Source organism: Myodes glareolus, chromosome 21 (assembly GCF_982192425.1).
Source record: "Myodes glareolus chromosome 21, mMyoGla1.1, whole genome shotgun sequence".
Lineage (NCBI taxonomy): Eukaryota > Metazoa > Chordata > Mammalia > Rodentia > Cricetidae > Myodes > Myodes glareolus.
The window spans coordinates 22016944-22077891 of NC_142046.1; the positions used below are offsets into that span (position 1 = coordinate 22016944).

At 40.8% G+C, this 60948-nt stretch overlaps 1 protein-coding gene and 1 long non-coding RNA gene across 5 annotated transcripts; one reads left to right on the forward strand and one right to left on the reverse strand.

Annotated features, from left to right (window-relative positions):
- Window positions 1-23351: 23351 nt before the first annotated feature.
- On the reverse strand, window positions 23352-25020 carry LOC148118698 (uncharacterized). Its single transcript, XR_015735851.1, has 2 exons — window positions 24254-25020; window positions 23352-23795 (listed from the first exon to the last, which is right to left on the reverse strand). It is a non-coding gene; the product is annotated as an uncharacterized LOC148118698 (long non-coding RNA).
- A 6700-nt stretch (window positions 25021-31720) lies between these two features.
- On the forward strand, window positions 31721-58271 carry Hnmt (histamine N-methyltransferase). 4 transcript variants are annotated; one of them, XM_048425931.3, is made up of 7 exons: window positions 31721-31838; window positions 32260-32406; window positions 36439-36491; window positions 47394-47501; window positions 48500-48627; window positions 52852-52945; window positions 57225-58271. In XM_048425931.3, the coding sequence occupies exons 2-7, from the start codon at window positions 32270-32272 to the stop codon at window positions 57578-57580; spliced, it is 876 nt and encodes a 291-aa protein (XP_048281888.2). In that variant the 5' UTR covers window positions 31721-31838; window positions 32260-32269; the 3' UTR covers window positions 57581-58271. The 4 variants fall into 4 exon arrangements, with proteins under 4 accessions (XP_048281888.2, XP_048281887.2, XP_048281885.2 ...); XM_048425930.3 differs by lacking the exon at window positions 31721-31838 and adding an exon at window positions 31917-32054; XM_048425928.3 differs by lacking the exon at window positions 31721-31838 and adding an exon at window positions 31920-32076.
- The last annotated feature ends 2677 nt before the right edge of the window (window positions 58272-60948 follow it).

Here is a 60948-nt window from a genome sequence, read left to right on the forward strand (position 1 = left end):
GTGGGCAGCAGACAAGCATTTGGAGTACAGCCATACATTCAGGGAGGCTAAACATTGATACACACACAATAAAAACAAAGCAAAAGCCATTTCCTCTCGTCAGTTAATTATCCCAGGAGGATTCAACCCTATGACTCTGCCTTTCTCGGAAGAGTGAAAATGTAAACAAGCTTTGTTTCCTTGCAATCTAGAAAGAGTCAAAGTGTTATTCTAATATTTTATTTCTTGAAAGCAGAAAAATGTCTTCACCGTTTGTTTTCTTCCTACACAATGCATTTATGTGTACTTTCAGAGTGAGCCTTTTTATCGTCTTAGTTTGTCATTGTATTTAGATTATCAAATGCAGATGTATTGACTTCTGACACAATTTGCTAAAAATGACTGCTTTGAAACATGAAAATAGGCTGTTGCCAAAGTTACTGTTTTCCAATTTATGCTTGAGATGAAGACTCCAAGGAAGATTCCATTTGTGTAATTTGCAGAGGGGCTAACAAACAAAGATGAATGAATCATGGCATATGGAAAACAAGAGAAACATGATCTGGAACAAAGGCCACAGACACTGCAGTACTGACAGCGTTCTTGCCATGGGTCGAGGTGACTGGGTGTTTATTAAGAGACTCAGTATGTCTGCCTTTAGAACCACAAAAAAAGAAATTTATTTAAAAATTGGAAAAATCAATTTCAGTGCAATGTCTTGAATAGCATACTATTGCACACATGGACCATTCACCATCTTTTTAAAAAAAGAGTATAAACAAAATACATTCACGCACAAATAATGATACAATTTAGAATTATAACATCGAATTTAAAAATTAACAGTTTCTTGGTGTTTTTAAATAATATTCAGAGGTGATAAATCAGCAATTCCCAGGGATTCTCGAAATTATGATTATTTTAAACATAAGTCTAAAAATCTTCAAACTCTAGTACTTTACTAGCTAAGATTCTTGTTTAAGGAATAAAGTACATTAAGTATTAGTTGTATGTAGTGATATTTTATTTTCATTTTGATAAATAAAGCTTGCTTGAGGATCAGAATGCAAAGTTAAGTCCCTAGAGGCCAGGAAGTAGTGGCACACACCTTTAATCCCAGGACTCTGAGAGACAGCAGTAGGCAGATTTCTGAGAGTTCAAGGCTACCCTAGGCTATACAAGATCCATCCAGAAACAGATCCAGATGGTGGTGGCTCACACCTTTAATCCCAGGACTAGGGAGGTGGAGACAGGAGTGATATGACTGGGTGGAGAAAGGACTATAAAGGAAAAGAGACAGGAACTCAGTGGAGTGTGGAGTCTGAGGATTTGTGGAGATAGAATCTTGCCCTTTAGATCTAAAGATTTGGTAGAAGTAAAAGATCTCTGTAATGGTTGGCTGCTTTGTTTTTCTGATCTTCAGCTTGAACCCCAATATCTGTCTCTGGGTTATTATTTATGCTACAGTTATACTCACACACAAAAAAATCCCCCACACAAACAAACAAATCTACAGCCCATAGGAATATTCAGACAAGGAAAATCATGATTTAAAATTAAGATTTCCTAGTCAAGTCATGAAGGAGAGTTAGAGAAACATAGGGAGACAAGGAAAGCAAAACTAAGTGCCCTGAGCTGCCAACTTCTTCCCAGAAGACACTGTGAGTAGAAATGGCAAGAAGATGTGGGGAAAATACTTAAATAGGAGAAGAGGGAGTATCTAGCGTCCATTTATCAAATTTCCAGCCTAAGGCTTCTTCCATTCTGAAGGGTTGAAACTATGACTTTTCCCTTTTTATGGTTTTATCCTGATTTTCCTGGATATACAGTTCTTTTTCCATGTCAGAAAACCAGCTTGGAGATCCCATAGATTCCTACCAGCACCCTATTACAGTCATAGCTCTTTGTGGAATCACATGTGGACAGTGCCATTTAGGGACTTATTTTTGCATTGAAAGTGTTTTACATCTTGAGAGCATGTTGAAAGGACAGAAACAATATCACATAACTCAGCTTACTAGTATGTGTTTTGTTATACTGTTCCCATATGCACATTTTTCTGTGTAGGTTCATTAATACATTATAGGCTAGAATTCATATATGAGAGAGAATAGTTTTTTTAATTTGAAATTTGTATGATTTTGCTTAATATCATACATCCTAAGGACGTCCATTTTCATGCAAATCTTTGATTTCACTTTTCTCCAGAGGTTGAAGGATATTCCATTTTAGATATGTATCAGATTTTCATTATCCATTGATCTTCTGATAGACAACTAGGTTAGTTTCATTTTCTTGATTCAAAGGTTCCAAGCAGCAGCAAACATGGAGGTGCGCATATCTCTACTGTAGGGTATGACGTTCTCTCACTGTCTATGTGCCTGAGTGAAATGGCTGTGTCGTATAGTAGTTCTAGCTCCACGCTGATTTCCACAGCTGTATTAACATAGAGTTCCTCCAGTAGTGAAGGGTTTTTCTTTAAACCCCTCCAAAATTTGTTATCAGATTTCTTGATGATAGCTGTTTTGGCTGGGGTGAGGTCATTTCTCAAAATAGCTTTATTTTGCATTTCCCTGATAGATAACTAGGGTTGCTGAACTTCTTTATTTAGTTTTCGTTTTGCGAACCTCATACAACATCTATATCATTCCACCCCTCCTGTTCCACCTCCTCCCATTTCTCCTCCTCCAAAATCCATGATTTTTTATCTATCTATCTATCTATCTATCTATCTATCTATCTATCTATCTATCTATCTATATTATTTATGTCTCTCTCTCTCTCTCTCTCTCACACACACACAAACACACACACACCTCACAGTTCGTGATTTGGCAATGCACACAAATGCTCATTCCTGGAGAAAACCCTCTATCTCTGTAGCCATTGGCCCCCTGTAGATTTCCATCTGTAGGTGGAGTATATGGAAGGACCTCTGTCTGCATTAGCATGTCAACTGATGGCATTTTACTGGCCTTGTTCAGGCATCCATACTGTTGAGAGCTCATATGTGAGCCTTTTAGAAGTTATTGGACACTTGTATTTCTTTATTTAAAAAAACTGTATATTAAATTCATTAGCCCATTTGTTGACTGACAGTTTTATTTACTTTGAAATTAATTTCTGTAGTTCTTTTAAAATTCTAGATACTACCCCCTTGTGTGAGGTACAGCTGGCAAAGATATTTTTCCCCATTTTGTGGTTTGTCAGCGTCCTCTACTGATAGTTTGCTTTGCTGTACATGAGCTTTTTAGTGTCATAAACTTCGGTCTGTGAGTAGTTAGAGATTATTTCTCTGCTCTCGATGTTCTGTTTAGAAAGTTCTAGCCTACTGCACCACCTTGGAGAGTATTCTCTGTTTCCTTCTAGATGTATCCACATCTCACATTTCAAGTATTTGACTCATGTAAATTGACTTTTATAGAAGATGAAAGATATTAATCTAATTTCATTCTTCTTCAGGAGGACGTCCAGTTTTCCCAGCACCAATTGTTGAATAGGTTATCTTTATTTCAATTAAATGTTTGGCACATTTTCAAGGATTAGGTAAGCATTACTTCTGGCTCTCCTATTCTGTCCCACAGAAGTTTGGTAGCTAGTAAGGAAACATGGGGTTGGGGCGGGGGGAAGGAATTTTCCAAGGAAGAGGAAAGAAAATATAGTGCTAAAAAGGCAGAAGGGGGGAATCTGAATAGGTGAATTAAACCAGGAGAGGGATAAGATGGTAAGGTAGGAGATGATATATGGTGAGGGACAACTAACACCCAAAGGCCCATATGAAAACCTAGTAGTAGAGGAGAAGCTTTCAAAAAAATATAAATATACAAAACAAGTGTCAGTAGAGTTACCATCTAATGGGGGAGACCATATTCTACCTAGACATTATATGGTATCAAATGAAAGTACCAGGAATGAATTGTTTCTTTTTGAATTGTTAGCCAAAGCTGTCTTTTTTAATCACTTAAAGATTTTATTTATTTATTTATTTTTCCATTCAAAAATTTACACTTCCTCCCCTCCTCCCATTCCCCTCCTGCTGCTTCCCTAATCACCCTCCTCCCTCCCCCTCCCTCCTTAAGAGAGGGTAGGGAATCCTGCCCTGTGGGAAGTCCAAGGCCCTCCCACCTCTACATCCAGGCCTAGGAAGCTTTGCATCCAAATAGACTAGGGTCCCAAAAAGTCAGTACATGCAGTAGAATCTCAGATCCTTGGCCTTACTAACCGGCAGGTATGGACTCCATCTCATAGAACAGTCCTTACAGGCCTTAAATCTAATAAAAAAAATAATGATTGGTTATTCCCATAGCACTTGTGCCATCATTGCACAGGCAGGCGTGTCTGACAGGTCAGTCTGTATCATAGCTCATAGGGTTCCTAACTGGGTGAGATTGGTGATGACTTTTCTTCTCCAACAGTGTGCTTAGTACCCTCCAGCACTGTATATGTTAACTAGTATGAGTGAACTGTCTCATTAAGCACAAACTCAATTTCTCCATGTCTTGTGACATAATTTTGTGGTTTCTTTAGCAGTATGTCTTACCATACAGCTTTGAAGATTTACCATTAGAATTGTCAATTACTCAGAGGGCCTATAAGACAGCTTTGGCTATTCTCAGAGCTGATGGCTTTTCATGCAATGTTCTCCTGGGCTTTTACAGTTGCTGATGAAAATTCTAGGTAGTTCTGATATTTGTGTCTTTGTATTTGAGTTAATTTTTTCTTATGCTGCTTACTGAGTTACTTCTTCACTCTGTATTTTTGACATCTTTGCAGTATTGGTTATGGAGACTCTCTTCTATAGTCATGCCTATTTAGAGTTGTATATACCTCCTGCATATGGTTATGTACTTCTAAGTCTGGAGAATTTTTTGCTATAATTTTGTTGGTTTCTTTATTCCATTTTATTTTGTCTTTGATTTTTCTTTTACACCATGGTACCCCAGGTTTGGCATCTGGAATGTATCTCAAACTTCTTGGTAATATTGTTCTTGCCCCTTAAAATTTTCCCTTCATTTATGTCTGTCTCTGGTATTGTCTTTACTCTGTTCACCACCCTTGAGCTTTACTATTCTGCATTGTCTTGCATGTTGTGTGTGTGTGTGTGTGTGTGTGTGTGTATGTTTATATGACTGATCATCTCCTTCATTTGAATTCTGTGTAGTTCTTTTTCAGTAGTCACATCTCCTTGGTAAAAAATTTGGTTCCATGTTTTGGAACTTTGCTTCCAATTTACCTGCTGTTTCCTTTACTTCAGAGATTATCTTATTGAGGTTTTCTGTAGGATTTCTTGCATTTGTTTGTTTGAATAGTCTATAGGATCATTCATTCTTCTACAGTTCATTGAGACTGGCAACCTGATTTTCCTGATTCTTTTATAGTGTACTTTTTATAGAATATCAGAGTTTCATATACAACTCAGTTTCTCTAAAGAACTAAAACTTAATAAAGTTAGCAAATACAAAAGTGATTTGATATACATCTGTAAGTCGGTCTTGGTTAGCATGAATAGAGACCATTATAACCTTTGGAATTTTTTTGTTTTTGTTTTTAAATTTTTAAAAGCATATTATTTTTATTGATTCTTTGGGAATTTTACATTTTGTACCCCAATCACACTTATTTCCCAATCTTTCCATATCTGCCCCCAACTCTTGTGACCCCTGTTCCAAATAAAATAAAATAAAAAAGAAACAAGTCCAATTTGTGTTATCTATATATTCACTGGCACATGGTCAAACTCTTATTGGCCTGTCCCTTAAATAGAACTGAATTCTTCCCCTCCCGTACCTTGGCCAAAACCCATCAATTGTGGAGCACTAACATCAGCATCTTTATCACACTTTTCCAGAGATCTTTGCAATGGTTTCTTGTTGTTATCTTGGGGAGAGGTTTGGAGCGGGAGTAGGGGTTGTTACAGTAGCTTTCCATGTCTCCCTTTCTCAGCTGTGCACCTACTGACCAATACTGCAAAAGTAGCTTCCTTGCTCTTTACAGTCAGCAGGAGCATGGCTTCCAAATAGTTTCTGGTGACAGCACAGGCCATAAACTTGTGGGCTACAATGAAACCATGGACCCAGACAAAGCAGCAGCCTGGCCAGCAGACATCAACACATCTTTAGGCTACAGCACAGACCACGGACATCTGTCTGCATGACCTTCGGTGGTAACGTGAGCCACAGACATCAACATAGACCCTGGCTGCAGTAGGGTTACAGGCCCAGACACAGACCCCGGTGACAGAATGACTCATGGACATCAACATGGGCTTCATGCTGTAACACAGACATGGGCATCCACATGGCTATAGCTGTTATTGTGGGACACAGTCATCATCTCAGCCCCCTAGCCACATCAGGTCGATGGACACACACATGGCTTCCAGCTGCAGCACCTACTAGGGACATCAGCACAACGCCAAGCAGTTATACGGGCTACATACTTCAACATGGACCCTGGCCTGCAGTATGACCCTTGGGCTTTAACATAGTCTCAGGTCACTCACATTCACATGGTCCCCCAGGCAGCAAAGCCTGAGGCCATCACCAAGGTTTCAGCCAGCAGCACAGGCAGTGTACATCCAATAGATCTCGGGCTTTCTCACAGACTGGGGTGGCAGCATGGACCACAGACACTAACCTGACCTTTGGTGGCATCAAGGACCATGGTGTTCATTTGAGGAAGTCCAATCCAGAAAGCGAACAATTCCTCACCTTGAGTCTCTGACATGGCCCAGAGCCAGGGCGATCCTCTGGCCTGTTCAGGTGCTGCTATACACCACCTTGCTGACCCTATCAGGCAATGACAATATGTCAATCTCAGGCCTCTCTCACATCTGTCTCTCTCATCTCCTGGTGTGGGAGAATTGTCTGTATTTTGTCAATCATGTTTTAAATGAATGCTGATTGGCCAGGCAGGAAGTATAGGTGGGATGACCAGACAGGAAGTAAAGGTGGGACAATGAGAACAGGAGAATGCTGAGAAGGAGGAAGCCCATTCCTCTGCAGTCCTGCCCAGATCGCAGAAGAAGCAGGATGTGACCTGCCCCACTGAAAAAGGTACTGAGCCAAGTGGCTAACATAGATAAGAATAATGGGTTAATACAAGTTATAAGAGTTAATACGAAGCCTGAGCTAATGAGCCAATCAGTTTATCATTAATAAACTGATTAATAAACTCTGTGTGATTTTCTTTGGTATTTACTGGCTGTGGGAACTGGGCAGGGCCGAAACCCCAAAAAGCAGGACCTCATGTTACAATCTCCTGTCCCACCTCTCTCTGCAGCATATCTTTCCCATCTCTCCATCCCATATTTGTACATCTTAGTGGTGCACACCACCCATTTCATGAGGCGGGGCTGGCTGGTTGGCTTCTGTCACCTGCTGCAAGGCAGGGCAGCCTCTTCTTGAGTTTTATTAAATTCATTTTCATTTTACTTATTTTTTTTCATTTTAAAATTTTAGTTAAATGATTTGTGTCTGCACTGGTGTTTATGTTTCTTTTTTGGTCGTTTGCCGAATGCATTTCTGTATCAAAGACACTAGAATGTAGTGGTGAAAGTTCTGTATAGGCACCAGCTGGATTTCTCCATTTTCAATGTAAGTGATCTCTTCAGCAATGGGGCCCAGCTGTCAGTTTGAGGGAGCAACCTATAGTCTTGATAACAGCCTGAGTGGTTTGGGATTCCCATAGGAACTCTGTGACAAACAACTTAATTAGATGCAACCCAATCCCAGTACAGGAGGCTTCATTTGCTGTCAAGAGATAGCTAGTTGTGACTCTGTCTCCCCCATTATTTGGTGATTTTATTTAGATTGCCTTCATATATGTATATCATTTAGGAAGCTTTTACTCTATTATGTTTCCATACTACCCCTCAAAGAGCCCTTAATTTTAGATGTCTACATTTTCAGATACCCTGCCACTCATCCATAACTATACATTCTGTTTCCCTTTCCTAACAAGATCTATCACTTATCTCTAGTCCTCTAGAACTGCTGTGGTTCTTAAAGATTATAGCTTGGTTATTATTGACTTAACTGCTAATATATACATATAAAAGAATGCATACCATATTATCTTTCAAGTCTGGTATACTTCACTCAGGATGGTTTATTCTAGTTCCAAATTTTTATCTGCAAATTTCACGATGTCATTTTAACAGCTAAGTAATACTCCATTGTGTAAATGTACCACACTTTCTTTATTCTTTTTGCTGTTGTTGTTGAGGGACATCTAGGTTATTTCTAATTTTTGCATACTATGAATAGAGTAGCAAAGAATGGTTGAGCAAGTTTCTTTGTGGTAAGATGAAGTGTTCTTTGTGTGTATAAGAGTGATATAGCTGGATCTTGGGGTAGATTAATCAATTAATTAAATAATAATTAATGTGATTAATTAATCACATCATGTAAACTTTCTTGTCAACTGGTTTTTGATTTGTTCTCACAGAAACTGGCAGAAATAAATGTATAATAGAAAGGAGAAGAACTTTGCTCATTTAATCTCTTATAGTTAAAAATTACGAGAATGGCTATGCTTCCCTTGTTCTAGTTCCTCCTAGAACTTAAGGTAGTAGGTACCTTAAGTATCTACCACCCAAAACACAGGACCCTCCCACACCACTCCCAGATGTTTCCATGTAACCAGATCTGTCATAGCTCTCCAGGTTTGGACCGGGAGGCACATATTATACAGCAATACACTCCCTCCTGTGCATATGACTTTACACTGCCCAAGCCACTTCCAAACTCAAGGTACAATATGCTCATACATTCTCTCCTCTGCTCCAACTTGCTATTTTTATATCAAATTTACAACTAAATAAAGAATTTCATGTACTCAGATCTCACTTAAAAATTACCAACAATATGAAAGATCATGCCAGTATCCTCTTCAGTGCCTACCAACACTGCAGAAATATTTTACAGTGAGAATTTTCTGAACTTCAGGGCACAGAATTAAAAAAAATTATAAATTTCACCAAAGAATTCAAGGATTTTAAAGATCACATAAAAACACAGGTTGGTAAAATTAAGGAGAAAGAACTTTAGGAGATTGAATACCTGCGTTTTACCCAAGAAAACACAAACATAAGGCTTGTGGAAATGATGAAGACAATCCTGGACTTGAGAAGGGTTTCATTGAGGAGGTAAAAACACTGAAAAGGACTCAAGCTGAAAATGAAATTGAATAATCCAATAACTCAGCAGAAAACTCAAAGGAAAGACTTTTAAAGTGAATTAAACAGTAGAAAGTTTATCAGGACTGAATATGAAGTACAGAATCTAGACAAAATAAGCAAGGGATGTGAAAAAATTAAAACACAGAAAAGGAACACACAGGAAATGTGGGACACCACGCAAAAATCAAACATTAGAATTATAGGTGTAGATGAGGGAAAAAATAGCAAGTCAATGGCATAGACTAGATATTCAACAAGATCATGAAGAAAACTTTCCCAAAGAAAACACACACTCATAAAGATATAAGAGGCACACAGAACAAAAATAGACAAGACCAAAAAAGAAAATCCCAAGAGAATATCATAGCACTAAGTATATATAAAAATAAATTGTTCCGAGAGCAAGAGAAAAAATGCAAGCCACATATAAAGAAAAACTGATTAGAATAACAGTTAATTTTTCAATGGAAACTTTGAAAGCCAAAAGAACCTGGAACAGTGTGTTCGAGGTTCTAAAGGATTATATAGCTAACCTAGAGTATTATATATAGCAAAACTATCTGTCATAATTTAAGGAGAAAGAAAAACATTCCAAGACTTAGCAGTCTAAAATAAATTATACCAAACAAAACAAACCTAAAGAAAATGTAGAAAACAATATTTAGGGCTGAAGAGAGAATTGTACATAGCAGAGAGTCTATGTATAGAAATACAAACCTATAGTTATTAAAAATACAGCACCAAAAAATCAAGAATATAGTGATCACAATTAACACACACATTTCAATAACAACTTTAAATACCAATGGTCTCAGCTCTCCAATCAAAAGATAAGGCTGATTGAATATATATATAGAAAAAGATCCATCTGTTTATTGTCTATAAGAAAAACATCTTTACTTTAAAGATAGGCACTTTTCTTAAAGAAATGGAAGAAAGTACTTCAAACAAATAGGTCCAGGAAGCAAGCAGGGATCACAATCTAAATATCCCACAGACTGGGCTTCAACCTAAAACTAATCAGAAGAAATACACTATAAGACCTATAAGACCTGCTACCATTTATGTTTTGTTTTTAAAGTTTTTCATAAAATATATTTTGGAGACCAGCTAGCCCTGTTGCCCTGCTGAGCAGTTCTTCCCAGAGAGGTGAGTGGGTGCTAGCCTGGGCAGCCTGCCTGCCTGTCTGGGAAGGGAGCACAGCCCTCCCCCCCTCAGCTTCTGCGGCAGGGCGTTCGGTGTTCCAAGGGACCCCTCCCCTCCCCCCACTGCTGCGGGCCCTTTGTCTCCTGAGTCCTGGGAAGACCAGCTAGCCCTGTTGCCCTGCTGAGCAGTTCTTCCCAGAGAGGTGAGTGGGTGCTCACCACTGCCCAGGAAGAGAGCACAGCCCCCCCCCCCCCCCCAGCATCTGCAGCAGGGTCTTTGGTGTTCCAAGGGACCCCTCCCCTCCCCCCACTGCTGCGGGCCCTTTGTCTCCTGAGTCCTGGGAAGACCAGCTAGCCCTGTTGCCCTGCTGAGCAGTTCTTCCCAGAGAGGGCTGAGGAGCTCTATCCAGAGAGTGCTGTGAAGTCCTACCCAGAGAGTGCTGAGGAGTTCTATCCAGAAAGTGCTGAGGAGTTTCATCCAGAGTGGAAGAGATGGGCAGGCGCCAATGCAAGAATTCCTACAACAACCTGAAAGGCAACATGACACCGCCAGAATCCAGGGAGCTCGAAACTAGAAGAATTGAACACCCTACGCCAGAAGAAATAGAAGAAATTGACTCTAAGCGCTTCTTTATGAAAATAATAGAGGAAATTAAACAGGAGGTGAAAATCTGCCGTAAAGAAATGGAAGATAAGTATAACAAAAAAATTGAGGAAATGAGTAAAGAAATGGAAGAGAAATATACCAAAAAGTTTGAAGAAATGAGTAAATCCGTAAATGAAATTCTGGGAAACCAAGAAAAAACAATCAAACAGGTAATAGAAACAGTTCAAGATTTGAAAACTGAAATGGAGTCAATGAAGAAATCACAAACCGAGGGCCGGCAGGCTATGGAAAATCTGGGTAAACGAACAGAGACTTCAGAAACAAGCTTAAGACCGCGGGCCAGGTTAGGCATGCAAATGGATGGACATAGAAAACGCTTTACTGAGTGAGGTAAGCCAGACCCAAAAAGAGGAACACGGTATGTATTCACTCATAAGTGGATTCTAACCATAATTAAAGGTCTTTGAGCCTATTATTCGTGATCCTAGAGAAGCTAAATAAGAAGACGAACCTGATGAAGATTATTTACCTATCCGCCAGGAGGTAGGAAATAGTCAAGAGTCCCAGGTAACCTTGGGTGCATGGTGGGGGGTGGTGGGAGGGTTGTTGGAAGGGGAGAGGGTTAGAGAGAAGGGAGTAGGGGAGGAATGGAGAAAGCTCGGTTGACCGGGATGGGGGGAAGGGAGGAAGGATGAATGTGGGATCAGGGAAGAATATATTTCAACTAAGGGAGTCATATTAGCGTTTACAGGAAACTTGATTATATATGGGATCCCAGGTCCAAGGAGAGATCCCCAGATTGTTCTCTGGACAGAGGAGGGGGTGCCTGAACCAGCCTTGGCCCGTGACCATACTGATGAATATTTTGCTTATCACCATAGATCCCTCACCTGGCGTTGGATGACGATACAGATGGAGGCCCGCGTTGGAGCACCGAACTGAGCCCCCCAAGTTCCAAACGAGGAGCAAAAGGAGGAAGAAAATGACGAAGGACTGCGAGGGATACTATCACCCACTGATACAAGGGGTCGGATCTAATGAGAGTTTACCAAGGCCAGATGGACCGTGACTGAAAGAGCATGTGATCCAACCAGATTCTCTGAATGTGGTTGGATTTTCTGAATGTGGCTGGCCTGCAGTCTTTCCGAGAAGCCATTGACAATGACACTGGGACTGGTTTCCTCTGCATATACTGGATTTTTGGGATCCAGTCTGTTTGGATGCTCACCTTCCTGGACCTGGAGTGAGGGGGGAGGAACTTGGACTTCCCACAGGGCAGGAGACCCTGACTTCCCTTGGGGACAAAGAGGGAGGAGGAGAGGGAGGGGGGGAGTGGGAGGGCGTTGGGAGGAGGGGCGTAAATGGAAACTTTTTATAATTTAATAAAATTACTAAAAAAAAAAAAAAAAAAAGAAACAAGCTTAACCAATAGAATACAAGAGATAGAAGAAAGAATCTCAGACTCTGAGGACACCATAGAGAAATTAAACACTCTGTCCAAAGAAAACAGCAAATCCAACAAATTCTCATCACAAAACATTCAGGAACTGTGGGACACAATAAAAAAACCAAATCTAAGAATAATAGGAGTAGAAGAAGGAGAAGAATTGCATTTCAAAGGTCCAGAAAATATACTCAACAAAATTATAGAAGAAAACTTTCCCATCCTAAAGAACGATATTCCTATGAAGGTTCAAGAAGCATACAGAACACCGAATAGACTGGATCAGAAAAAAACATCCCCTCGTCATATAGTAATCAAAACACAAAGCATTCAGACTAAAGAAAGGATATTGAAAGCTGCAAAGGAAAAAGGTCAAGTAACTTATAAAGGTAAACCTATCAGACTTACACCAGACTTCTCTATGGAAACCATGAAAGCCAGAAGGTCCTGGATAGAGGTACTGCAGAAACTAAGAGACAATGGATGCAAACCCAGACTACTTTACCCAGCCAAGCTATTGTTCACTATCAACGGAGAAAACAAAATATTCCAGGATAAAAACAAATTTAAACAATATGTAGCTACTAATCCAGCCTTACAGAGAATACTAGAAGGAAAATCACAACCCAAGGAATCCAACATTCCCAACACTGCCTACATTAACTCAGACATTTAGCGACCCTCCACAAGCACAACTCAAAGAAGGAAAACACATACACGCTACTACCCAAAAAAATGACCGGAGTCATCGATCACTGGTCATTAATATCACTTAATATCAATGGTCTCAACTCACCTATAAAGAGGCACAGACTTAGAGATTGGATACGAAAACAGGATCCAACATTCTGCTGTCTACAAGAAACACACCTCAACCACAAAGACAGACACCTACTCAGAGTAAAGGGTTGGGAAAAGGTTTTCCAAGCAAATGGACCTAAGAAACAAGCGGGTGTGGCCATTCTAATATCTAACAAAATCGACTTCAAACTAAAATCAATCAGAAGAGATGGAGATGGACATTTCATACTCATAACAGGAACAATTCATCAGGAAGAAGTCTCAATCTTGAATATCTATGCCCCTAATATAAAGGCACCCACATATGTAAAAGAAACTCTTCTAGAACTCAAGGCAGTCATCAAACCACACACACTAATAGTAGGAGACTTCAACACTCCTCTCTCACCAATGGACAGGTCAATCAGACAGAAACCTAACAGAGAAATAAGAGATTTACTGGAGGTACTGAATCAAATGGACTTAACAGACATCTATAGAACACTCCACCCAAATAGGAAAGAGTATACCTTCTTCTCTGCAGCTCATGGAACCTTCTTGAAAATTGACCACATACTTGGTAACAAAGCAAACTTCCACAGATACAAAAAAATATTAGTGACCACCTGTGTCTTGTCAGATCACCATGGATTAAAATTAGAATTCAACAACAATGGTACCCCCATGAAGCCAACAAACTCATGGAAGTTGAACAGTCAACTACTAAATCACCCCTGGGTCAAGGAAGAAATAAAGAAAGAAATTAAAGTCTTCCTTGAATATAATGAAAACAAAGACACAACGTATTCAAACCTATGGGACACAATGAAAGCAGTGCTAAGAGGAAAGTTCATAGCACTAAGTGCCCACCTAAAGAAAACAGAGAAAGCACACATTGGAGACTTAACAACACACTTGAAAGCTCTAGAAAAAAAAGAAGCTGATTTACCCAGGAGGAGTAGAAGACTGGAAATAATCAAACTGAGGGCTGAAATCAACAAAATAGAAACACAGAAAACAATTCAAAGAATCAATGAAGCAAAAAGCTGGTTCTTGGAGAAAATTAACAAGATTGACAAACCCCTATCCAAACTAATCAAACGGCAGAGAGAGAACTTGCAAATTAATAAGATCAGAAATGAAAAGGGGGACATAACCACAGACACAGAGGAAATACAGAGAATCATTAGATCTTACTACGAAAGTTTATATGCCACAAAGTTGGAAAATGTAAAAGAAATGGACATTTTTTTAGATAAGTACCATATACCAAAGTTGAACCAAGACCAGGTGAACAATCTAAATAGACCTGTTAGTCGTGAAGAACTAGAAGCTGTTATCAAAAATCTCCCTACCAAAAAAAGCCCAGGACCAGATGGTTTCAATGCAGAATTCTACCAGAACTTCCAGGAAGAGCTAATACCTATACTCCTTAATGTATTCCACAATATAGAAAAAGAAAAGTCACTGCCAAACTCCTTTTATGAAGCTACAGTTACCCTAATACCAAAACCATACAAAGACACAACCAAGAAAGAGAATTACAGGCCAATCTCACTCATGAACATCGATGCGAAAATTCTCAATAAAATACTGGCAAACCGAATCCAAGAACACATTAGAAAAATCATCCATTATGATCAAGTAGGCTTCATCCCAGAGATGCAGGGATGGTTCAACATACGCAAATCTATCAATGTAATCCATCATATAAATAAACGGAAAGAAAAAAATCATATGATCATTTCATTGGATGCTGAAAAAGCGTTTGACAAAATTCAACACCCTTTTATGATAAAGGTGTTGGAGAGACTGGGGATACAAGGATCATACCTAATTATAATAAAAGCAATATACAGCAAGCCGACAGCTAACATCAAATTGAATGGAGAGAAACTCAAAGCCTTTCCACTAAAATCAGGAACACGACAAGGCTGTCCACTCTCTCCATACCTCTTCAATATAGTGCTTGAAGTTCTAGCAATAGCAATAAGACAACATAAGGGGATCAAGGGGATTCGAATTGGAAAGGATGAAGTGAAACTTTCGTTATTTGCAGACGATATGATAGTGTACATAAGCGACCCCAAAAACTCTACCAAAGAACTCCTACAGCTGATAAACACCTTTAGTAACGTGGCAGGATACAAGATCAACTCCAAAAAATCAGTGGCACTCCTATACACAAAGGATAAAGAAACGGAGAGGGAAATCAGAGAAACATCACCTTTCACGATAGCCACAAACACCATAAAATATCTTGGGGTTACTCTAACCAAGGATGTGAAAGACCTATTTGACAAGAACTTTAAGCCTTTGAAAAGAGAAATTGAGGAGGATACCAGAAAATGGAAAGACCTCCCCTGCTCTTGGATTGGGAGAATCAACATAGTAAAAATGGCAATTCTACCAAAAGCAATCTACAGATTCAATGCAATCCCCATCAAAATCCCATCAAACTTCTTCACAGACCTTGAGAGAACAATAATTAAGTTTATATGGAAAAACAAAAAACCCAGGATAGCCAAAACAATCTTATACAATACAGGAACTTCTGGAGGCATTACTATCCCTGACTTCAAACTCTATTACAGAGCTACAGTATTGAAAACAGCTTGGTATTGGCATAAGAACAGAGAAGTCGACCTATGGAATCGAATAGAAGACCCAGATACTAACCCTCAAACCTACGAACACCTAATTTTTGACAAGGGAGCTAAAGGTATACAATGGAAGAAGGAAAGCGTCTTTAACAAATGGTGCTGGCATAACTGGATGTCAACCTGTAGAAGAATGAAAATAGATCCATATCTATCACCTTGCACAAGACTCAAGTCCAAATGGATTAAAGACATCAACATCAATCTGTCCACTTTGAACCTGATAGAAGAGAAAGTGGGAAGTAGTCTACAAGATATAGGCACAGGAGGCCACTTCCTAAGTAGGACCCCAGCAGCACAGACAATAAGAGAAACAATGAATAAATGGGACCTGCTGAAACTGAGAAGCTTCTGTAAAGCAAAGGACACTGTCAGTAAGACAAAAAGGCTGCCTTCTGACTGGGAGAAGATCTTCACCAACCCCTCATCAGACAAAGGTCTGATCTCCAGAATATACAAAGAACTCAAGAAACTAGACACTAAAACTCTAATTAACCCAATTAAAAAATGGGGTACTGATCTGAACAGAGAATTCACAACAGATGAACTTCGAATGGCCAGAAGACACTTAAGGTCATGCTCAACCTCCTTAGCGATCAGGGAAATGCAAATCAAAACCACTTTGAGATACCATCTTACACCTGTCAGAATAGCTAAAGTTAAAAACACCAATGATAACCTATGCTGGAGGGGATTTGGAATGAGGGGAACACTCATCCATTGTTGGTGGGAATGCAAACTTGTGCAGCCACTTTGGAAATCAGTGTGGAGGTTTCTCAGGAAACTGGGAGTCAACCTCCCTCAGGACCCAGCAATTCCTCTCTTGGGAATATACCCTAGAGATGCCCAAACATACTACAAAAGCGTTTGTTCAACTATGTTCATAGCAGCACTATTTGTAATAGCCAGAACCTGGAAACAGCCTAGGTGCCCCTCAATAGAAGAATGGTTAAAAAAGGTGTGGAACATATACACATTAGAGTTTTACTCAGCGGTAAAAAATAATGACATCTTGAATTTTGCATGCAAATGGATGGACATAGAAAACGCTTTACTGAGTGAGGTAAGCCAGACCCAAAAAGAGGAACACGGTATGTATTCACTCATAAGTGGATTCTAACCATAATTAAAGGTCTTTGAGCCTATTATTCGTGATCCTAGAGAAGCTAAATAAGAAGACGAACCTGATGAAGATTATTTACCTATCCGCCAGGAGGTAGGAAATAGTCAAGAGTCCCAGGTAACCTTGGGTGCATGGGGGGGGGGTGGGAGGGTTGATGGAAGGGGAGAGGGTTAGAGAGAAGGGAGTAGGGGAGGAATGGAGAAAGCTCGGTTGACCGGGATGGGGGGAAGGGAGGAAGGATGAATGTGGGATCAGGGAAGAATATATTTCAACTAAGGGAGTCATATTAGAGTTTACAGGAAACTTGATTATATATGGGATCCCAGGTCCAAGGAGAGATCCCCAGATTGTTCTCTGGACAGAGGAGGGGGTGCCTGAACCAGCCTTGGCCCGTGACCATACTGATGAATATTTTGCTTATCACCATAGATCTCTCATCTGGCGTTGGATGACGATACAGATGGAGGCCCGCGTTGGAGCACCGAACTGAGCCCCCCAAGATCCAAACGAGGAGCAAAAGGAGGAAAAAAATGACGAAGGACTGCGAGGGATACTATCACCCACTGATACAAGGGGTCGGATCTAATGAGAGTTTACCAAGGCCAGATGGACCGTGACTGAACGAGCATGTGATCCAACCAGATTCTCTGAATGTGGCCGGATTTTCTGAATGTGGCTGGCCTGCAGTCTTTCCGAGAAGCCATTGACAATGACACTGGGACTGGTTTCCTCTGCATATACTGGATTTTTGGGATCCAGTCTGTTTGGATGCTCACCTTCCTGGACCTGGAGTGAGGGGGGAGGAACTTGGACTTCCCACAGGGCAGGAGACCCTGATTTCCCTTGGGGACAAAGAGGGAGGAGGAGAGGGAGGGGGGAGTGGGAGGGTGTTGGGAGGAGGGGCGTAAATGGAAACTTTTTATAATTTAATAAAATTACAAAAAAATATATATATATTTTGATTGCATTCTTTTCCCTACCCCATCTCTTCCCAGATACTCCCTGCTTCCATCTAACTTCATGGTTTTTTTCCTAAACAAACAACCCAACAAAACAAACAAAAACCAACCAACCAACCAAACAAACAAACAAAAAGCACACAAAAAGCACAGAGTACATTTTGTGTTGGCCAACTACTCCTGAGCATGAGACTTGTTTTGGAGTATGGTTGATAATCTCAGTGTCAGTCCATTGGAGAAAACAGTTTCAAATAGATAAATCAATATTGGGACTTTGGGTCCACTTCACTTTCTACATGCACAAATTTTGTCTGGCTTGTACTTAGTGCAGGTCTTGTTCATGCTTTCCAAGTTGCTATGTGTATTGGCCCTGTTGTGTCTGGAAAATGCCATTTCCTTGAAGTTGTCCACCTTCTCCAGCTCTTATAATCTTTCTGTTTTCTTTTCTACATAGATTCTGAGCCTTGAGCAGAAGAGTTTGATAAAGACATATCATTTAGGGCTGAGTGCACCAAATTCACTCTCTATACATTAACCAGTTGTGGGTCTCTGTGTTAATTATCATCCACTGCAAGAAGACACTTCTCTGATAAGGGTTGTGCTGATCTGTGGTTATATCAATGTGTCATTAGGAGTCATTTAATTGCTAGGTTCATTTAACATCATAATTCTAGGATTTCCCTCAGGAAATGAGCTTTCTAATGTCAGGTTTTTGCTCTCATTAACAGTATCCATTATGTATTCCATTTTATGAAGTGGGCTTTATATCCAACCAAAAAGTACTTGATTAACATCATAACATTTGTGCCTCTATTGCTTCAGAATATTTTGCAGGCTGGTCTCTATTGTAGCTCACAAAGTTTGTAGCTGGGTGAGATTTAAAATCCTTCCTATATATGTATATATTTTAGGAAGCTTTTACGGTAGTAGGTTTTCATATGGCTTTTCAAAATGCCTTGAGGTTTAGTTATTCCTCCCATATTCCCCACTTTATTTTGTTCTCTCATATATCACTCCACTTAATATTCCTAATTTTGTTTAAGATTGAAACAAGACCATAGCCAAATCTATTAAACTCTATACTCACTGCCTCAGATGAAAGTAGAATATTGGAGATCCAGATGGGCCCTCATTTCTTTCCCCACTTTACCTACACACCTCATCTCTGGGAGGTATTGCCACTTCACTATCTTTTATTCTGAGTCCTTTGGGACACCAGAGCTATTCATGGGAATATTATACAAACACAGATCTGCCTTTCTCTTCAGGTATTCAGTCTTTGACAAGCATGACCAGTTTATTGGCTATAATATTTTATGGGAAATTTATGATATGTCCATTTTAAATTTAATATTTATATATGTCAGTTTCTACAGGCCTCTGAGGTCTTGTCCCAAGAAACAAAGAGACAAACGCAATTCTGCATACAGTTGTGTGATGTACTGAATAAAATGACTCCCCAAATGCTTATATATTCAATACTTAGTCACCAGAAAGTGGCCCTACTTGAGAAGGAATAGAAGTGTTCAAAGTTGTGGCCTTGTTTGAGGAAATATTCACTGGGGGTGGGCTTTGAGGTGTCAAAAATCCCACACCAGGTCCAGCATATTTCCACAATACCAATTTTGCTGCCTGCTCTCTGACACGAAGAAAATGGAATGACTCTCTGAAACTGTAAACAAGCCCTAATTAAATGTTTTCTTTTTTTTTTTTATAAGAATTGCCATGGTCATGGTATCTCTTCATAGCAATAGAACAGTGACTAAGACAGAAGTTCATACCAGGAATGGGGTATTGTTGTTATATGCCTAAGCATGCTATTAAAGGAATATGGAAAACTCTGAATCAAAAAAAAAGCAGTTGAATGTTTTAAGTAGAATTTACTGGACCATTCTAGTAGGAGCATGGAAGACAGCAATGCTGATAGCAATGTAAATTATACCCACCTTAAGAGGTTTCAGAGGGAAAGAATATTAGTAAGTGACCTAGATATCATTATTGTGATATTTTTTTTAAAGAATGTGGCTGCTTTTTGCCCTTTTTATAAAATTCTGCCTGAGGATAAATTGAAGTCTTAGATTAATGTTGTTGGCAGAGGAGACTTCAAGGCAGCCTACTATTGAATGTGCCCTGTGGTTATTAGTAATCACTCTTATGCAGATCTATAATGAAATGAAGCAAGCTGGATATAGAGAAATGCAAAATGTACAGTTTCAGGGGAAAAGGAGCACCAGAAAGTGATGAACTTTGACATCAGACTTGGAGATGCAGTTTGGAATTTGCTTAGCTGGATTTTGGTCTTGCTTTCATCCAGTATTTCTTCACTATGATCTCTTCCCTCCCATTTGGAGTGGTAATATATATTCTATGTCATTATTTGTTAGAAGTATGTGACCTGCTTTGGTATTTTGATTCTACAGGGGGTTACCGTTAAGAGATTGCCTTGAGTCTCAGAAGAGACTTTGAACTTTTAGACAATGTTGAAACTGAAATACCCTGGGACTTTTGAAGTTGTAAAGAATGTGTTTTGCAATATGATAAGCCTATGGGGTCCAGGGAGTGGAATGTGGTGGTTTGAATAAGAATGATCCCCTTTGGGGCAGTGGTGGCACACACCTTTAGTCCCAGCCCTTGGGAGGCAGAATCAGGTAAGCAAGCATGACTAAGTTATCTCTGTTATCTCTGTCATCTTTCTCAACCTGCTTTCAGGTGCAACCCTGATCTCTTTGACCTGTGTGCTGGTCAACTTTTTGTCAGTTTGACAAAAGCCAGAGTCATCTGGGAAGAGTGAAGCCCAGTTTCGAAAACTCCTCCCTCAGATTGAACTGGAGGCATGCCTAAGGGCATAGTTTTGATTACTGGTTATTGATGTGAGGGGGTCCCAGCCACAGTGAGCAGTGTCATCCCATCAGCAGGTGGTGCTGGCTTCTAAGGAAGCAGGGCTGACAGCCAAGGGGAGCAAGCCAGTCAGTAGCACTCCTCTGTAGTTCTCCTGAGCTGGGCTCTTCCCTCTAGGTCCTTGCCTTGAATTTCCTCAATAATTGTAAGCCAGCAAACCCTTTCATCCTCAAGGTTCTTTTCGTTGCAGTGTTTCCCACAGCAATATCAAGCAAACGCGGGCAGATATTATTAGCAGGCTTGTGGAGGTACTGCGACGACAACAACCTGACCTTGTTACTTTCAGGAGGACTGTGGGAGGCGTTTGGAACTTTGGATTCGGGCAAGCTGTTGCGTTTTCAAAGCTTAATTAGCTATTGTGGGATCTTGAAAGAAAAGAATGTTGAGGGCAGATGATGGAGTTCTGCTTATGATAGTTCAGGGGGAGTCTTTCCAGTGTGAACAAAACCTCCTAACACGAAGCTGTGCTTGCAGAGACTGATTTGTCGATTAGAATATTAGTGCTATGGAGCAATCGGAATGTTGCATGTACAAAAGGCTGATAACCTTATTTTGGGCTAGTTCTAGCTCCCTGTTACATCAATTCCTTGCTCACCTCTGTGTCAGAATTAGCATCTTATGACTTACACATTAGATAAAAATAATAATAATACTTTTTAGACTCTCCTGGCTTAGCGGACCACTAGCTTCCACCAACCAAAACGCTAAGAATAGAAGTCATCAGATAGCATCTCCCTTCTCACTGTACTCTTCTTTAAGATGTATCCATCAAGGTATTTTAAACTTGCCTTGATTTAAAAATTTCCTTATTCTAAAAACTTTCTGCAACTGCTTTCACATTGGAATGTGGAATTTAGAATAACTGAAATATGTGTTTCCGGGAAATGGTCACTCAAAACGGCTCCAGAATTAAATATCTCTTATTCTCTTTAATTTGAGAGCTGTGGTTTGATTCTTGTGTTGACAAGTGAGATATTTTGTCTTAAGGATCAGTGTCTTCTGGTGATCTGAAGAATCAGAGTCAAGTTCTACTGAAGTGAAACCTTTGCTTTACTGGGATAATTGATGCTTCTTGACTGGAGCTGAGACCTCAGCTGTAATGAAGATGGGATAAGCATTCTTGGGGTGTAGCTTTCTGGGGGTGTTTTCTCTGGGTTAGCACAGAGAGCTGTGTTTCAGAGGAAGCCAAGGCCTCATCATAAGTTGGCAGCTGACTAAGTAATGTGTTAGAGAGAAGATTAGCACGGTGAGAGACCCAGAGCCTTTGCTCAAGGTGCAGCTTTGGCTGCAGTGGAAATTCCAGGGATAAAGGGGACATTGAGAGAATCTGAGCCTCAGTACCATGTGACTAGCTTGTAGTAGCTGCAGAGATGCCAGGAGAGGTTATCAGTGGTGGTGCAGTTTCTGTCAGAGTGGAGAACCTAGAATACTGGAGATGCTAGTACAGGGGGATGACTGCCAAGGACAACGGGTGCTACGCTGTGGCCTCCCAAAGCTACACTCTGTGTGATTCAGATGGCAGAATCAGAGATGTGCAGCTGCCTGTACAGTTTGCTGTCCAGAGAATCATGAGCTTCAGATGCTGGCACTGAGCTAAAGCATTTGATTGATATTTCTGGATGTTGGTTTTGCTTTAAAATTGATTCTAATTGTTCCTTTTTTTTCCTCTTGGAAGAGGTATTTGACTTGTTTTTAAAGTTGAGAAATTGTAGACTTTTAAAGAGATGTTGGATATTTTATAGAGACTGGACTTTTAAAATGTTGAAATTTTAAAGGATTGGGACTTTTAAAGTTATTCTCTGTTTTATATTGTGATAGTAACATGAGTTCTTAGGCAAGAATGAGAAAGAAAACAATATGGTTTAATGATGGGGGGGAGGGCTGGAGAGATGGCTCAGAGACTAAGAGCACTGACTGTTCTTCCAGAGGTCCTGAGTTCAATTCCCAGCAACCACATGGTGACTCATAACCATCTGTAGTGAGATCTGGTGCCCTCTTCAGGCATGGAGTTGTGCAGACATTGTATACATAATAAATAAATAAATCTTAAAAAAATTAAAGAAGTTGAATTTCATTTAAAAAATAATGGCGTGTGGTTTAGTTGACCAAAATGTCAACTGTGATGATTAAGTTTGTCAACTTGACAAAAGCTAGTGTCACCTAAATGCTGTTAGATCAGACTGTAGGCAAACCTGCTAGCACATCTTCTTGATTAATGAGTGATATGAGAGGGCCCAGCCTACTGTAGGCAGTGTCATTCTTTGGGTACGTGGTATATATATGTGTGTGTGTGTGTGTGTGTGTGTGTGTGTGTCTGTATTTGTGTATTTAAAATAGGATTGGCAAACCAGTGAAAGCAATCCAGTATACCGCCTACTTCTGTGCCTCTACTTCTGCTCCTATCTCTAGATTCCTGTGTTGCAGTTTTTGTTCTTTTAAAAAGAATATGATGATGGGATGTCCCGGGCGGCTCGCGGAGTCCGGCAAGGATGGCCGTGAGTCCCTGTAATGCCATGCGGCCGGGGGAGTCAGGCGGGTGGTTACGGCGGATAAAAGGCTCACAAGACATAGTAAATAAACATAAGGGTAAACATTTATTACTTAAAAAGAAATAGAAAAGCAGAGAGACAGAGATAGACAAATATAAAGACATAAAGACACAGAGACAGAGAGAAATGTGTGCACACGACAGGCGACAACCACACAAGAGAGAGAGAAAGATGGCGAAGGGGGAGGTCAGAAGTGGCTAGGTGGGCGTGGTTAGTTCTTAAAGTGGCAGCAGAAGACTAACATTCCCGGATCCTTTTTATAATAAAAAGTAGAAGGTTAGACATTACAGGTTGAAGGAATTGGGGCGGCGAATTCTCAAGACTGCTTCCAGCTGATTTGTGGGCGTCGTCTTTGTGGGGTGTGGGGGTGAGGGAGATCCGAGAGAAGTTGGGTGTTGGTCACATTCTGGTATAGCTGGTCTCTGCTCCCGACAGGACAGGTGTCTGTGGCATGGAAATGTCCCTTGTACCTGGTTAGGGTGTTGGCAGAACAGAGGACAAAGTTAAATTGAGAAAAAATTTTAGGACCAGGGAATTGAGAGGTTTGTATCTGACCTGTTTACGGTGGGTTTTTTAATTTGGCTCCCTGGAACTTATAAGAAAAACAGAAGTTTTAGACATATACATTGTATTAAGAACTCCTTGGGTTTGTAAAAACAGAAATCATAATGAAAAGTATTTTTATTTGGTGAGACAACCTGGCAAAACCTCTCAGCTATCAGACTGTCAGAGATCTTTGAGAAGGATAAGATTTTATTTGAGTCACTGATTAAAAAATGACAGAGAACTTACTTGGTTGGCATCTAGAGCTACTCTTTGGTCTTCCCTGGTCGCTGAAGGTTGTATTTGACCTTTGTTGTTTAATATAGAGTCTACCAGGCTTTTGAAGACTCTGTGAACTAAGAAATCTTTAGGAAGACAGGTCTACCTTGACCCTGGGCAGCTAGGCTATCGATTCCAGTGATCCTGTCCACGTTTGGAGGTCTCCAGTTTAGGTGATAGGCAGTTTTTGCCCAATGGTCAGCGCTAGGCAGTCGAAGCAAACTGCAGATGGACGTTGGTCTTCTGTCTTCTCGGAGGAAACAGAGTGCTTGCTAGGAGCCAACCTGTCTCTTTTTGTTATGAAAAGTTTTTTAAATAATTAAACATTTAAATATCGCATTCCCCAGATCTCCGAGCAGTTGAGGGCTGGTTATTAGGTATAGCTGCAGTATAGAATCTGTCTGGAAGATTGGGTTTGAGTTTGACTGTATTGACTCTTAATAGGTAAGATCCACATTTGTAAAAAGACAGATAGAAAGAAAAAAAACTGTTTGTAACATTAAGATTAGTGGCAGAACTGACAATGGTAGAAAACAGCTTAAAAGTACATACCAGTTTATGATTTTGTAGTCTGAAACGAGATGAAATGAACAATTATTATACACAGAGAACAGGAATTAGGCAAAGTGTATGTTTCTGATGGGCCCTATCAGAAAGCACGTCACTATGCAAAACACCTGTAATCATAGCTAAGGAGAGGATTTCAGTGAACACTGAGGAGGGGGAGGGGAAAGCGGGACATACATAACAGTGGGAGGGCCTGGTCGCGTGATCTGGCTCTCAGTGAATCTAGTGATAAAGTCACCTGACCCCAATGAACATGGCGGTGGCCACATGTTGTGGCTTGAATGGAAAGACCGTGGGAATTTTAAAAGCCGGGGCCGCCTGGTTGTTATGCAGAGTCTGAATCGTGAAAAACCCATATAAACAGATAATTTAAGGCATATTTAGGCTGGTACGACTTGCTTTCCCAGGTCAAGACCGTGAAAATCCCACAAAAAACCGTGGCATCTCGAGCCTATGGGGAATGGCTCCCCGTTTAGGTGAGATGCAAACAATCATCCGAAAACATGTGCCCAGGCGTCCGAGTGCCCATGTGGGATGGTATCGGCTGAACCGGACCGGCCAATTACGTCCGTGAGAAATATTGGAAGGAAGAAAAGACTGAAATAAAGAGGAAGAAGCCTAGGAACCCCGGGTCCCCAGGTGCAGGAATGTATGGGCTTAACAGAGGACACAAGCAGTAATGGATGCCAGCGACGGGGCGGAGAAGTACCCCCTGAGCCCAGAAACACCGGGAGGACCGGTCAATCCCGGGTTAAAAAGGCTCAGATAAGCTGGCTGGAGTGAGGAAACTTACAATTAGAAGCTGGTGTTGTTTGTAGGAATGAGTTCAGGCAGTTGGTGGTGTTGAGAAGGCCCTCGGTTCGATTCAATCCCGGAAGTTGTCAGAGTCCCAGACGAAAGGTGAAGCTGGAACTCTGGCCTTTGGCGGGTGAATCTCTCAAGTCTGCGGCACCAAATTTTGTTCTTTTAAAAAGAATATGATGATGCGATGTCCCGGGCGGGGGCGGCTCGCGGAGTCCGGCAAGGATGGCCGTGAGTCCCTGTAACGCCATGCGGCCGGGGGAGTCAGGCGGGCGGTTACGGCGGATAAAAGGCTCACAAGACATAGTAAATAAACATAAGGGTAAACATTTATTACTTAAAAAGAAATAGAAAAGCAGAGAGACAGAGATAGACAAATATAAAGGCATAAAGACACAGAGACAGAGAGAAACGTGTGCACACGACAGGAGACAACCACACAAGAGAGAGAGAAAGATGGCGAAGGGGGAGGTCAGAGGTGGCTGGGTGGGCGTGGTTAGTTCTTAAAGTGGCAGCAGAAGACTAACAGCAGTCCTACCCTGATTTATCTCAGTGATGTAATGTGATCAGGATGTGTCAGCCAAATAAACCCTTTTGTCCTCAAGTTGCTTTTGGTCAGAAATTGTCAAATATCCCGTTCCTTCCCAAGTGATGCTTTCTGTGCTGTTCAATAAAAAAGAGGGCAGAGTTCTGTGTTATGGAGATATCTACAACTCATAGATAAACACACAGAGACACACACAGATGCAGGGCAGATTCACAAAGCAGGCTCATACAACAGACAGAGAAAAGAAGACATGGGCAGCATGAAGGAGAGAATTCAGCTCTGGACTTGTGATGTTTAAATGATTCCAAGGGGATTTTTTTTGTTTCTTTCCTGAATACAACACTGATATATAATTGGTGACTCAGAGTTAATCACTAATGCATTGAATCTGTGAAAAGGAAGAACATTTTATCTAATGAATGAACTAATTCTTGGTTCCCGGTATAACACATTGATATTTTTTTTAAAAGTTTTGTTTAAAGTCCGTGAGGATTGATTGATGATGGCAAATCCAATCACCTCCTAGGACATAGATTCAATCACTGGCTCCAAGCACCGGAATCATGAAGAGAGTTGTCTGTGATGCTGTACCCATACTTTGGTAATAAAGCTAGAGTTTACAAGTGGCCAACAAGTTGAGGATATGCCTGAGTATTTGCCTTTATAAGTTGGAATAAAGCATAGGATTGAAGGTTGATATCTGCTCCAAGCTAACCCCCTCCCTGCTCACACGTAACTTTCCATAAAAGATCTTCCCAGAAGATGGACATCATAGGAAAATGCCAGCACATGGGGAACAGGAGACTGGAACAATAACCTCAGTACCACCCTTAATCTCAGTACCTCCTTTTGTTTTCACCGAGTGTAAGTCTGAAGTTGTCTAAATTATACTCAATACAAAACCACGTTTTATTAGTAAGAACTAAAGTAATAATACGTAAATCAATCAGTTAATCAATACCTGTCCTTTTATTCTGATCAAGAAAATAAGTCGGGTGGTGGTGGCATGTAGGGCCCACAGGTCTACCCCTCCTTCCAGGGTCCATATTGAGGATAATAATACATCTTGTGGCAGTTTCTGGCCAAATAAAACATCTTGTTTGTTCCTGTGCTCCCTCTGCCCACCCTGGTGGCTATAGGGGAGTTGCTTGCTCCATATTGAGCCTGGTAATTTCCCACTTGCCTGGGGGATTTCCGCTGTGCATCAGTTAGGTATATAAGGATTTCTTTAAGCTTGAATAAACACATTCTGCATTATTCTTTCTTCACGAATGACCCTCGTCTCTTGTGTTCCTTAATCTCCAGCCCCTTGCGGGACTCACGAACCATCCTGTGGCACAGGGGTCACAGGGGCACCTTTAATCCCAGCCCTTGGGAGGTAGAGGCAGATGGAGCTCAGTGAGTTCGAGACCAGCCTGGTTTTGCAAAGTGAGTTCCAGGACAGCCAGGACTGTTACACAGAGAAACCCTGACTTGAAAAAGCAAACAACATCAACAACAACAACAACAAAACAAAAAAAGAAAGGAAAGAAAATAGAAAACCTAGGTGTACTGCCATGGACCAGCTCCACTCACCCAGAGCCAGTCCTTCAGGCTCATCAGGAAACAACCTAGATGTCTCTCAACAGAAGAGATAACAAAATGTGCCATATTTACACTATAGAGTATTACTCAGCTGTTAAAAACAATGACCTCATAGAATTTTACAGGTAAATTAATGGAACTAGAAAAAAAAATCATCCTGAGTGAAGTAACCCAGTCCAAGAAAGACAAATATAGTATGTATTCACTTATAAGTGGATATTAGCTATTAAGTAAATAATAACCAAGCTACAATCCTTGGACCCAAAAAGGTTAAGTAAAGAGCAGGTGTCTAGGGATGATGCATGGATCTCCCTGGGAAGGGGAAATAGAATAAATAAGATTTGTGGGTAGACTGGGATGTGGGGGTGACAGGAGCAGGAGAGGTCAGATATGAGGGGGTTAGATGGAGGGAGAGAATGTAGGGAGCGATGGCTGGAATTGGGAGGCATTTGGGGGAGCAGCATGGAAGCCTAGTGCCATGGAAACTTCCTGGAATCTATGAGGGTGATTTTACGAGGACTTTTAGTATCTGTGGATATGGAGTTTCAATTGGCCATCTCTTATAGCCAGGCATGGCTTCCAGTTGCTTTCAGTTGAGTTGTAGGCTGAGTGGGTCCAATGGAGATCTCCAAACCCCTCAAGCTGATGTTAGAATAGAAGGTCTCTCTCTCTCTCTGCAAAGTGACAGTTTAGTCCCATTGCTGAGGGATCAGCACAGCTCACTAAATATGGAGAGGTGGAGCTTGTGCTTGCATGGAGCCATTGCTCCCATATTTTAGTCTCTTTGCTGTGAGAAAGTAATTGTAGGCTACCAAAAGAGAATTGTAGACACCAACACTGTCACAAAACCGTTGACCAACAATCTATCCTGCCTGCGAGTTGTGCTAGGGCAATGGTGGTGCAGAACCTATGGGAGTGGTCAGCCAATGACTGGTTTAGTTTGAGTCTCATGGCATGGGAGGGAGCCTATGCTCTGCATTGCCTAGATGGCCAGGAACTGGAGAAATGGGATATATAATTGAGGATAAGAAGTCATAGGAGAAAGAACACTGTTCCTCATATTAAAAATCAGAGTCAATGTAGATAAAGTGAAGAACATTTTTTACAACAAATGGATATTCTAGATTTTCCTATTGCTTTTGTCTCTCTTTCATTTGCTTGCATTTTAGGCACAGCATACATTGGAAGAAGGGATTTTATGTGTAGTACAGAGGGTATCCTTGGAATAAACATAGGAGGAATACAGGACTACTTTACTCCATTATTTAATGCTCTAATTGTCATTAGGAAATAATAATATTAGTAATCTTCATATTGAAATGGTGCTGAATAGGAAATAGTATGGAGTAATCTAAGAAAGGTAATAACCCTGTATGAGACATTAATGTATTCTTTTCAGCGTCTTATGAGCTTTTATAAATTAGGGGATCTGAATCATGCCTATTAATATCAATAACTCCATGCCCAGGAGGTTGGGGTATTAAATGGCATAATGTGTGCAAGGAACTTTGATGTGATAGAACTTAATCAATGGTAGCTCATGGAATGGGAACTCCAGTTTGATTAGACAACACGTAAGAATCTTAAGTTCATTTTAAAATTGTCTTAGAATTGCATCCTCATGTGCTGAAAATACTTCTAAAGATACGGAGAAGTTAATGCAGTGATAGATGTTGTAGTGTGTGGTCTAGTATTCCAAAGGGAGAGAAAGAAGGATTCTCTAGATTTGGTCATTCTAGTCAGCCAGCTTGACATTTGACTTAAGGACTGGGAAAAATGTTTTATACGACGTGTTAAAAGGAAGTTGTGGTTGCTGAAACCAGCTCTTAATAAAATGCCAGTCACACTGAAAGCAACAAGATTTCCTCTTTTAAAAAAGAATTTTGTATGCAAAACCAATCAGAAAAATGCCATTGATAAGTAAATATTTCAAGAGAGTATGTGAAGATAGTTACGTAAAATTTTGATACGCTAGTATATAGAATACCCAAATAAGAATCCTTTATAAGTTACTCGACTACATCATCTATATCCTGTAGAGTGTTTGATGAAATCTTGAAGATCTTGGAGTATGCAGAACATTGTGAAATAATATGGTAGTCCCAGTGGTAGGTTCCATGAATAGAGAACCCATGGCATCCTGTGCTTATTTACAAGTGCCTTTGTTTTTCCCAAGGGTCTCTCTGTGTAATAGCCCTGTCTGTCCTGGAACTAGTTCTGTAGACCAGGCTGACTTAGAACTCACAGAGATCCACCTGTGTCTGCCTCCCAAGTGCTGGAATTAAAGATGCGTACCACCACCGCTGGCCAGGCTTCATTTTTTTTTTTTTAATTAAGGAACACAGAGTCTTTCCAACCAAGGAGGATTTAGAAGCAAATTATATGAAAACATAATACCTTATGGAATGAGCAGTGTTGTCCTAAGTCTTCATTTTAGACTATTTAATGACTGGGTTTTATTTTCCCAAAGTTAAAGGCTATATTAAGAAAAATGCTTGTTAAAAATCTAATAAGGATCAACATACTTAGTTTATAAAAGGCACATACATGAAGAAAGCACCAGGATCCAATAGAAATGAGAGTGAAGGGACTGAATGGAAGCTCTAACAGAATGGCCAGATTTGCTCTCACTTATCGTCAATGAAATGGAATGAAAATTAACATTCACAAATATCATGCAACAAATTTGCACAGTCATAGACAAGCATGGTATTTTCTGTGTATTAAAAGCAGGTTCCTTCATTGTTACTAGGAGTGGACAAAGAATTTGGGGGTCAAATTAATGATTTGGATTAAGAGTCTCGACAATGGTCAAAACCAGCAATTCGGTTTCTAAGGAAACTGTGCCTTTTAGACTGATAATCAGAAGTTCTCCCTGAGTTGTTTTAGGTGTAAAAGCATTTCTCCTCATTCTCTCTCTCTCTCTCTCTCTCTCTCTCTCTCTCTCTCTCTCTCTCTCTCTCTCTGATTTCTATGTGGTTTCTTTAGCATACTGCAATGGGAGTGTTATCTAGGCTGTCCAAGGTCTGTGAAAAGTTTCTGCACCCGGATAAACCTCTCCGCCGAGGCAATAATCCAGATCAGACCAAATCAAACCGAATTAAGAAAAGCCCAGTTTTAATGGATACCAAAGCTCCCAGATGACTTTCCAGTCCTTAAGAGAGGAGCAGGGGAAGGAAGACTAGAAAACAATGTATTTGTTCTCTGGGGTGCTATTTAAATACCCTGTGGGAGTGGTCTTCTGTATCTCTGGGGAGGGGTCATCGGTTGGCTGCCTGTCTCAGAAGTGGAGTCTGGACAGAGGCAACTCCCAGAAGAGGGAGCTTGGTATGGACCTTCCATCGGAACATTCTAGGCTCTTTGGATATATGGATGCCAGTGCCTGGGGTGACGCTTCTACCCACACAATTTGGATAGAATATTAAGACTTTTATGAACCCATGGGTGGGAGTTATGGCTTAACACCCGTAAAACATTCCACAGGCCTTCACCATTCCGCTGCCATGCTTTGAGGGAAGTACTCCACCTCTTAGAATCTCAGACTCCTCCTCAGTCCAGGGCGGAAACCCCTGGAGGAACAGCCAAAATTAATCCTTAAACCAGGTTTTGAAAGAGTTATGTTACTTCTGATACATCAAGCGGAATTAGATTTGCTATTAGTAATGCTTAGATCTACCCGCTGGGAAAGAGAGAGAGAACATGTTACCGGGACAGAACCTCACCAGTGGGAGGGAGGACTCAACTGTGTTGTCGCTAGTGTCAATGCATGAGTACATTTTTTAACCCTTTAAAGTGACAAAAGCCTACATGAGACTTGTCTAGAGAGCAGTTATGCCTCTGCTCTTGTCTTTATTAGCTAAGGACCACCTAGAGATGAAAGTAGGATCGATCTAGCGGAGCGCTAAATACCTGTGGTGATGTTTTCAGCTTCAAGAGGTTCAGAAATTAGGAGTAAGCCTGCTAATCCTTTTATGGGAATATGCAAAGCTTCAGGCTACTTTAAATTTAGCGGAAAGTGCTCGTGGTCCTCCTTGGCTTAAAACAAGAATCCGGATTTGATGCCAACACATCAACCGTTGAGTTTAGGATTCAAAGGTCAAGACACACGAAGGCAGGGAATTCTTGGACAACAAACACACAGGGCCAGCTGCTGGTTGCCCTAGATTCTCGCAATTGTCTTGTAGCAATCCTGGTCAGTCTAGTGTTTTGCCTTAAAAACGAAAACACAGCTCTCTTTCCTATTTGGAACTTGTGACAGCTGCTGAAAAAACAGGAAGTGATTGGAATGCTTTCACTGCCTTTCTGGACCGCGGGCTGCTTTACTGCCTCGCTCAGGATAACAGCTGTGCAGGCGTAAAGCACCCACAGAAAGCCTCCTACCTCACTGAGCTCTGCTTGCTAGCCTTGGGTGCCTGTCAAATGCAAAGCAGGTTTAAGTGCTGTAATTTATTGCTTATTCATGTATTATTTTTGCCCTTATTTGCCGGAGCTTGGGGAACGGCTGGGTTATTGAAACTAGTGGGGGAGGGGAGGGAAAGAGGGAAAAGAAAGGAACTAGGAACGAGGAACTAGGAGAGGAAGTTAAACGTTGCTCCCCTCCCTGTCTTTAATAGGGAACCCAATATGGCATCTTGCATGAGGAGCTTGTTTTCTGACCACAGCAGATACGTTGAGTCTTTCCGGAGGTTTCTAAATAATTCCACGGAACACCAATGCATGCAGGAATTCATGGACAAGAAGCTGCCAGGCATAATAGCAAGGTAACAAAAAGGCGTTTCTGTCAGTGGGCTAACCTGTGGGCCAAAGATAGGTGGAACCTAGCCCAAGGGGTAGGCAGAGGTGGGGGGAACCCCGGGATTTGAGTCAGAGCTGATCACAGCTGCCTGCTGCTGCCTGGCTTTGCCTAACCGACTGGCCTGGCTTAAGCAGCTCCGTGTTTGCCTTACATACCGGGAGACTGATTTGTGCTGCGGAGCTGGCGGTGCAGGATAAGCGTTAACCCTTTGAAGGCTTCACAGGCACAAGCCCAACCGTATTTGGGTAAAGAAAAGATTCACAGGCACAAGCCCAACCGTATTTGGGTAAAGAAAAGATACAAATTATGAACTTCAGATTTTTTTTTTCTAACCTCCTTTCAAATTTTATGTTAAGAAAAAAAAAAAAAAAAGAGTCCCAAATAGATTCTGCTTTTCTTGTCCTGAGAATCAAATATAGGTAAACAGCAGAATATTGCTTGCCCCAGGGCATAGAATTAGTGCTTCTCGATTCAAATAATACTGATTTAAATTCATTTCCTTTGTCTGTACTTATAATCATTCTCCCAAAAGCTGTCTTTTCCTTTCAACTTAATGTTATCAATATGATCCTCAAACAGGATGATTTTACCATTATCAGTGAGGCCGGTTTCTGTCCTTCGCACAGACTCGCTTCTTTATCATTTATTTTTTGATTAATGTGTTCAATTTGTCCCAAAGCTGATAAGCACTATTGAGGTAACAGATTCCACAGGCTAAAGATAATCAAGTCACCTATCTGGGGATAAATCGTTTTGGCTCCTTCTGTCTTAAGAAGTAACTATGGAAAACTAGTTAAGGAACGACTGACTGTGGACCTCATTTACAAACAACAAAGAAATCTGGTATTGTATCTTTTGCTCTCTGAATTTCTCTTTGGAGTTAGTTTCCTATGATAGTTCTTCTGCCAAACCAGAGCAGATTGTGGGACAAATACAGAATTCTGTGCTTCTTTCTCTTCTCTTTTCCTTCTCCTCCTCCTTCTCTTGTAAGCACTTAACCAGTCGAATCATTTCCCTAGCCTTGTATTTTCTGTCTTAAGAAGCTTAGTGAATTGACGTATAATAGGATAAGTGCTATAAAATCTGAATCATGGACTCTACACCACACCGTATGCACACATAAGTCCCACTAAGTATAAGTGGGTTTACGACTTACAATCAACAGCACAAGAAGTTGGGAGAGAAGCTGGGAGTGGTGGGAAGACAGAGGAGAGATTGGAGGGGAAGGTAAAGGAGGTCCCCACAGAGTGGAGGCTTCCTGTGAGACCCCAGAGTAGGCACAAATGATACCTGAACACCTGTTTCCACAGAAAGAGCCTTTATTAAGCTAAGAAGAAAAGTTAAAGAGGCCGCTCAGCCAGAAAAACATCAGCAAATGACTTTGCAGGTGTAATTTTTAAGGGGAGTACAAAGGGAGGCCTGTGTTAGATTGGGCTAGGATGTGGTGGTATGTTTTGGTTGGGCATGTTAACTAGGTGAACCACAGGGGGCTTTTGATTGCTGGACTTCAATACTTTGATAGCTGGACTTTGGTTGTCAGCCACAGGAGGAGGAAGTGGCCAAATAAGGGAATAGACCTTCTTGGCCAACTTTAGGAATGCAATCTCACAGTTTTTAACAAGGCAGAGCGGACTGGGGAGAAGAGCAAGCCTGCGAGAGCCACAAACTGGAGTGGGCTAGTGCCCCTTCAGAAGGAACACTGGGTGAATTTGATCAAAATCTATTATGTATATGTATGATATTTTCAAGCTAAAAAATTTAAAGTATTAAAGGAGACAGCCTTTTTCTGAAATAATAATTTGCTTCTTTGGACCTTTCCACTCATTCCTAAAAATATAGGTTATGGGTTACTTTCTCAATACTTTTTCAGTTTGGAGAATACACATTCATCCCTTAGCTTAACCAGATCCTTGATTTTCTTCATCCTCACAGCTTAGTCTCAAGATGGATGGTTTTTAAACAACAATGATCCTTCCCTGTCTTCCAAATGCATCCAGTCTAGATGAAATGTTGACTGTAGAATATGTGACTCATGAGATTGTGGTTATAACTAAATTAATGCTATGATAGTAATAGATACTGTTATGATTATCTGACTCCAAATGTCATTATTAAGGAAGCAGTTTTGCTAGACATGGGGCTCATGCTCCAATTCCAGCGTTTAGGGGACATGCGTTCCTGACCAGGATGGGCCAAAATCTGAGATGCTGTTTCAAAAAAAAAAGAAAAAAAAAAAACAAAATAAAGGAAAAAGAAGAGAGAGAGAAAAAGAAAGAAAGAGAAAAGGAAAAAGAGAATATATTTAATATATTTTCCTCCTGAAATTAGATTCTGCTTCAGGATCTAATTTTTGCTTGAAGTAGTTTTAAAAGCTGTGTGGTGCTACAAAATGCTTCCAAACCTCCCTGTGTCTTTAAGGGAGACTTAGCTGAAGTGGGAAGTTGGGTATGGCAATTGCATACATAATGTAATTTTTTAAAAAATAAAATGCATTTGTATTTTAGAAATCCAAATGATTTTAAAAAGCAGATAACAACAGTAAACAGCAACTGGTTCATTGTCCCAAATACTTTGTCTATGAATTCCATTTTCTAAAGGTAGCTACTTTAACTAAATTTTTGTCTATATCAAAATCTTTAGTTTCTTATAAAGTATTTTTTTTCCCTGAAACTTTAAAAAAAACATATTTTGAAATTACCTGAAGCTAGTGAGAAGGAACTACAAAACACGCAACAAACCTTCTTAGGAGTTTATTAGAGGGGGCATGTACAGACTTGGGGAATCAGTGTGGAGAGAGAAAGAGAGAGAGAGAGAGAGAGAGAGAGAGAGAGAGAGAGAGAGAGCGCGAGAGCAGCTTTTAAAAGCTGCTTAGCGCATGTGCACAGGGGGTTGGCGTGACTAAGTCACAAGCAGATGACGGGGCTCACACAGGCACGTGAGGGCTTAGCTGAGTCATTGGTGGATGTAACCACGCATGTGAGCACGTGGATCTCATGGGGCCCTTTAACATTCAGGCACTTCTGCCTGAGGGCTTGTCTGTTTGTACATTGCTCTAGAACCCGGAAGTACAACCTTATTTGTGACTGAATAATTATATGTTTTCTTCAATTTTGCTACATTCTTGAGGTGCGATTTTTTTTTTGTTTTTTTTGTTTGTCTTTGTTGCTTTGTTTACTCAATTTTAAAAGTTTTAGAATATTGAGCTTACTATGATAACTGTCAGGAATTCATCCTTGAACCGGATGTTTTTCTTAAATTTTTCTTTTACAGATGTTTGTTGAATTAATTAAAAAAAACCTTGATAAATTAAATGCAAACTTTTGTCAATCTACGTTGCTGCCTCTTTTTAGAACCTTCTCTTTGCCCCTTTATCCAGGGCAGCCATCCTGCACTCAGACTTCTTCCTGACCCTTAAATCTGCATCTGAAAGAAGCCCTAAGAATTTCCTCCCCATGCCATGGGGGCTCTACACTCTGATTTTAACTTGAAAGTACTGTCTTACTCAGTTTTTTTGAAATGTTGGTTCCCAGGATAGGGATACAATAAACACAACAAAAATACATAAGTATTTGTTTACTAAAGGAAAAAAAAGGGGGAAGAAGAGGAAAAAACTTAGAGGTAGCATGGGCTACCAAGTACTTGCCCAGGCCAGGGCCCAGGCTTTATATCATGAGTGTTAAAGGTCCACAGAGGTCCACAGAACTATGTGTCCTTGTGTTCTGGTCTCCAGAGAAATGCCACGTTTTACATGTGAGGTGTTTATAGTGATGCTTCTGTGTCCCCAGTTCAAGAAAGGAACAGAGCCCGTGTTTTCAGGTACTCTAAAAAGAGCAATAGAAATAAAAAATCCAGACATGACTGGCCACTTTCATGTCGGCTTCTCGTTCGATCATCGATTTAGTCTTTGCTCTTCAGTGGACTTGATAGGAAGAATTGGCAAAGCACCTTTCATGTTTTTCTTAAATTCTATAACTTTGTTTGTTTGCTTGCCTTTCAGGATTGGAGAAGCCAAAGCAGAAATTAAGATTCTGAGCATAGGTGGAGGTGCAGGTATGAATAATACATGTAAAATTTAATATTCCATTGTAGGCATTATGGTATTTATAGCCACATTGTTCATACTCTAGAAAGCCACTGTGTTTTACTTTTGTGAAGATCACTTTATATGTACTAACAACATCATTCAATTCTAAATAATTGCCCACAGGGGGGGTGGGGGGAAGGAAAAAAATATTAAAAAAAATAAATAAATAAATAAATAAATAATTGCCCACAATAGGTTTATAGGTTTTAGGCATTAGCCTTCATTATAGTTTGTAGCATGGATAAGAGATAAAATTTTCTTATTGTTTTTGTAAGTAGAAAAACCAGGATAACTTTTAAGATTATTTCTTATCCAAAGTTATTTACATACATACAGAAGAAGGAAATTTCAGAAGCTCTTGCATTTGAGCCCTTTAAGGAGTTGTCCATGTACTTAATATCGTAGTTAATTTACATTATTGTATATGCTCTCTAAAATGAATTGGCCTTGCTACTCCCATCTTCTGGATTAATTCTAAAAGTAGTTTTTAATCATTCAAGGCACTTTCTTATCTGTGGTTTATTAGCATCACTTGGTCTTATTATTCTGAAGAGTTTTTATTCTAGAAGAAAAATACTAACTCTGGAAAAGCAGATTGATGTAGGTATCATTTGTAACTACCCCCAGTGAATTGTATAACTTTGACTGATATGTTGGCTAAGATTTTTCTCATCAGTAAAATGGAAGCACTGAGTCTTATCTATAGGATTATAATAAGAAAGCATTTATAAGGAGCTTAACATATGCTACTCGTCCCGTAAGGCAAAGGTTTTACGTCCCCGGAACACTAAAATAACAAGTTTCATCTTAAAACTTAAGTCTTATTTTTAAGGTATTAGATATCTTTGACTTAACATGAAACATGCCGGCATAGTTATGATTACAGCTGACCAAGTGGAACTACACCGGCACTTGTTACTTAGTGTCCTTGATCCTGTTAGATACAAATGTACGGTGCCACATGAATGAGATGGATTGGAGCCCATATGAATACAAAGGAAATCAAGAACCCTTCAGTGAAGAAGAATAGCTAGTTTATGGTGGCATTATTTGTCCAGTTTTCATAAAATTCAGCGTGCTATAATGCAATTAGGGCTAATCCTAAAAATCCATTTGCTCTGTTATCTTTAAGCGCACAGACCGAGAGAGTAGCAAAGACAAATCAAGAAGGGTACTGTTGTTAATCATGCTCTCGAGAATGTTTAAGCTATGATACTGTGTTTTTGCCTACTGATACTAAAGGACAAGGATTGGAATGGTGATGGATTACTCAAAGGATGTCCCTGTTAATTCACTTATTGGTAGAATAATTTCCAGTGTCTTTGCATGTGGGTTTAGATAGTCTCTAAGTAGGAGGACTGAAACTTCGTAGTGTCACATGCGCTCAGAGAATATGGAAAGCACTGCACAACAATAATTAGAAATGATCTCTATCACCCTTTAGTTAATTGTCTTTTAATATAAAGTTAATTGAATTTCTAATACAAATATATCCACATACTTTCTTTTTTGTTGTTATTTGTTTGTTTTTGTTTTTTAGAGACAGGGTTTCTCTGTGTAACCCTGGCTGTCCTGGAACTCACTCTGTAAACCAGGCTGGCCTGATATTCAGAGATCTGTTTGCTTCTGCCTCCCAAGTGAGTGCTGGATTTAAAGGCATGCTCTATTATGCCTACCTACGTATCCAGATTCTAATGAGCTATCTTATAAAGAATATTTAGCCTGTACACTGACTCTTTACATCAACATATACCTAGGTGCTAATAGGATTCATCAAAATAAAGGGGAGAATACTTTGAGTCCTTTCATTGGAGGCTGAACCTTGTATTGATACCAGGCTCTATCTTGGAGAGAATATGATATCTCTTTAAGATCATTCTTGCTAACAAACTGATCAGAAACCTAAGAAGAACTTGAAGAAAAATTCAAATTCTATACTTAGCTTTCATTAACCAAATGAAATAAACAAGTAGTACATTTAAGAGTTGCTTGGACAAAGTGCCCTTGTTATGAATGAACAGTATTTCATGTCATTTGAATTTTCATATTGCAGCTAGGGAATGCTTAGCTGACAACCTAAAGGCAAGCGCCCTCCATTGAGGAATCCTATCCTTGCCTTAGAGAATCAGGACCTGTCATATTTTACCATCTTCAGTTAGGAGATTTACATCATCCTTGTGCTTGATTGTACTTCTGAATCGGTCTCTGAACTCTAATCTCTTGCAAGTACAGCCTTTGATCCTGGTCTGTACTTTGTGTTCAGTTCCCACAGTGCTTCACAACATTGCAGCAGTCTTAGCTCACCGGACTCTGCTTTCCTCATCTGTGTGTTCTGTTCTCAGACGCATAGGCCACTCCAGCTGATTGCCTACATTCCTCTGGTGAACATGTTCTTTCCATTCATAGCAGTGATACCGTTTCTCCCAGCACAACTGAGCAACACATACCCAAAGCAAACACACTAAAATCTCCATAAGTAAATTGCTACTTATCATGGGTGATTGTTCTCAGTGCCCGGTAACGGCCATCTAATCCTACCCAGCTTTTTATATTTGAATTCCCTTTAGCCGATTATGTTATGGACAGGTGGTATGAACTGTTTCATAATATTTTGGTAGTAATTTTACTGTTACCAGTTGAGAGCACTTGGGTTAAATGAATTTTTGTTATGAAACACCTAGACACCAGTATTTCTATACAAGATAGAAAAATGGGAAAACTTTTAATTCACTCTCATTTTACAAATAAGTAACTTGAGCGTTACTAAGTAGAAGAAAGCCCAGGGTCCAACAAAATGAATGTAAAATTATTAACTTGATAATAATAAATAATTTATAAATGCCCAAATATTTGAAAATATGATCCTTGGGGCTGGAGAGATGGCTCAGCAATTAAGAGCACTGGCTACTCTTCCAAAGGACCCATGTTCAATTCCCAGTACCCACATCACAGCTCATCGCTGTTCATAACTCCAATTCTAAGGGATTTGACACCTCCACACAGACATACATGCAGGTAAAACACCGATGCATGTGAAATAAAAAGTACATTTGCTATAAGGTTGAAAAAGAGAAAATATGATCCTAGCAGACTTTCTTTTCAACTCCTTTCTCAAATAAAATGTTAAGAGAACACAGATGTTTATTGTTTCCAACTGTTAGGTAAGCAAGTGGGCCGGCATGTCTCGTAATTTAGGGTAGCAGCAGGACAAATATAATTAGAGTGGGGACAAATGAACTGAATGTCTGCTAGGTTTAGAAAGCAGTGTAATGGTGGCCCTGTGCTTTTCAAGGAATAATAGTGTGTGACCTGTTCCGACTAATGCAGCAACAGGGGACCAGCCCTGAGCAGAAGAAATCCTAGATTGTACAGGTTCATGGTGCTAGGTTACCCTTTGGGCAATTGCTTTATAGAGATAGAAACTCCAAAGTTTGGTTGTTTGAATACATGGATAGATTTACAATTTAATCATACTGGTATAGTTATCTTTAGACAGAGCGTGGTTGCTTTTCCTGAATGCCTGTTAACCAGGGTCATCATGCCTGCCTGCCTGGTGTAATAGTTCTTTGTCTGATAAGACGCACAGGACCTAAAGAGTGGCTGCCGGCCAAGGTTGTGACCTCTTAAACTGCCTGGCAGAGGCATGCACTTTTAGCTAAATTTTACTTTTGTATAACTTAGTTTTTAAAGCAAGTTTATTGGTAAATCCTTTGTAACATCAGTGTATTACTTCAGTTTCTTCCTTCACAAGGAGACAAAGGTTTTGTCTTCTTCACTAGGAGACAAACCTTTGCAGGAATCAAAGGTTAATGTTTAAATATCAGGATCAATAAATGGAGAATGATGGAAAACAGAGATTTGGGGATGAGAGCAAGAGAAATTAAGTTGAATGTACTTATTGCTGTCTTCAGATAGTTCCTGTTGAAAAACCCACAAAATATTTGTTTTCAGAAATTGAAAGCCCAAGAAAATGAATTTTCAGGTTACTTTAAGAATTTGCCAGTGGGGTGGTGATGGCGCACACCTTTAATCCCAGTACTCGAGGCAGAGGCAGAGGCAGAGGCAGAGGCAGAGGCAGAGGCAGAGGCAGAGGCAGAGGCAGAGGCAGAGGCAGAGGCAGAGGCAGAGGCAGAGGCAGAGGCAGAGGCAGAGGCAGAGGCAGAGGCAGAGGCAGAGGCAGAGGCAGAGGCAGAGGCAGAGGCAGAGGCAGAGGCAGAGGCAGAGGCAGAGGCAGAGGCAGAGGCAGAGGCAGAGGCAGAGGCAGAGGCAGAGGCAGAGGCAGAGGCAGAGGCAGAGGCAGAGGCAGAGGCAGAGGCAGAGGCAGAGGCAGAGGCAGAGGCAGAGGCAGAGGCAGAGGCAGAGGCAGAGGCAGAGGCAGAGGCAGAGGCAGAGGCAGAGGCAGAGGCAGAGGCAGAGGCAGAGGCAGAGGCAGAGGCAGAGGCAGAGGCAGAGGCAGAGGCAGAGGCAGAGGCAGAGGCAGAGGCAGAGGCAGAGGCAGAGGCAGAGGCAGAGGCAGAGGCAGAGGCAGAGGCAGAGGCAGAGGCAGAGGCAGAGGCAGAGGCAGAGGCAGAGGCAGAGGCAGAGGCAGAGGCAGAGGCAGAGGCAGAGGCAGAGGCAGAGGCAGAGGCAGAGGCAGAGGCAGAGGCAGAGGCAGAGGCAGAGGCAGAGGCAGAGGCAGAGGCAGAGGCAGAGGCAGAGGCAGAGGCAGAGGCAGAGGCAGAGGCAGAGGCAGAGGCAGAGGCAGAGGCAGAGGCAGAGGCAGAGGCAGAGGCAGAGGCAGAGGCAGAGGCAGAGGCAGAGGCAGAGGCAGAGGCAGAGGCAGAGGCAGAGGCAGAGGCAGAGGCAGAGGCAGAGGCAGAGGCAGAGGCAGAGGCAGAGGCAGAGGCAGAGGCAGAGGCAGAGGCAGAGGCAGAGGCAGAGGCAGAGGCAGAGGCAGAGGCAGAGGCAGAGGCAGAGGCAGAGGCAGAGGCAGAGGCAGAGGCAGAGGCAGAGGCAGAGGCAGAGGCAGAGGCAGAGGCAGAGGCAGAGGCAGAGGCAGAGGCAGAGGCAGAGGCAGAGGCAGAGGCAGAGGCAGAGGCAGAGGCAGAGGCAGAGGCAGAGGCAGAGGCAGAGGCAGAGGCAGAGGCAGAGGCAGAGGCAGAGGCAGAGGCAGAGGCAGAGGCAGAGGCAGAGGCAGAGGCAGAGGCAGAGGCAGAGGCAGAGGCAGAGGCAGAGGCAGAGGCAGAGGCAGAGGCAGAGGCAGAGGCAGAGGCAGAGGCAGAGGCAGAGGCAGAGGCAGAGGCAGAGGCAGAGGCAGAGGCAGAGGCAGAGGCAGAGGCAGAGGCAGAGGCAGAGGCAGAGGCAGAGGCAGAGGCAGAGGCAGAGGCAGAGGCAGAGGCAGAGGCAGAGGCAGAGGCAGAGGCAGAGGCAGAGGCAGAGGCAGAGGCAGAGGCAGAGGCAGAGGCAGAGGCAGAGGCAGAGGCAGAGGCAGAGGCAGAGGCAGAGGCAGAGGCAGAGGCAGAGGCAGAGGCAGAGGCAGAGGCAGAGGCAGAGGCAGAGGCAGAGGCAGAGGCAGAGGCAGAGGCAGAGGCAGAGGCAGAGGCAGAGGCAGAGGCAGAGGCAGAGGCAGAGGCAGAGGCAGAGGCAGAGGCAGAGGCAGAGGCAGAGGCAGAGGCAGAGGCAGAGGCAGAGGCAGAGGCAGAGGCAGAGGCAGAGGCAGAGGCAGAGGCAGAGGCAGAGGCAGAGGCAGAGGCAGAGGCAGAGGCAGAGGCAGAGGCAGAGGCAGAGGCAGAGGCAGAGGCAGAGGCAGAGGCAGAGGCAGAGGCAGAGGCAGAGGCAGAGGCAGAGGCAGAGGCAGAGGCAGAGGCAGAGGCAGAGGCAGAGGCAGAGGCAGAGGCAGAGGCAGAGGCAGAGGCAGAGGCAGAGGCAGAGGCAGAGGCAGAGGCAGAGGCAGAGGCAGAGGCAGAGGCAGAGGCAGAGGCAGAGGCAGAGGCAGAGGCAGAGGCAGAGGCAGAGGCAGAGGCAGAGGCAGAGGCAGAGGCAGAGGCAGAGGCAGAGGCAGAGGCAGAGGCAGAGGCAGAGGCAGAGGCAGAGGCAGAGGCAGAGGCAGAGGCAGAGGCAGAGGCAGAGGCAGAGGCAGAGGCAGAGGCAGAGGCAGAGGCAGAGGCAGAGGCAGAGGCAGAGGCAGAGGCAGAGGCAGAGGCAGAGGCAGAGGCAGAGGCAGAGGCAGAGGCAGAGGCAGAGGCAGAGGCAGAGGCAGAGGCAGAGGCAGAGGCAGAGGCAGAGGCAGAGGCAGAGGCAGAGGCAGAGGCAGAGGCAGAGGCAGAGGCAGAGGCAGAGGCAGAGGCAGAGGCAGAGGCAGAGGCAGAGGCAGAGGCAGAGGCAGAGGCAGAGGCAGAGGCAGAGGCAGAGGCAGAGGCAGAGGCAGAGGCAGAGGCAGAGGCAGAGGCAGAGGCAGAGGCAGAGGCAGAGGCAGAGGCAGAGGCAGAGGCAGAGGCAGAGGCAGAGGCAGAGGCAGAGGCAGAGGCAGAGGCAGAGGCAGAGGCAGAGGCAGAGGCAGAGGCAGAGGCAGAGGCAGAGGCAGAGGCAGAGGCAGAGGCAGAGGCAGAGGCAGAGGCAGAGGCAGAGGCAGAGGCAGAGGCAGAGGCAGAGGCAGAGGCAGAGGCAGAGGCAGAGGCAGAGGCAGAGGCAGAGGCAGAGGCAGAGGCAGAGGCAGAGGCAGAGGCAGAGGCAGAGGCAGAGGCAGAGGCAGAGGCAGAGGCAGAGGCAGAGGCAGAGGCAGAGGCAGAGGCAGAGGCAGAGGCAGAGGCAGAGGCAGAGGCAGAGGCAGAGATTCCTGTGAGTTTGAGGCCAGCTTGGTCTACAAGATCTAGTTACCGGACTGTTAGTTCCAGATGTGTTAGAAAAGGACATAAGCACTAGTATTTTGAATGTGTGGACCATTAGAATTACTTACAGTCTAAAATTCTATGGTTTTGTGTGTACCCTTTAAGGAAATTGGCTCTCCATTCACCGGGCTGTCACAGGGTTTGGTTCTGTTGAAAATCTGAAAAATTTTAACTTTTTTTTTTCATTTAATACGTTTAGATCATATCTTTTTCTTAGTCCATGGCCTTCTAGATATGTACTGAAACTTTAGTCAAAGTCTTAAGTACTTGTAACTTAAAATGGCTAAATTTGAATTATTAATATATGGCAATATAGCAGTTATTACATTAGGAGAAGGAAGGAGATGATGGAACACAGGGGTACAGGACGTTGGAGGTGATGGAACACAGGGTATAGGGCATTGGAGATGGACACAGGGTATTGAACATTGGAGATGGAACACAGGGGTACAGGACGTTGGAGATGATGGAACACAGGGGTACTGGACATTGGATGTCATGGAACACAGAAGTATAGGACATTGGAGGTGATGGAACACAAAAGTTCATAGCATTGGAGATGGAACACAGGCGTACAGGACATTGGAGATGCTAGAACACAGGGGTACAGGACATTGGAGATGATGGAACACAGGAGTACAGGACCTTGGAGATGATGCAGCACATGAGTTCACAGCATTGGAGCTATTGTAAAAGCAGAACAGACAGAATTCATTGAGCTCCTTTAATAGGGGTTGAAACAGTAAAACGTGATAATTTGCAAAGTGCAGACAAAACTACTGTCATTTGTAAATTGAAAGACTATTTATGAGATGTAGTGTTGGTTTAGTGGCTATGAACCACTGCTGCTCTCCCAGAGGATTTGTCAGGAATCCTAGCACCCACATGGAAGCTCACAATCCTTGGTATCTCCAGTTCCATGGGATCCAGTGTCCTCTTTTGGCCTCTGAGGACATGGTACATATATGCTTCACAGATACACAGACAGGCACACACACAAACACAAACTTATTTTAAAAATTGAAAAGATTATATACTTTGAAATGCATATGTGTTCAATTGTGTAGCCATAGGATTAATAAGAATGGAACAGTGGTCTGATACACACACACACACACACACACACACACACACACACACACACACAGAATGTCATGATGTGGTTTTGCAATTTTCCTGAAATATAGATTTGTATCTCGCAGATCTTTGTGTCTGTTGTGATATAGTCTCTTCATTGGAGAACGGGGTTCTGCATGACCTTTGCTATTAAATAATACAGTACAGTTTAGAACACAGACACTAGGGTGGGGAAATGGCTCAGGGTTAAGAGCCCTTCCTGATCTTGCTGAGGACTGGCATTTGGTTACATCTATCCGTGTCAGGAGACTTATAACATCCCATAACTCCAGCTCCAAGGGATCCAGTGTGCTCTTCTGGCCTCTGTGGGCACTTGTCTACCGATGGTACACACAGGCACATGTATAAATACATGTTCACAAAAGTAAAGGCAAACAAATAAGTCTTAAAAATGTTAAATTATCGAATTAATATATAATAGCTCTAATTTATTCAATAACTATTGTATGTATTTAAGTATAAACACTTATCTTTATATATTGCAATATTTATAGTGATCCATTGGCATAGGCTATATTGGGCCTAATTTGTAGATATGAAATATAAGATAGTCAATCAACAAATAAGCAAGTAAACTTGTTATAGCAAGGCAGCTTTTCAAATTTTTTTCGATGCATTTGTTGTCTTGAATATTTTCTTTGTTTCTGTTTTCATTTTGGATGAGAAGTCATTCTGTAGTTCAGTCTGGGCTTGAACTCATGATCCTGGTGCCTTAGCATCTTGACTAGTAACCAAGACATTCTTAGATGTTTTCCCCTTCTTTATATTCTGTAGTGGTTGTCTACGCACTTTATTTTCAGAAGAGAAATGACAGAGGAGTTGAGCTCTCAGAGGTTTGTCATTCTGTGAGAATGTGACTGGACACTTGCCAAGTGTTACTATTCTTCTGACATCACTTGGGGGCTTCATTTAAAATCGAAGAAGCTCATGTTCAGATGCCTATGATCTTCAAGGGCTTAAGATGTTTACCATTCAGTAGGAGGTGGCAGAGTTGAGGGCTGAAATGCAAACTCAAGTCTAATTTTCCTTAAAGCCTTAGTTGCCTTTAGTAATTCTGTTTATTAAAGGGAATCTCAGCCGTAAGCATCACGTAGAAACCTACCAGCTCTTCAAAATAACATCAAAGTCTGGTGTAGTGGTTTAAAACCCAGTAGAGAGCTAACATTAAGCACATAAACTGTGCCAAGGGTCTTCGCTTCCATAGTGTTCCCTGCACACCCTCTGCATGCTCTCGCTTCCCTATTGGCTATAACTTAGCCTTTGTACTTTCATTCGACCCTGTAGAACTCTGTAAGCTGTTGTAATAATTTATTGCATTTGACGTGTTAGAAGTGTCCCATTCATTGCCCATTTGTACATTTTTAAAAACATACTGTTGTGTATTTTATGTGATACTGGATTGTAGGGAATGTAAACATTGCCTTCCTTTACCTCCCTTGAGTTCTTAGCTGTGTGGACCCTCATAGAGAAAGACAGATTAATAAGAGAAGAGAAACCTCCATTAAGTAGTAGCACAAAGCAGTGGCTTGATTCTTCTGTGTATAAAGAAACTTCAGCAAAGAACAATTGATTTGTAAGGAGATGAGAGAACAAAGGAAGGAAGTAGTTTGGGGCTTCCGAGGCTGGGAAAAAGAACGGAGAGGCAAGTGTATGGGCAGAAACGATTTGCAAGCTTTGCTTGTAGATTCCTAGAGCTGTTTCTAACAAGGAATAATTTATAACCTGCCGTTAGGAAAGCAACAACAAAAAAGTAGATTGGGGAAATTTTTCTTCTTGAGCTCAGTTACCTTTAGCAGTTCTAGTGTTTAAAAGGTCATCAATATGGAGATGTAAATAGTGTCATTAAACTGAACACTAACTTGTTAATATTACCTGTTCCATATCCGGTTTTACCCGCTTGAGTGTAGACATGTGAATATAAAAAAGAACCCTAATCAGTCTGAACCTGTTTTGTTAAAATTTCAGTTTTTGCAGGCTCGTGTTGTAAAGGCATAATAGTGAAGGTATCCTAGATACAGAATTGCAAGGATTCATATGTAAAGAAGTAGCAGGTCCATTCGCATGGTGATGACCAATGACTGGTCGGCAGTCTGTAGCTAGAGACACAGAGGGGTCTGTGAGTCCAGCGTCCAGTACGAACGCTGGCTGTGTGGAGCCTCAAGAAGAAGCACACACTTGCATTTGCCTAACAACTTTAATTCTGTACATTGATCACTGCAGAATGTCAGACTAAACTTTAGAGCCTGAAGAAACCAGTGCAAAGGATCTGAACTGCTGCACCAACTCTCCAGCCCCATCAAACCTAGAGTACAAGGGAAGATTTGAACTATCTCTTTTCATTTTGCTGAGAAAGGTGCTCGTTAAAAGAAATATCTGACACATTGTTGTCTTCTGTATGTATGTACGCCACTTACCTTTTTACTTTAAAACGTTTTTAAGTGTTCTTCTGGACTAGATTAGTTATTAGTTCTAAGTTATGTTTTCCTCATATTTTAACAACTTTGGGTTAAGTATATCTTCCAAATGATAGACAATTAAAATTATACTTGACTACAACAAAACTTACTGATTGCTTCCTATAGTTCATGACAACTTTTGTAAGTCAAAGCACAGCACTAGACATACGAATGAAGATTGTGTGAATGAAAGAATTAATAAATGAACTTTATTCACACCCCTCTTCATATCAAATTCTTATTTCTACTTTGAATGTAATGTTTGTGCTTCAAAGATATTTAGGCAGTGCAACAGTTGAGTGTTAATCTTTTTGCAAACCTTTTTAAATGTAAGTCAGAAAGTAAATCAGTCCAAGTTGTTCTTAATTACTGCGTTCAGTGTAACCTACTCTACTTATTTATCTTCTAGGTGAGATTGACCTGCAGATTCTTACCAAAGTCCAGGCTCAATACCCAGGAATCTGTATCAGTAATGAAGTTGTTGAACCAAGTGCTGAGCAAATTATCAAGTACAAAGGTATGTACTAAATTCTATCTCCAGGGGCTTATCTTCCCATTTTGTTTGTTTGCTTGTGGGTTTCTTCAAATGGTTAATAGTACACCGACTACTATATATTTGGTAAGTTTATTTGGAGAAAAATCTAATTAATTCTTAGCAGGCAGGAATAAACACTTGAAACTACTAAGAGTGAATACTTGAATTCCTTTATTGACTTCATGCATTAATCTGTTTTATATTAAATTTCTATTCATAAAATTCTGCGGTTTGTTTAATCTTTATACTAAGATAATATAGCCTATATTTAACCATATTCTCAAATTTACTTCTCTTCCCTCCACTTTTGTCAAATACTAGAAAACAAATATCTGGACAAACCTTCTGAATTCCTGAGCTAGATAATAAAGAAAAATATGTGCCTTTTATTTTTTGATCTTCTTGTATTAGGGTCTCTAATAGAACAGAACCAACAGAACTAATCTCTGTCTATTAAAATGGGATGTAGTAGAGTAAGTAACTTACAGGCTGTGGTCTTGCTAGTTCAACAATGGCTTCTTCTGGATGCAGAGACCAATAATTCAATAGTTGTTCAATTCATAAGACTGAATGACTCAGCTGGTCTTCAGTCTGTGCTGGAATCCCAACAAAATATGTTATAATACTTATAAAGCTATAAAAGTAAAGGAATTCCTTAGCAGCAGGAGTGGGGACAAGCAGGCAGAAAGCAAAAAGCTCCTTTTTTTCACATCTATTTATATGAACTGCCACCAGAATGTATGCCCAAACATTGATGTCTTCTGACATCAAATGGTTCAAATGTAGGGCTGATATTCAAAACCCCCCACAGGTGTGCCTAGCTTCTTGGGTGTTAGTTGATTCCAGAAATAGTCAAGTTGACAACCAAGTTAGCCATCATGGTCCTATGATATTTAATGCATCGAAATTCTAAATAAAAATGGGTTTCATATGTAATTAAATTAAACTTGATAATAGGCTACCTTTTCTGGGTATTTTAGAGCGTGTAGCCAACACATCAAACATGGAGAACATAAAGTTTGCTTGGCACAAGGAGACATCATCTGAATATCAAAAACGGATGTTGGAAGAAGAACCTCAAAAATGGGACTTTATTCATATGATTCAGGTAAAAAATAGTCTTATAATAAGATGCTGCCAAAAAGATGTTTTTCACAAATTTGTATAAAAATGCATTTTATTTTAATGTTTAAAATGAAATCTTTTGGTTTCTAGTTTTATAAGTGAACACTTTCTGCCTTGAAAAGGTGTTGTTAAATACAGAGACTCTCTTTGACAGATAAAAGGACAGTTGTTTAGATCTACAGAGTGATAATATATTCTAGCGAATTTTCAATGGCTCTCTTGGTTTAGATGACCACCATATATGTAAATGTTCCAGACATTTTCTGAATCCTCTTGGTTTCTCTGATGGTAGGCATCTTCGATAGTATGTATATAATAGAAGGGACATGTTTTATAATATTAGATCAACCGTGTGTTACTTAAATTAGCCAGTAATTTAAGAGGTCTTTATTTCCATGATTCAGCAGTGATGGAATAATAAACAATGATGATTACATACACGGCATAAGGTGTCAATTCTAGGGCGTCATTGAAATTTCTGGATAGTAGAGAATATATCAGTATTGGAAGTTGGTTAGTATTAGGCAATGGTTTTATTTTGTGCAGAGCATTTACTTGACAACAGAACTCTGTCTTCTTGGGGTCCATAATCACAGTGACGTCAGAGGTGTACCATGATAAGAAGCCAAAAAAATGTTGAGTCTAAAGTCAACATATTTAAGTGGTCCACACTTTTAATTCCTTAGAAAATAAATCTTTTATCTGCCAGAGGTAATTAGCGTGACCAGAAATAAGATGGTATTTCTCTAGATGTGTTTTCCATCTTCAGGAAACTGTTTCCTAGTCTTCCTCTCCTTACTTGTCCTGCAACCTGCCCCGACCAGTCAGTCACTCCTAATTCATCAATACCAGGTTGTCTTGAAATCTCCTCTGCCAATGCTGTTAATCCAAAACTCTTCAATTTAGCCTCAGACAGATTATTTGGTCATATGTAGAAAACAGTCACATTCTTCATCAAACATATCACAAGAACAATCTCTTGGCCACTTATTTATATTCTTTTCCTCTGATGCCTCTTGACCCGAGCTGGCACAATCTACATTGCTTTCAGTACCACTGTCTTCCATGCTTTTACCTAGCTGGCCCATTAAGTCATGCTAAAGCATTCAACTGCTTTCCTAATCCAGAGTCCCCGAGTTCACATTCTTTCAACAAGCAGCGTGCTCAGTCCTGTCATAGCATTACCACAATTCCTGGTACCAACTTCTACCGTAGTCAGTGTTCTATTGCTGTGAAAAGACACCATGAGCATCACAACTCCTATAAAAGGGAGCATTTAACCGAGGCTAGCTTTCAGTTTCTGAGGTTTGGTCCATTATCTTGGTGGGAAGCATGGCGGCATGCAGGCAGACATGGTGGAGGGAAATAGCTTGATCGTTCCCTATCTGGATCCTCGGGCACCGGAGAGACACTTGGCCTCAAAGACCAGCACCAGTGACATTTCCTCCAACAGGACCGTATCTACTGCAACAAATATTGCCACTCCCTAAGCACTCAAACCTATCAGTCTATGGGGCCATTCTTGTCAGAAATCACCACACCCTCCAAATTTACAGCACAGTACCTGTGTACCTTGTACCCGTGTCTCTTTACTGCCTATCAAAAGCCATCTCTTCTAATTCTGCCTTACGGCCTACTCTTATCCCTAGTGTACAGTGCTATAGCCTTGGAGATTTACATACTTCTCTTAGAACTTCCAAGCCAGGCAGTGGTGGTGCATGCCTTTCTCTTAGAACTTCTGTATTTGTTTTCTTTCTTTCTTAAAGCCAGTCTCTTCTCTTTCCCTTCTTATGTACTTAACGTGGGTCTAAGTTATGTCTCTTCAATACCATTTATAGTCGAAACATTCTGATGACATGTTTTCAGTTTGGCATTTACTGTCAACCTAAAAATCACAGGGTGTTTTTAGATAAAAGCATCTGTTGTGACCAACAACCACGAATTTGGTGATCTGGGTGTCTATGGTAAACCACCTGGAGAAACTTGATGGTAATCATGGCTCCTGAAGTTTATTTCATTTTATTTCATTCATTCTTATGGGAAAAGTCATAGCTAAATTATTTGACTTTTATTTTTCTGTTAATTCTATTATGGTCATACTACATAAAAAATTAAATTCTTGTCCAAGAGAGATTAGTGTGAGATATAAAAGGTTTCTGTTAGGTAGATTCTGTAGAGGCTAAAGGATACATGTCGTTAAGTCTAGAAAAACTTGCACTTGACTAGGAACGGTCTAGAATTATTAAAACTGGTTTGACTAGTCCCTCATATCCTGTGACAAAAATATAACTTTATGCTTTATATTTTCCACTGTCCTAGAGATTCTTTCCATGTCATAGCTTGTCATTTTGCATGTGTGTGTATGTGTGTGTGTGTGTGTGTGTGTGTGTGTGTGTGTGTGTGTGTGTGATTTTTAAGGAAAAAAAATGTTCTCCCTCCTGCTCCTCATTTGGACCTTGGGGGCTCAGTCCAGTGCTCCAATGTGGGTCTGCATCTCTATCTCCATCTATCGTCAGATGAAGGTTCCCTCTGGTCCTGCCTTTCTTGCTCACGTTCTCCCTCCTTCTGCTTCTCATTTGGACCTAGGGAGTTAAGTCCAGTGTTCCAATATGTGTCTCTGTCTCTATCTCCATCCATCACCAGATGAAGGTTCTATGGTGATAGGCAAAATATTCATCAGTATGGTTATGGGCCAAGGCCAGTTCAGGCACCCTCTTCTCTGCTGCCCAGGGAACAATCTGGGGACCTCTCCTTGGGCCTGGGAACCCCTCCAGAATCAAGTCTCTTGCAAACCCTAAAATGGCTCCCTTAGTTGAGATATATACTTCCCTGCTCCCATATCCATCCTTCCTCCCTCCCCCATCCCATTCCCCCAAGCCATCCCCAATCCTCCCCCCTCCCTTCTCTCTAACCATCTCCCCTTACTTCCACCCCCACCACCCCCCGTGCACCCAAGTTTGCCTGGCAATCTTGCTACTTCCGATATCCAGGAGGATAACCATATGATTTTCTTCAGGTTCACCTTCTTATTTAGCTTCTCTAGGATCACGAATTCTAGGCTCAAAGACCTTTAACTATGGCTAGAATCCACTTATGAGTGAGTACATACCATATTCCTCTTTTTAGGTCTGGGTTACCTCACTCAGTAAAGCATTTTCTATTTCCATCCATTTGCATGCAAAATTCAAGATGTCATTGTTTTTTACCGCTGAGTAAAACTCTAATGTGTATATGTTTCACACCATGAAAAAGGAAATCAGGACCATGAGGGATGCGTTCACCCTCTGATACAAGGGGACTGATCTAATGAGAGCTCACCAAGGCCAGCTGGACTGGGACTGAACGAGCATGTGATCAAACCAGAGTCTCTGAATGTGGCTGACTGAGAAGCCATTGACAATGGCACTGGGTTTTGTTTTGTCTGCATGTACTGGCTTTTTGGGATCCTAGTCTGGTTGGATGCTCACCTTCGTAGACCTGGAGGGAGAGGGGAGAAACTTGAACTTCCCACAGGGCAGGAAACCTTGACTGCTCTTAGGACTGGAGAGGGAGGAGGAGAGGGAGTGGGGGGAATGGGAGGGTATGGGGAGGAGGGGAGGAAGTGGAAATTTTTATAAACAAACAAATAAATAAATTTGGGGAAAAAATAAAAAAAAGAAAAAGAAAATGTGTATGTGAGGTTATGGAGAATCTTGTCAAAAGGCTGGATTTTAAAGTACTATTCTAGAAATGGGGTTTACTTTCATTTTGCTAACACCATTTTCTCTTATAAGTGCAAAACTCACAAAATGAGAATAGGCACAGTACTATTTTCCACTTGCAAGAATAAATTTGAAACACCTTTAGTTACAGGTGTGTAAGGCCTGTGGTACGGAAAGATGAAAGTAAGTTTAAAGATGTTTTGCTCTCGGACTGAGGCTGAAGCTTGGGTGCAAAGTGCATGCCTGGCATTTTCAAGGTCCTAGGTTCTATCCCCAGGAGTGGAGGAAAAAAAACAACAAAAGCTGTTTGCCCATAGGTGGGCAGATGGCATACTTGCCCTTCCTAAATGTCTTATTATTCTAACTCTCTGACCTTTAAACATTTAAAGAGTTTTACTTAGTGTGAAAAACTAAAGCTTCCACTGAGTATGTAGCTCAAACATACAAACTATGTAGTCCAAAGCAGTATAGGAAAACATCTTATTTCTTTCTCCCCTCCCACCTAGATGCTGTACTATGTAAAGGATATCCCAGCTACTCTGAGATTCTTCCATGGTCTCTTGGCTGCCAATGCCAAGATTCTCATTATTCTTGTGTCGGGTAAGCTATTTCAATCAGCTGGGTTTTAAAACAGCAATTTGAACATATACATGGGTTCATGTGTCTAGACAAAGTTAGTATATTTTGTGTTTGTTATGAAGTTCATTTTAAATTAATTTTTAGACAGGTGGAAATGCCATTCACAACAATGCCCAATTTGGAGAGCCTAGTGGGATCAAAATCTTTGTGTTTCCATTTATTCAGAATAATATCCTTCTAGAGATTAGAAAGATGATTCAATAGTTAAAAGCACACATTATTTTTGTAGAGGACTGGAATTTACTTTCTAGCACCTACTTCAGGCAGCTCACAACTACCTGTAATTCTAGCTTAATGCATGTACACACACACACATATACCAGCAATTGAAAATAAACTCTGATAGAGCCTTACAAAAAAGAAAAGAAGAAAGAAAAATTCTTTGCCTTGTGCATATGCGTCTGCTGTGGTTATTTTCTGTGACTGATAAAACACTGATCCAAACCAACATGGGGAGAAAAAGGTTATTTGACTCACAGTTTACAGTCCATCTTTGAAGGAAGTCAAAGCAAAAACTCAAAGCAGGAAGTAGGAAATGAAGCAGAGACGGTGGAGGAATGCTGCTTACTGGCTTGCTTCCAGGCCCACCTACCTACTGATGGCACTGTCCACACTGGACCCGCCTACATTAATTCACAATAAAAATATGTGCCCTGTGGACATGCCCGCAGGCTCACCTGATGGAAGAAATTCCTCAACTGGGAATCCCTCTTCGAAGGTGTGTCCTGGTTTGTGTCAAGTTGTCAGAAACCAAGCAGCACTGCATCTATTTTATAGAACAGAAAATCCAAGCGATCGTATTTTTAGCATGAGAACAAACAAGTACATTGATTAGGTTTATCAATCGTATGCCACTTGAATGTCTTTCTCCCTTCTTTGAGATTTGCTCATAAGTAAATAAAATTTTGAACATTTGGATGCAATTAATTTGCAATTCTAAAGCCATCGGTAACACAGTTCATTATAGCTTCTTTTATATACTGTTAAAATGATCTATTTGGTTTACTTTGTGGTATAGTTTTACTTTTCAGAGAGGACATTTAATTAGTTTGTTGCTTCCAGGATCATGTCACATAGTTTTACCTACAAAACGTTGACATTAAGGTCATTCAGAAGATTTTGCTATGTAGTGTAGATTGAGTTCAGAATTACAGGAGGATTCTGGGCACCTGCCACCATGCCCTATCTCTTTAGTCGTTCTTTGTTGGATTGCATGTGTTGTCCACTTGTTGCTTGGTGGCTCGTTTCTAAATACACCACAGTCCTTATCAACATCACCAGACAACAGTTCCACACACTGAAACTGTGTGCCGCAAAATTTGTCTACACATACGAGGAATAAATTTTAAAATGGCAGATGCAGTGTTTGCTTATAATCCTGAACTTTACTTCATGTAAGGGTTAAGAGCCAGGAACTCTTGCATATAACTGACTCCCCAAGCTATAGGCAGGGCCTGTTCATTCATTCCTGCTCAGACCTGAAATAATCACCCAGAAACTGTATTAATTAAAGCACTGCTTGACCAATAGCTTAAGCGTATTTCTAGCTAGTTCTTATATCCTAAACTAACACAACTCCATTGATTTATGTATTACCACAGGTTATAGCCTATTGGCAATGTTGCTGCAGGCTCCTGCAGGGGCGTCTGTCTTCTGTGGTGGCTACATGGCTTCTCATTGACTCTGCCTTCTTTCTCCCAGCATTCAGTTTAGTTTTCCCACCTAGCTCTGTTCTGTTAAGCCACTGGTCCAAACAGCTTTATTCATTAACTAATAAAAGCAATACATATACAGAAGGACTTCATACCATCAAGCAAACATTCTGATATACTATTTTTACCTCCAATTAGTTAAAATGACTCATTTATGTGGGAAAGGTCTTGTTTTTCGTTTTGAAGGGATTATGTAAATTGAATTTTTTTTTTTTTTTGCCATCCTATGTCTAAATTAGGACACTTAGTAAGAAGTGCTTTGTATTACAAAAGGGAACTTGGTTTTCCATGTTGTGGAAAGTTACTTTTATGATCTGCATCAGTAGAACAGAAACACTGTTCTGAACAGAAATTTATCTGGAATTGACATGCTTCATATTAATAACCATTCTACTAGTAGATCTGACATTTTGAGCAGATCAATATTTGAATGCTCAGTATTTGCCAATAAGAAAAAAACATTATAGCCTTTAAAATGTGATATAAGTATTCTATGTGCAATTTAGAGTTGACCTAGCACCTTTATAGATACAATAGTCTGATGACTGTGCATGAAGAGTTATTATAACCCATGGCTTATTGGCATCAAGAAATGTGAGGACAAAACAGGCCCAGGGAAAGGTATGAGGACACATGGGGTATGAATGCTAGTGTGCTTTCTACATGTGTAGCCTTAGTTAATTTTAGGCTATTTGTGGATAGTCAGGCCCATGTATTCATGCATGGGATCCAGATGAGCACTGTATATTTTTATATGTAACCAAAAAGACAGTAAAGACAATTAACTTGTTTTTTTAAAAAAGATTAATTTTGGACCAGAAATTATTCCATAAGTGAGCTTCAGATGGTGGAAATGGTTTCACTTTCTTTATAAGTAGTTCACATGCTCTTATCCTGACTGAAGAATAGGAGAATGTTTTCTGAAAGAGGTAAGCGTTTGTAATCAATATAGTTCCTAGACATGAGAATGAACACCTAAGAGTGTTCAGTTCATTAACCAGGAACTCCGGTGAGGTCCTCCTGTTATTGTAGTCACTACTTCTTGGAGGAGGTTTTACCCCAGAGAAGAAAGGTCACATTAATTTCTTCTTAAACCACTGAGTAAAGTAAGAAAAGACATTTCGGAAATTTGCCTAAATTTGCCAGAAATATTAGATAGATTAATTAAATATAAACTGAAATTCTTTTTAAAAATCACCTTTTCTAATAGTTTGGTTTGCAGTTAAAGAAGATATTCAACCTGAGGGAAGAAATAGCACTGCCAGATATGTTGGTCACTTTTCATCGGTTCAGTTAGTTAACTAGGCTGGGTCTAGTTTTCCCAGCCATATTCTCTCACACATGACGGTGAAAAACGCAGAGTAAATGGCTATAGTTTTTACCCCATGTGTCTTGTGTATCCCGTCTCCCATCTCTGCCTTGGCTCTCTCCTGCTGTTTCACATCAGAAACCCTTAGAACTCTGGAGAGTGAAGATCAGTACCTTTGCCCCTCAGTCTATTGCTGCACCGCTGGGAAGCCTTGGGTGCACAGAAAATGCTCAACAAGGGTTTGGATTCAGCGGAGCAGTTGTTATTTGTGTTCTGTGATGCCAGAACTACAAGGTTCTAAAAGTCCACCCAAAAGAGGAGACTATGATTCATCTAAGAATGTCTACGAATAAAACACAGAAACTATGTTTGCACATGTATGTACTCTAAAATAAAAGGCTCGGTGAAATACAAATATACAATTCTCATGGGCATATATGCTGGATATGGAGATAGTCAGAAAAAATCATGTACGATAAACAAGTAAAATTAGGACAAGAAAGACAGGTTGAAATCAGAATAAAGTCAGGTCATTTGCGGGTCCGTGTACTATAACTGATCTTTTATTTTCTTCTGTGTTACTATGCTTTTGTTACAGAGCGATTCCAACTCAGTAAGTATTCACTTCGCGGTGACTAGCAGAATTCTTTGATTATCAATATGAAAGAATGAAATGCAAAAAAGAGAAATAAGTACAAAATATGTGAATTTTGTTTTAAGTGAAGAATATTGTATACTAAAATATTTCATGGATGTGTTTTTGCTTCTCCCCTTTGCTCATTCAACTCCAATTTTCTTGACTTCCTGGTCAGTTCGTAACTGAGCTGGTCTTGCCTTGACTTCACGTCTTTTGCTCTCTCCGTCTGGAGTAATCTTTGCTGTGATGTCTAGCTATGGTTGCTCAAACATCACCTTGCTAAACAGACTCTGTGATCACCATAGGTGAAATAGCAGTGCCTGAACGGTTCTGACCATCCTCATCCTCATCCAATCAGAGTAAGGACTCTGATTGCTTCTCATTTACTGGTTACATCATAGATACATATTTAGTTATTTATTTTTCTCCCATCTTTTGTTTATGCTACTTGAATTAAGCTCCACAAAGGATCTGACTATTGTTTTGTTGACTGCTCTCTTCTAAATGCATAGTATAATGACTGGAAGAAGGTAAAAAAAAGGAAAAAGAAAGAAAACAATGGAACTTTGTTCTTTTGCATAGGAACTAGTGGCTGGGACAAGCTGTGGAAAAAGTATGGATCCCGCCTACCCAGGGATGACCTCTGCCAGTACGTCACATCCTCTGATCTCACTCAGATACTGGACGGCCTGGGGATTAAGTATGAGTGCTATGACCTTTTGTCCACCATGGACATCACAGACTGTTTTACTGATGGTAATGAAAATGGAGACCTGCTTTGGGATTTTTTGACAGAAACTTGCAACTTTAGCAAAACAGCACCACCGGATCTCAGAGCAGAAATTCTGAAAGATCTTCAAGAACCTGAATTTAGTGTTAAGAAAGAGGGGAAGGTACTTTTTAATAATAATCTGAGTTTTATAGTGGTTGAGGCATAGTTATAAATCATGAGTGTTCAGAACTTGCATTTTGCAAAATTGTTGGTTTATTTTTACATTAAATTTATAAATTAAACACATATTTACATATTAAAGTTAAAGCTAATCTTACAATAAGGATATAATCTTATCTCTTATAAGTGAAATCTACAAATTTCAGAGACATTCGTGGGTTTCCACCAGATTCATGTGGGCTCCTTCCAGTTATATCTTGTCCTTGAAAGATAGCATTCAGGCTGCACACTACCTAACTGAAAAGATATGGCTTGAGTTTCATTGAATGACTAATAAAATTCTTTCCATTTTCTCATTGTTCTGGAAATCCTTGGAATAGTAGTAAAAAATGTGCCTCTATACTTTGAATAATAGCAAAATGACATCTACACAAAAAGTAGATATGTTTCCAGTTTTAAAGATGTGTTTGTCTTCCTAGTTTTTCCTATTGTGGTTTCTATTGTGCCTTTTATTAATATCATCATAAAGTTAAAGGCTGGTGAGATCGTTGCTCCAGAGGACCTGTGTTCAGTGTTCAGCATGCATGTCCTATGCCTCACATAGGACATGCATGTAAGGTCGGCTCTAGAGAATCTGATGCTGTATTCTGATCTCTGGAGGCATCAACGCTTATGTGCACACACCCCTCCCACACGTAGAATTAAGAATTAAATAAATCTTTAAAAAGATTGCAAAATTGGCTCTTTGTCATGTGATTCTTCTACATTATCATATAATCATCTTTTATCTTTCTGATATACTGAAACTTTTATTTTGTACAAATCAATTTAGCTCACTTTTTCATTTCTTAAGTTTTAGTTTCTGAAACATTTTAAAAGGCCTTCTAATATTTTATAATAATTTCATGACTTTGTTCCGAAGTTACCTTTGGATGGTAGGATTTCAGAAAGTTTGGGGAGACTTATTTGATATTATTTTAGGTAATCCTCTGTTATTCTTATAAGAATAATATTTATTAAGTTTGTAAATAAGTAATAATTCATAAGTACTTTCTATAATAAGAAAATGATACTTCCCATTAAAGCAGAGTAAAAGATGGATCTTACTAGCTTAGGGAACTGTGACTTTTGCAGTCTAGAAGCCTTAATTCAAAAATGGTGTTTTGTTATTCTTGTGATAGCATTAGCACTTTATGTTGTGTGATAGTCAGCTCTGAAGAATTTGTGTCCCGTCTTTTCTCTGTGGCTTAGAATTTGTTTATATTGACAAATAATCAAGCTTTGTTTATAATCATAAAACTGACATACAATGATGTATTTTTTGAACAGTTTCATCAATTGTTTAAGTTATAAAATACAATAAATAAATGATAGTTACCTAGTCAGATTCCTGAAAAAGACCATTGAATAAGCATAGTAAATCATTGATTTATGGATGATTGATGGGGGTGGGGCAACTTCAACCGACAGGTAGAATTCAAGACTGTAGAGTGATTGTGGCCTTTTGTAGAAAAAGAATGGGCATGCTATTTAATGATAGAAATGGATATGCTCACAGAGTGTTATTTATAAATATGACCCTTTTCTCATTCCTGTAGGCCTTTCCTAGAAAATGCAAAGATAAATAAATTCTCATCTACTTAATTTAATGGAATGAAAATATACAGTGAAATAGCTTCCCGAAAGGTCAAGTTGCTCTGACTGGACCTTCTTCCTTTGGGAGTCACATTTGCTTTAAAATAAAATAAATGGCTTTTCACTTATCTTGCTAAGTGTTTGACAACACCAAAGGGGCCCTCCTTCCCCGCTGAGAAAAGGTCCTGAGATATAAGACCTCCTGATTCCTCTGGAGGCTTGACTTTTTCACATTTTACAAATCAAAGGTTATATTTGTAAAGACGCCCTGGCATGCTTTTGGCCAGCTGGCTAGACATCTAAAGACTCAATAAACTCTTGGTTTGTTTAATAAAGCATTGTGAAATGGCTCAGAGGTTAAGAGCACTCACTGGCTGCTCTTCCAGAGGACCCACCTGACAGTTCACAACTGTCTGTAAAACTTCAGTTCCAGGGATCCGATGCCTTCACTGGGACATACATACAGACCAAATACCAGTGCACATTAAGTAAACAGACAAACAAGTAAATAAGTAAAGTAAAGCGTGGTCATTTGTAACTTTTTTTTTATATTTATTTATTTGCTCATTATGTATACAGTATTCTTTCTTCAGTCCAGAAGAGGGCACCAGGCCTCATTACAGATGGTTGTGAGCCACCATGTGGTTGCTGGGAATTGAACTCAGGACCTTTGGAAGAGCAGGCAATGCTCTTAACCTCTGAGCCATCTCTCCAGCCCCCATTTGTAACTTTTATACATGCCTTCTTTGTTTCCTTTTTTAAGAAAAAATTTGTATTATTTTGTGTTTGTAACATAGACTCATTTTATAAACCAGACTGTCTTTAACTGTGTAAACTGGGCTGGCCTCCACCTCATAGCAAGCCTGCCGAATCAGCCTCCTGAGCACTGAGATTAGAAGGGTAAGCCACTATGCCTGGCTTACTAGATACTGTTTTAAACAGAGAACCATCTCGACACATGGATACAACTTAGTGTCAGGGTTACAGGTAGCCACCAGAGATGGCCTCTCAGACAAAGGCCAATTGAAATTCTTTATTCCAGCTGGCTGGGGCTGCACCCTGGTATTTGGGTGTGGCTCCAAGTGTCCCGAGCACGGGGTTTTTAAAGGTAAAGACCACATCCCGACATCTCAGTCCGTAGCTACAAAGGGTTGGAAGGTTGGACTATGCAGAAGCAGCTAAATTTAGTTACCAGCTATAGGGGGTTCTTAAGCACAAACAGGCTTAAGACAAATTAGCTAGGACATCCTGAGCTTGGGTTCCTAGAATGGAGTTGGGAAATTTTTTATAGGATTCTCCATCCAGGAGATCAAATTCTAGTTAAACCTGAAATGGCCTCAACAAGAATAGAATATGGAACAACCCTTGCATTGTCTTGCCGAGTCACAATAGACCATACAGTTTCAGTGGATGCAAGAATTGACTTCTTCCTGTATCACCTGATATTACAAAGGATATGGGGTAGTCATATATTGACTTTCCAAGTTTGCTTTTATAATTAAGATGAAAAAACAACACAAGATAAAATAGGAATGCTATTTTTTGCGCCATTATAAATCTCTCAGTGTAGGGTTGTGCCTTGTAAACGGTAGGTGATAGAGGTGATAGACAGGAAGGCTGACAAATCCTCTTCTTTTGAACCATCTACATATATTTTATGTGTCTAGCTATTATTGTAAATATGGCTCAAGATATTAAACAGATGCTAGAACAATTACAAGGCATATTTGAGGCCCTGAGTTTGATCCCCAGCACAAACAAAACAAAAAGCAAACCAAA

Bases quoted from the DNA above. Each gene is read 5' to 3' on its own strand.
- Hnmt (XM_048425928.3), top strand. The intron at 36,492-47,393 runs GTATGAATAATA...TTTATCTTCTAG, and splicing joins GAGCATAGGTGGAGGTGCAG to GTGAGATTGACCTGCAGATT. The intron at 47,502-48,499 runs GTATGTACTAAA...TGGGTATTTTAG, and splicing joins GCAAATTATCAAGTACAAAG to AGCGTGTAGCCAACACATCA.